Source organism: Alexandromys fortis, unplaced genomic scaffold (assembly GCF_014885135.2).
Source record: "Alexandromys fortis isolate MF-2015 unplaced genomic scaffold, M_Fortis_MF-2015_v1.1 scaffold_31, whole genome shotgun sequence".
In the NCBI taxonomy this organism is placed as follows: Eukaryota; Metazoa; Chordata; class Mammalia; order Rodentia; family Cricetidae; genus Alexandromys; species Alexandromys fortis.
This window is the reverse complement of record NW_026067974.1, coordinates 10,601,540-10,670,029: the sequence shown is the minus strand read 5'-3', so window position 1 is coordinate 10,670,029 and position 68,490 is coordinate 10,601,540. Positions and strand designations below refer to the sequence as shown.

The window sequence follows — 68,490 nt, the reverse complement described above, 5'->3', positions numbered from 1 at the left end:
CTCTCTCTCTCCATTGTCAACACTCAGACTTGTCCCAAGAGAGATCTAGTGACACCCAGGCATTCATGCATGTGCCTTTAGCTGAGGAGGTGTGTCCCAGGTTGAGATGCCAAAGGCTCCTTTTAAATTAAAAGACAAGGGTCAGAAGAGGTGAGGCAGAGAGGCCTGCTGTGGGCTCTTAGTTCTTGTTAGACCAAACACCTGCGAGCAAAAGGCGCTATATGAACAGTGAGGAGGCTGGACATGCATTGCTTCCCCACTCACTTCCATCCCCATTCCTGTAATGTCTGGGAGACCCAAATCGCTACTGCAGTTCTACCAGAAATCCCAGGGTCTCCGGGCATGAACTGGGTGCATTTGTGGGGGATGGGGTGACACAAGCTCGCTATGTGGTGTCCACGGCTGGCTTCAGACTCCTGCTCTTCCTTCGTCAGGCTTTCCAGCCAGTTCTAGGAGTCAAAACTTGTACTATTTGCTATATCTCACTATGAACTGGGCACCTTTAAAGCATCGTATAAGTGTCTGTCTGTTTGAGATAATGTCTCACATAGCAGCTCAGGCTGGCCTCTCTCGAGGTGGAAGTGAACGGCCTTGATCCTCCTGTCTCAGTCTCCCAAGCATTATTTTTTGAGGTAGGGTTTCTCTGTGTAGCCTTGGCTGTCTGGGAACTCACTCTGTAGAGTAGATAAGGCTGGCCTTGAACTCAGGGATCCACCTGTCTCTGCCTCCAAGAGCTGGGATTAAAGGCATAAACCACTATCATCCAGCTCGCATTTAATATATTTTAACAACTATAAATGTCGTAAGCTAAATGAGATAGGTATTATTATCTCTAGTTTGTAGATGAGGCAAAAAGGAAATTTAAGTCTTCTCAAGGTTACACAAATTAGCAGGAGACATTTAGGATTCAAACCCAAGCAGCTGAACTCCAAAGCAAACAACAAAATCCCGCTTTTAACCATAGTAATGCGGGACCTGGAATATGACCTGGTAGAACCATGTTCTTCCATCTGGCTATGTATCCCCTGTGACAAACCTCAATTTATCTTTTTGTTGAAGTCTATGAGTACTGTACGATGGACTCATCCAAGCAGGCCAAGGCTAGAGGGAGCACAGCCAGGCATGCTTGTCCCCGCCCCCAGGCTTGGGGTCTCTGGTGCCAGTAGTCCCTGTTCAAATTCCCTCCTTGAAAGAGTCACCCTTTCTGTCCCCACATGTGGGTTATAGCCCGCCCCCCAAACTGGCACAGTCTAAACAGCTGTACCCTCAGAACCAAGTCTGAAGCTGGGCAAGAAAGATACAGCTGTTGGGACATCTCTGAGATGGGTCTCAGCTGCCAGGGGTGTGAAGAAAGGCCATCATGAGTCCTAATGTGGACCCAACTGGGTCCTGCCAACTCCTGTCACTGCAAGGGTGGAGGGGGGCATGGTTTTCCCGCCTGGGTCAGTTAGGGGAGGAGTCTCCTCCTTGCCTCCTTAAAGAGTTGCAGCCTGAACCTACGGTGACCTCTCTGAAGTGGTGTTCCCTAGCTGGGCCTGCCAGCTTGAGGGGTCAACACAGGCAGTAGCCTACTCCCCTCCCTTTCCCCATTCCCAGCCCCAAAACTTGCTGGCCAGCCACAGCTGCAGCATTAAGGAAGCGCAGGATGTCCTGAGCAGCCAGCTGAGCACCCCCACCCCCCCAACCTCCTGCTGACCCCAGAGGCAGGCTGGGCGGGCCAGAGAGTCCGAATTTGAGTATTAACTGGAAAAATATGAAGAATGTTGCTGCCAGCTCTGAGAAAGAGGCCATGGCAAAAAGGGAGACACGCATAGGGAGAGAGAGATAGGGAGAGAGAGAGAGAGAGAGAGAGAGAGAGAGAGAGAGAGAGAGAGAGAGAGAGAGAGAGTGTTACAGACTGACAGAGTCACAAGGAGAGAGTCAGACACCCCAAGACAGCAACAGAAAGACAGACAAGACTGAGTTAGAGAGAAATTCCACGTCAAAAATACACCTCACTCAAACAGACACTGGCCAGCGTAAGGCCTCCTCCTCCAGAGGAAAGCTTCCAAGTTTGGACAGGAGGGCCAGAGGTGAGAAAAGGGGCAGATTCACAGTGGGAGGCAGGCACTCAGCTGGGGACAACTAAGGGTCCCCAGGAAAGGCCCAGCCAAATAACCCCTAGCAGGGGCAGCCAGGTCCCCACTGGTTTAAAGGCTAGGGATGAGAGGGAGCCAGAAAGCCACTCCCAACTCTTCCCCCAGACACCCCTCCCCCAGCAACCAGGACAATCCCAGCTGTTAGAAGTCACTGGACACTGCTGCAGGCCCATGACTCGGCCCTCTGGAACCCCCCTTGTACCCACTTTGCTCTTGTTTCTCTGTCCCTCTAAAAGCCTGGTTGGGGGGGGGGAAGCCCATTGCTACACAGTGGCTGAGCCTAGAAGACAGAAAGGAGTCAGAGGGAATAGTCTGAGATTGTGTGCATTTAAGTGCATTCCTGTCCCGCTACAATGTGTCTATCTGCGGGGGTTATCTGGACACTGCCAGGTGGGACCGGTAACTGCAAACCAGAGCCCTGTGCATGGCCCCTGCACCTGTGAAACTAGGTGTAAAGGAGTGCACCTGTGCCCGAAGTTCCCACCGTCAATCAATTAACACGTGTTTACAGAGCACACACTGTGCTAGGCTCTGGGTGGGATCCAGGGCTCTTCTAGAGATTCTCCCACGTCTCGAGGAGCTTGCCGTCTAGTAACTGGGTGGTATGACAACAGTAACGAGACCATATATGCATGCTTTGCACCATCAAGCAGAAAAGTCCTTTTATACTGATGAATTTGATTTTCTCGGTAGCACAGGTTTTATTGTCTACAGAACCTCAGCTCCACAGATGAATCCAGGAAAATACTTGTTGCTAAGTTGTGTACACATGTATTGATGTGTAGTTGTGTTTTTTGTTTGACTGAGTGACAGTGACTGTCATGGCAAGCAATGATGACTGCATGACTGCGCACATGTGAGCGCATGTGTGCTCGTGAGTGACAGGGTCTTTTGTAACTGCGTGGCAGTGTGCAATTGTTATGTATGCATGCACGCATGCACGCATGCATGCATGCGATAGTGACAGCGACTCCTCCTTGCCCCTGTGTGTGACAGCATCTCCCTGTGACCCTATGCGTGGGTATGTGCACAGGCTGTCTCTCTGCTCTTGGTCTCCCGTGGGTGTGTCCAACCCCTCTGAGCTCCACTGTGCAGCGGCAGCCTCCTCTTCCCTTGTCCCCATGTGGGTGTGTCCAGCAGCTCCTGTCCTTGAATCTGCCTGGGTGTCCCTGGGTGTGCATGTGGTTGTCTGTGTGGGCATATCTGTGTCTGCATGTCACCTTTGCCTCCCCCTTCATCTTGGACAATGGCCCCCTTTATCCCCTCCCCCTCCTGGGTCCAGAGCCAGCATTCAGGGGCAGGCTCCCATCTCTCTGGCTCTCCTTCTGTGCGTCGCCCCCCCCCCGCCCCCCGCCCCCCGCCCCGCGCTCCGGTCCCTGAAATGGGTGGCTCTCTCCATTGCCTTTGACATCTTCGCAGGCCTTCCTTTCACACTGGACAAGGGAGGGCCCTAGGCAGAAAAGGGGCACCAGAGACACGTTGCAAAGGGAGGGAAACACAGGGAGAGCATGCACACACACACATGCACACGCACACTCACACACAACACGGGTCCATTCCTTCCTCTCTTCCCCACCATAGGCCAGCAATTCTCCTAATCATCCAGGGACCATCGAGTACACCCCCACTACTACAGGCTCACATTCCCCCCACCCCACCCCACCCGCCGCGTTTTTGCAATTAGGAGTGTTGCAACCAGAAAGCCATGCTCAACTGGGAAGGCAGAGAGGGGAGGGGGACTTCTCTCTCCCCCCAGCCCATGCAAGCCCCCCCACCCTGCCGCACCCACATTACCCTCAGTAGCTGGAGGCAGCTTTGCAAAGGCCGTTCGGCCTCTTTGGCTTGGGGGTTGGGGGGGGGCACGACAGGCTTCTGGCACACCGTAAACAAACCGCGGCGCGGCGGGCGGGGGAGCCTCGGCAGGCAGCGGGGCCCAGCCCGGGAATGCGCAGCAGACCGGCCGGACAGAGGCCGGGCGGGCCCTCGAAGGGGAGGCCCAGACGCCATCTCCACGGGCGAACCCCGGGGCCCACCGACCACTTAACAGCACCTCCCTTCCCCAGGGCGTAAGTGGCTAGCTCTCGAGCCGTGACAGGGTCACCCGGGTGCCCGGAAAGGCAGAGGTCGGCGGCGGGAACCCCCTGGGCGCCCCCAGCCCGCCTACGAGCTGGCCGAAGACCCGCGGCTTTGCATAATCAATCGCGATGCATTTGCATATTAATGCCCCCTCGCTCCCTCCTCCTTACCTTGGCTTGGCGCGCTGAACTGAGTTGGGCAACGACGCGGGGGTCTCAGCGCCCCGTGCCGGGGGCGTCCATGGGGGGCCGGTGGGGCCCGGGCCGCCCGCCTCCAGCGCCGGGGTGTGAGTGCGAGTGAGCGCGGGGGGGGGGCGGGGGGCGAGTGTGGCGGCCCCGCGGCTCCTCCGGCAGAGGCGGCGGCCGCTCTGGCTCCTCCCTCCCCCGCCCCGCTCCGGCTGGGGCTCCGGCTCCGCGCGCCCGGCCGGCTCACGGCTGCTCCCTGCAGGCCGCCTCGCAGCCGCCGGCCCCCGCCCCTCGTCCCCCGCCGCGCCCCGGGACCCCGGCCGGCCGCCCCGCTGTCACTCTCGCTTGCCTTGACCCCTACCAAACTCAGACTCGCCCACCTTCCGCTCTGCGGCTCCGTCGAGGAGCGATGCTCGGTGACACATTTTGAGAAAGATGTCATTTTGTTAAAAAAAAAAAAAAAAGCTTTCGCTCACTGGGAGAATTGGGGGTTTTCTGGTTTGAACCCTGGGGTAGAGGGGAAGTTTCGGGGAGCTCTCTGTACCTTATAAAGCTTGGAGAAAGTCCAGGTACCAAACGCTAGGGGTAGTTTGTTTCAGAGTTCGGGTCCCTTCTCTCCAAGCAACTCTGCGTGACCTTGAACAAATTACAGCTGCCAGGGCTAGAGCTTAAAACCCAGGTGTTGGACAGGTTACTTCTGGAATCCTCCTCACTTCCACCATCCTATTTTCTAAGCCGTTTGGAGGCTCCCTCTACGTTATGCCTCCTCTCTCATTTCTGACATTAAGGCTGGATCTACCGTCTCCTCTTGCAAACGTTTCTGTTCTCCATAGAGGCTCTTTCTATTCTCTGCCCACCAGCCATTTCCCCAACAATATACAACCCGCGCTAAGCTTGGGGAGGGGGTCGGGCAAGACTCGCTACTGCCACTCACCCCCCTAGCTTCACTGAGGTGGGATTTCCCCCTCATGTTTGCACCATCAAAATCTAAATGGTTCCAGGGCCAACAACCTAAGAGCAAAGTGACTGCAAATACATGGACTCGTTTTCCCAAAGGAGAGGTCTCCATGCCAGTTCTGGACCCCTGCGCGCGCACGCGCACGCACGTGCGAGACACACACACACACACACACACCTCTGCATTCATGGACATAAGGACATAAAACCCTGTCAGTGACGCCAGAGCCCCTTTCATCTCGGGATCTACTACCGCCAGGCAGAAGTCTAATTACCCTAGCACCCCCCTCTGGCCCCGCCGGTTCCCCCGCTGTCATTAGCCCAGTTTTACCAGCGGGGGCCATAGCCTTCCCACGGCTCCCAGGGCGGAGCCCTGCCTCCACAGCCTGCTCTTGGGGAGGAGCCAGTGAGTGTGTCAGGGGAGCTGCTCTTCTAACCGGTCAGTTTATACTGGATAGAATGGCTTGCTGAGTGGGATGCTGACCAATAGTCTATCCAAGATGGGCTGCCCTTACTCATCTAAGCTTCAGCCATCTACACCCTGAGCCACGGAGCCTCTTCTCTTACAAGGGATTTTAAGGGTTTGCAATGCGTGAGGGGAAGGAAGAATGCCTCTCTTGGGGCTCCTGATACAAAAGGGAAGAAAGCTGGGATGAGGGAAGAGTAAAGTGGAAGGCAACAGTTATTGGTGATGGGACACACACACACACACACACACACACACAATGGTTGAAGGAAGCCAGCACTGTGCAGTGGCAGCTGCAGTGGGGAACTAAAGCTGCAGTGTGCAGAGTCAGCATGCAGTAAATGAACCTGTTCAGACCGGGCTCCCAGTGGGCATGCAACAGCTGCAGTTCAGAGCAGGAGGCTGGCTGCAGTGTGCGGTCAGTGCACTGAGGATGGCTCTCTGCCAAAGGAAGCCACCTCGACAATAATCAGATCTGACTGAAACCCCAGAGAGCAAAGCAATGTACAGACTCAGGGTCTGTGCTCAAGCCCATATGGAAACAGTCTCCCGAGACAGGGTTACCAGAGGAGCTGAGAGATAATCCCAGGGTATGAGAAATACAATTATATTCTGCCTGAGGGGTTCAGCAGAGGTCTGGACCAGGACGAGGACTGAGAGAATCCAGATGGGAAGGTGAACTCTTGTCTTTCTCCAGATTCTGGAGGGGGTTTTTGTTTGCTTTATTTTACTTCTTGGTCTCGTTCCTTGCTTGTCTGTTTTAAAGACAGGGTCTTGGTACTAATGTACTATGTAGCCCTAATTGCCAGAATGCTTGGAACTTGTAATCCTCCTGCCTCTGTCCCTCACGTGCTGAGTCCTGGGATTAAAGTCATGCTCCACCATACTTAGCAGTTGGGTCATTCTCCTCTACTGCTGTCTTGATAAAGGCTTTAAAGATGGAGGATAGCTACTTAAATTCTCAATATCCCACTCCAGGTGAGATCTAGCAAATGAAACACCTACAAGCCCACCTTCAACCAGCCCTGCCACAGACAGAGTGGGGCACACTGAACAACCAAGCTTTGCCATTCCCGCCTTCCCGAGTCCCCAGTGTGGGCTGATAACAGACCTGGACAAGGGCAAAGTGAAGGACAGTCTGCCTCCAGAGCTGGCTTCTCACCAGATGCCAGGATCCAGTCCAGGTCTCGGCTTATAGCCCCTGACCTGGTGTTGCATCATCCCTCTGCCACCTGCTCATCCTGCCCACCTGTTTCCTGGAGCTTCGGTTTATCCCCAGCTCCCGGCCTCTCTTTGCCATGAACCACACCCCCATCACGCTGTTTCCTCCTATCCCCTTATCTCTGCTTCGAGGCACTCCTTCACCTATGGGGAAAGCCAGAAGGTGGGGCTTGAGTGAGACAGTTAAGGACCCTCCAAGGGGCTCTCTCTGCCAGCCCCCTCCTCTGCAGCATGGATTTTGGTTGCCAAGGAAGCAGGAGGAACAGCCTGTTCTCTGGGCTCCAGTGGGAGCAGACATGCCCAAGCCCCGCCCTCTCTCCTTTTCTCCTCTCCCTCCCTTAATCCAAACGGTTGCTAGGAAGCACCCCAAGATTTCTTGAGGGCTCCACCCCCTATGAACCAGGAGCTATCTTTCTGCAGAGCTTCCTCCAAAAGCTCGGCAGCCCAAACCCACTCAGCATCCTTCACCCCTGCTAGGAAGCTTGTAGATCCCCGGTGATCTGAGGAAGAAGAGATGGGCCCTTCTGCCCGCCAACCATGCAGCTAGCTAGCCCGGACCTCAGAACTCACCCTCCGTATTTCCTCCTTACTTCTTGTTTGGAGGTCAAGCTCAGAGCCTACAAAGCACAGGCACACACTTTACCACCAGGCCGCCCTCCAGCTGTGGCAGCTTCTCTGGAGTTTACAGAATGATGGAGCTCACTGAGTGACATCAGGGAGTGGCAAGGTCTTCATCAGATCTTGGGTCTGCAGACGAAGCCCCATTTATTGGGGGGGTGGTGAAAAGACAGGTGAGAGAATTTAAATGCCCCCGGCTAAGAGAACCTAAACCCCAAAGCTTCTCCCCCTCCATGCTCTCGGGATTGGGATTTAGAAGTGTTGGAAGTGACTTTTGCAGAGGACCTGGGTTTGGTTCCCAGCAACCCACACGGTGGCTTAGAACCAGTCTTCTGAATCTCAGAGGGCACCAGACACACGAGGTGCACATGCATGTACACATGTAGGCAAAATGCTCACGACAAATAAAAAGTTGAACAAACAAAGCAATAGAAAGGGTCAGTGAGCTGGATTAAAGGGTCTTGCTGCCAAGCCTGAGGACCTGCGTTCAATCCCTGAGAATCCCTGAGACTCCCACGGCGGAAGAAAAGCATTGATTCCTGCCAGTTGTCCTCCGACCTCCCTAGGTATGAGTGTGAACACGGATAGACATAAACATGGCTTTTTGTTTGTTTGGTTGGTTTTGGTTTTTCGAGACAGGGTTTCTCTGTAGCTTTGGAGCCTGTCCTGGAACTCACTCTATAGACCAGGTTGGCCTCAAACTCACAGCAATGATATTTCATTTATATTTTAATAAATAAAGCTTGCCTGAAGATCAGAGAGTAAAACAGTCCCACTGGCCAGTCTTACAGACCAGGCAGTGGTGATACACACCTTTAACCCTACTAGTCACACTAGTTTGCCAAAGAAACCGGGCAGTAATAGTGCACGCCTTTAATCCCAGCCCTAGAGAGGAATATAAGACGGGAGGAGACAGCTTTAAAACACAGTCTTGCCGGATGGTGGTGGCGCACGCCTTTAATTCCAGCACTCGGGAGGCAGAGGCAGGTAGATCTCTGGGAGTTCGAGGCCAGCCTAGTCTACAAGAGCTAGTTCCAGGACAGGCACCAAAGCTACAGAGAAACCCTGTCTTGAAAACCCAAAAAGAAAAAAGAAAAAAAAACACAGTCTTATTCTGAAGATTCCTGGAGGCAGGATCACCATTTTGGACTGAGGTAGATGTAAGAACCAGTGACTGGCTGTTTTGCTTTTCTGACCTTCAAGTTGAACCCCAATGTCTGTCTCTGGGTTTTTATTAATCATGCTACAGTGGGCCTTGGTGTTGGCACTCAGGGAAGATATGAAAAAATAAACCAAGCCAGGACGTGGTGGTTCGGACTTAATCTCAGCACTTGATCTCAGATGCTGACAGATTTCTGAGTTCAAGGTCAACCTGGTCTACAGAGTGACTTCCAGAACAGCCAAGGCTACATAGAGAAACCCTGTCTCTAAAAACCAGACGTAAAGTTAAAATAACAAATAAATCAATGCTTTCTCTGGGTTATTCTTCAAGGTTTCTCCTACCTTTATTCACTCATTTGACTTTCTTTTTTTTTTTAACTTAATTTGACTTAATTTTATTTTTGAGGCAGGGTCTTGCTTGTAATCCCTCTGGCTGTCCTGAGACTCACCAAGTAGATCAGACTGACCTCAAACTCAGAGATCTGCTTGCCTCTGTCTCCTGAGTGTTGACTTCATTTAAAAAAAAAAAAGCCTATTATAGCTGGCGGTGGTAGCACATGCCTTTAATTCCAGCACTCAGGAGTCAGAGGCAGGAGGATCTCTAATTCTAAGTGAGTTTGAGGCCAGCCTGGTCTATGGAACTAGCTCGAGGACAGTTAGGACTTGTTACACAGAGAAACCCTGTCTTGAACAAAAAAAAAAAAAAAAAAAAAAAAAGAAAAAGAAAGAAAGAAAAACAAACAAACAAACCTATTATATTTATATGGGTGTTTTACTTGCACTAATGTCTGTGTACCCCATTCATGCCTGGTGCATGAAGAGGCCAGAAAAGAGCCCCAAACCCCCTGGGCAGGAGTTGGCTGTAGTTGTTAGCCACCATGTGGGTGCTGGGAATCAAGCTCAAATCCTCTGGATGAACAGTGTTGTAGCTGACTATCCTGTGAACCAAACAACTGCCATCTTGGGGTGTTCAGTATCTTCCACTGCAAAAAGATCATCCCAGTTGGGCTTGTTATTTCACACCCCCTCATGGAGAGCTGTGGAGGGTCACAGAACCCTTCCCGGAGCATCCAGCTCTTCCCTACCATCTGCTGCATGGAGTGCCGCCTTGATTGCAGGTAGTCTCCAGCAAGGACTAGAGTGTGTTTAGCTCCATCTATTCAGCTATGCGGAAGCCCTTAGCCCTCCTAGAAGTCCTCAGTCTTACAGGTGTGGCCTGTGGCGAAGGATTACCATGCTCCATAAGTAAACCCTCAGCTATGCTTCCTAAGGAAATCCAGGAAGTTCACTGATTCCCCAGAGCGAACCTTGGTAGAGCTGTGCCCCTCTGTCTGTCATTGAGACCTTAGGTGAAGGGATAGACACTGCTTACATCTCCTCCTGGGAAGGAGTTTTAACAAGAAGCAGCCAGTGCTTTTAACCACGGAGGCATCTCTCCAGCCCCTCATTTGACTTAAAAAAATTTTTGTTTTAATGTGTGCCAAGCGTTGGATCCTCCAAATGTTCCCACCTTCTGGTTTCATTTTCCCAGAATCCCCTCATCCTGCTTTTGCCAACAGGAGAGAAAAGAACGGGTGGAGACCAGTTTTTACCATCAGAATGGAGGGTTTGCCGCCCTGTAACCACCCCCCCTCCAGTTAGAGGAGCGGATGGCACAGTGTACGTGGAGGTCAAGAATATAAGACACAGCAAGGGCCGAGGAAAGAGCTAAGTCAGCAAACCTCTAGCTTTGTAATCATGAGGTGCTCAGTCCCATCCCTCGAGCCCACATAAAAAGCTGGGTATCAGCTGGGTGTCACGGCGCACATCTTGAATCCCAGGACTCAGGAGCAGAGGCCAGCAGATTTTTAAAAGTTTGAGGCCAGCGAGGTCTATATAGAGAGACCCTGTTTCCAACAAATAAACAACAAACAAATAAACAAGCAAAATAAAACAACACCAAAGCTGGGCATGGTGAGGAGACCTTGTAATCCTACTGCTAGGGAGACAGAGGTGTATGGATAGATCCCTGGGGTTTCTTTTTTTTTTTTTTAATTTTTCGAGACAGGGTTTCTCTGTGGCTTTGGAGCCTGTCCTGGAACTAGCTCTGTAGACCAGGCTGGTCTCGAACTCACAGAGATCCGCCTGCCTCTGCCTCCCGAGTGCTGGGATTAAAGGCGTGCGCCACCACCGCCCGGCTCCCTGGGGTTTCTTAGCTTAACCTATATGGTGAATTCCAAGCTAGTGAGAGACCCCAGCTCAAATAAATAAATACATAAATAAAGGAGCAGAACCTGAGGAAGGACACACCTAGACTTGTCCTCTAGACACACACATACCAGTATAGAGTAGAGTGGCTTAGTGGCTTTAGGGGCTTAAAGAGAAGGGGCACTGCAAAGGAAATGGCAGGCTGCCCTCTGTGCCCTAGTGCTGGTGCTCAGGGTCACAGCACCTCCCTTCCTTTCGTCAGCTGTCAGGAGTGCAGAGTGGGGAGGCATCCTTCACGGTGTTGGGAAACGTACAGCGTCTCCATCCTTCTATCTAGGTATGTGGGAAAGTACACTGGTAGTCACAATTGAGGAAGAAAAGGCCGGAGGACAAGGAGCTGGAGACCAGTCCGGGTCAGATGTCTTAATAAATTCCAACCCAGCCTGGGACATACAGCAAGTTTCTGTCTCAAAAACAACAAAATCCAGGGGTAGAGATATGGTTTTGTAGTTAAGAGCGCTAGCTGTTCTTTCAGAGGACCCAGGTTCAGGTCCCAGCACCCACATGGTAGCTTAAAACTGTCTATAACTCCAGTTCCAAGGGCTCTGGCTCCCTCTTTTGGCCTCCGTGGGCTCTGCACACATGTAGAGAACAGACACATACAAGCATGACACAATACACATAAAGTTAAAAATAAATAAATAAATCCTTAAAAAAAAACCCAAAGAACCCCAAACAAATTCTGCTTTTCACTTCAGGGTTAGCAGGAAGATAGAGACAGAGTACTGGGGACCCAGGGACTGTCTGGGAAGTATAATCACCTATAGCCTTCTTTGCATTATCTCCTCCCATACATAAATAGAAAGCAGGTGGTTTCTTTTTGTTGTTGTTGTTGTTTGACAGAGTTTCTCCATGTAGCCCTGGCTATCCTGGAACTCACTGTGTAGAGCAGGTTGGCTTTGAACTCAGAGATCCACCTGCTTCTACTCCCCAGTGCTAAGATTAAAGGTATGTGCCACCATGCCTTGCTTAAATAAATTTTTTTTGTTTGCTTGTTTGTTTTGTTTTTGAGACAGGATTTCTCTGTAGCTTTGGGGCCTGTCCCGGAACTAGCTTTTGTAGACCAGGCTGGCCTCGAACTCACAGAGATCTACCTGCCTCTACCTCCCCAGTGCTGGGATCAAAGGTGTGCACCACTATCTCCTGGCACTTAAATAATTTTTAAATTATTTTATTGGTATGGGTGTTTTGCCGGCATGTGTGTTTGTGCATCATTTTGCATGCGGTGCCCTAGGAAGCCAGAAAAGAATGTAGGGTCTCCTGAACTGGGGTTACAGACAGTTGTGAGCTGCCATATAGGTGCTGGGAATCGAACCTGGGTCCTCTGGAAGAACAGCCAGTGCCTCTAACTGCTGGGTCATCTCTCCAACCTTTGAAAGCAGAGGCTTCAGCTTGGGAACTAGCTTGGAATTATGCATGTGAGTCTGTCGGAAAGACTTTCTTCCCTCCTGTGGCTGGTATTTATGAAGTGTGAATCAGGCCAGCCTCCATTCAGGAGAGTGGCAAGACTCAGTTTCCCTCTGAGAAAAAGTGAATCTGAAATTCTCTGGAGCTTGTATGCTTTTACACGATTTTACTGTTTCTGGGTTTTTGGGTCTGGGCTCTTGGTACATTTTTATATCCAATTTTTAGTAGTTTAGAGAAAGAATGCCCATTCCCTTTGGGTAAAAAAACCCTATTCCTTTTTTAAGGTCTCTTTCTTTCTCTTTTTTAATAATGCATGTTTTACCCAATATATGTGTGTGTTTTACCCAATATATGGAGGTCAGAGAGGGATCATAGCCCCTGGAGCAGGCTGTGAGCCACTGTATGGATGCTGGGAACTGAATTTAGATTCTCGAGGAGAGCAACACTTCAAACTCTGTTTCTTGCCACCTCTTACCCCAAGGCCGTGAAGCTTTTTCATGGGCTCCCGATGTTTCTGCATCATTTACCTGTTGGCTCCACCTGCCCCCATTCCCCAGCTAGACCTCTCCCTCAGCCAGACGGGCCAATGTGGTGGAAATGTTGCTAAGTGTCTCAGTTCAACCTTATACTTCTAGCCCTCAGGAAGTTGAAACAAGAGCATGAGTTGAAGCTAACCTGGCTACATTGGGAGTTTCAGGCTAGCCCGAGATACAGTGTTTCAAAAAACAAACAAGCCGGGCTGTGGTGGCGCACGCCTTTAATCCCAGCACTCGGGAGGCAGAGGCAGGCGGATCTCTGTGAGTTCGAGACCAGCCTGGTCTACAAGAGCTAGTTCCAGGACAGGCTCCAAAACCACAGAGAAACCCTGTCTCGAAAAACCAACCAACCAACCAAACAAACAAACAAACAAAAAAATTTAAAAAGGGATGGTTCAGTCTTCCCATGCTTGTGCTGTAAACATAAGGACCTAAATTTGGAACCATGTCTATAATGAGCGCTGGGGGAGCAGTGGTAGTCGAGACAGGTGGATCCCTGGAGCTCACCGGTCAGCTCGCTAGCTGAAGGAATGGAGCGAGCTCCAGGTTCAATGGCAGACTCTGTCTCAAACAAATCGGATGAAGAAAATGATTCGGGATGACACTAAAGTCAACCTCTCGCTTCCACATGTGCATATGCATCACACACACACACACACACACACACACACACACACACACGTGCACGCACACACATACACACGTGCATGCACACACGCATACACACACACACCGCACACAAAGAAGATAAATCACTAGATGGTAAAGATACTGGGGCTCAGAGCTAGGAAGTGGGAGTCCAGTGAAGCGAGTAAAGGGGGGTGGGAGGGTTTGAGAGGAGCTGGGGATATACTCCATACTCCCCAAAGAGAAGGCATTATCTTTTGTCTCATTCTTGGGAGCATTATCATGGAGTCGTCCCTGTGTAGCAGGTAATGCTGAGCGCTTAAGAGAGCTCCCAGGAGGAAGGAGGTGGGATTGGGAAAACAAGAAGTCGATGATGATGGCCCTTGCCCAGAGCTGAGGAAGCCCTCGTACACACTGTTGAGTCCTTGGGGAACCTCTGCCAAGCCTAAAGAATGGGCTGCTGGTGAGGAGCAGGGGGCCAGGGAAGGCAGATGGCTCAATACCAAAAGCTGCCTCTCATCATTATGAAGTGTGGAGGAGGAACAACCTCCCTCTCAGAAATCTGCCAGGCTTTGCGCCAGAGGGAAGGATTTGAGCTCAGAATCTAACCATCATCAGGCCTGAGTATCCCCACCCCCTCCCATATGGGCTGAACCCAACACCCACTAATTCAATAAAGCGCACTCCCAGAGTTGACAGCCTCTCTCCAAGAGGGGCAGTTTGGGCTATGAGGGGTAGGAAAAGAGCAGTGGTATCTGGAAACAATTTATGGCGGTGGTGGCAGGGCATCGGGCTGTGTAACAGAAAAGAGTAGGGGTCACAATGGACAAAAGTGGAGTGAGGGACGGCAGGTAGATGAGAGACTGAAGGCCTGTGGCAGCCCAGAGTGCAGGTCTCTTTGGAAGGAGAGCCTGAGGGTTATGAATCAGGAGCCTGAGTTCTCCCTCCTTCCTGCTTTGGAAGCTTTGGCTACACACACTTGGCAGCTATTTTGTATAAATACTAGTCTCCAGTAGTATCCCTTGGGAAGGCACAAGAAACAGAATAAGAATGGGGGTGGGGTGCAGAAAGGGAGGAAAGCCATAGGCAGTACCTGTCTTAGAAGGATGTGATCTGGCCCTACTCCTCCAACCATCCTCTCCCTGTTTATAGCATGGTCCTATCAGTCTCCTTCTAAAGGTGCACAAGGCCATTTCTAGAGCCTTCATGGGCGCTTTCTCAAGATTCCTCCTGATTTTCATTCAAAAGGTAGCTTGGGCTAGGGAATACAGTTCAGTGGTAGAGAGCTTGCATAGTTGGACAAAAAGGAGGGTGGGACTAAAGAGAGTTGTTGGGGACTATAAATTGAATTTGAAGAAACAAGTTGAGATATCAGTCTCCCTGGGATCTAAAATTAGGAACCAAGAAAAAGAGGGTGATAGAACACTGGCTGTGGGCCTCCAAGTGTGCTTTACAGACGGGGTCACCCACAAGTGTGCTTTACAGATGGGGTCACCCACAGTACCATATCACATTTTGTTTTCCTAGGCCTTTTTTTTTTTTTTTTCTTCGAGACAGGGTTTCTCTGTAGCTTTGGAGCCTGTCCTGGCACTAGCTCTTGTAGACCAGGCTGGCCTCGAACTCACAGAGATCCGCCTGCCTCTGCCTCCCGAGTGCTGGGATTAAAGGCGTGCGCCACCACCGCCCGGCTTTCCTACGCCTTTTAAACAGTTTTTGAGTCATACAATAATGTTAACCTCTTTTCCGTTCGTCCGTCCTTCCCCCCCCCCCCCCCCTCTGAGACAGGGTTTCTCTTTGTAGCCCTGGCTGTCCTGGAGCTCACTCTGTAGACCAAGCTGGACTCAGACTCAAGAGATCTGCCTGCCTCTGCCTCCCAAGTGCTAGAATTAAAGGTGTGGGGCACCACTGCCTGGCTTCAGCTTTTTCCTTACTTTTCTTCATATATAAACAATATTCAGGATCAGGGGATTCTGGGAGCACTGTCAGATTTAGAGGTGAAATGGTGGTATGTGTGCTCCTAGTCACACCTCAGTGTCCCTTTTGGAACAGAAATGTGAAATGAGAACTATGGTGGCAACAGGGGCTTTGGAGAACAAAAACCGGGCTGGAGAGATGGCTCAGAGGTTAAGAGCATTGCCTGCTCTTCCAAAGGTCCTGAGTTCAATTCCCAGCAACCACATGGTGGCTCACAGTCATCTGTAAGGTAGTCTGGTGCCTTCTGGCCTTCAGGCATACACACAGACAGAATATTGTATACATAATAAATAAATAGCCGGGCGGTGGTGGTACACACCTTTAATCCCAGCACTTGGGAGGCAGAGGCAGGTGGGATCTCTGTGAGTTCGAGGCCAGCCTGGTCTACAAGAGCTAGTTCCAGGACAGGAACCAAAAAGCTACGGAGAAACCCTGTCTCGAAAAATAAAAATAAAAATAAATAAATAAATAGAACAAAAACCCAACAGAAGCCAGGTTAGAATACATAACACCCATGGGCCTACTTACTGGGGAATAACCAGAGTATCGGAATAATTGAAGGTATAGATAGATGGCTACAACATTGAGAGACAGAGGGTTTCTGCCCTGGGCACTGAGTCTCCTGGTACTAACTCCTCAGTTTTTTGGATAATCTCAGGGAAAAACCAACAGAACCAATTGATCCTTTTGCGTGTTTGGCCGGGGGTGGAGGTGGGGGGAGGGGAGGGTGGGGAGGGAGGGAGACGAGGGGAGGTGGTGTAGCTAAATCTAAAGGAACTACAATTCCCAGAAGGACTTGCCTCTTACTACGTTTCTATTGGTCGGTGCCTGTTACCACGGGCCAATAGTAAACGAGTTCTTTAAAAGTTGCCAAAATGGCGCTGCCTACGACGTAGAACTCGCTTTTCCGGTAGGCTTGAATTTGGGGAAATGGTGAATGAAAGAAGAGGGAGAATTACAGCGTCAGGGCTGAGGAAGGTAGAGGAATTGGGGAATGGGTACATATGGGAGTTGGGGTGGTAGTGGTGGGGGACACAGCGAAGGGCATAGTTAGGCAACCGGAGCGGGCTTAACCCCTTCCTATGCTCTTCAGGGCTTTGAGCCCCTTTGACACACCTTCTGTCCCAATTCAAGGAAAGATTGTTCAGAAGGGGAGAGGGTGACAGAATGCCACCTCCATTTCTACTCTTAGTTTTTCTGTCTTGCTTAAGTCTTCCCGAATTTCCCTTCTGTTTATCTCTCCCTTATTTTTTTCCTCAGAGCTCCATCTCCCTTCTGGCTCCCTTTTTAAACTCCCGCCTCGCCACCGGTCTCGCCTCCTTGGAGTGAAATCATGAAGGTGGTGAACCTGAAGCAAGCCATTTTGCAAGCCTGGAAAGAGCGATGGAGCGACTACCAGTGGGCAATCAACATGAAGAAATTCTTTCCAAGAGGAGCCACCTGGGACATCCTCAACCTAGCAGGTCTCCAGTGCAACGGGGAAGGACGGGTGGGAGGGGAGGCCCAGGAAAGATGTTACCACTCAGTCTTTCTTTAATTTCCCGTGCAGACGCGCTCCTGGAGCAGGCCATGATTGGACCGTCCCCAAATCCTCTCATCCTGTCCTACCTGAAGTACGCCATCAGTTCCCAGGTAAACCTTTCCATCCCCTGGCTTTTGGAGGTAAAACACCGGGAAAACAGTTTTCAATTTAGGCTTGCTTTCTTACAAAGTTAACCCTTCATTTTGTGATGAACATTGCATTTTTTTTTTGCTCTTATCGTATACATTTACAATTAAAGCTTTTCAGATTTATATAATTATGGGGACGGGCATGTGGAAGTAAGAAGACAATTCTGTGGCGTCGAATCTGTTCTTCCCACCTTCATGTAGATTCTCTGGGGATTTGAACTCATGTCAGCAGGGTTGCATGCCACGAACCTGTACCTGCCGAACCTTCTTAGCAGCCCCTTTGTTTCTATTTTTGAAACAGTGTCTTATGTAGCCCAGGTTGGACTTAAATTCCTGATTTTTCTGCTACTACTTCCCATAGTTTGGGAGTGGGTGGTTGCTGATAAACCAACCTGGGATCCAGACGTACTAGGCAAGCATTCCATATTTGAGTTGTAGCCCTACCCCAGTATTTCAGACAATAGCAGGCCCTGGGGATTTGGTCCTAGCACACAGGGAATGTAGAAAGTGATGCAGGCTTGCTAATCATTGATAGGATGGATTTGTGGTATGGTTAGGACAGAATATGGAAATGATGGAAGGAGGGCTTGGACACGATCCCTGCTCCTGTCTGAGCAGCCAGAGAAGGTGTCCTAGAGGAAGTGTTTTTTTTTTTTAAAGATTATTCATTTTATTACTTAATGCGTGTGGGTGTTTTTCCTACAAGTGTGTCATGTTCAGGCAGTGCCTGTGGAAGGCAGAGAAGGGTGTTGGGGTCCCTGGGACTGGAGTTACAGACAGTTGTGAGCTGCCATGTAGGTGCTGAGAATCAAACCCAGGTTCCTCTGGGAGAGCAAGTGCTCTTAACCTCTGAGCCACCTCTTCAGCCCCTAGGAAGTGATGTTTAAACAGAGGTCTTGGTAGTGAGTTGGAGTTAGCCACACAGATTAGTGAGGCAGAGGGGAGAAGTAGACACAGTCTGGGAGAGAGAAATCACAAGACATTCATTACTGAAAGTAAGGCTGGAAATAGAGTTCATGGGTAAAGCATTTGCCTAGCATGTACAAGGCCCTGGGTTTTCTTCCCGGTGCCACAGAACTGAAGGTCATGTGGCATATCTGCACCAGAGCTGGGCTTGGCACAGATGTTCTGTTTAGGTGTATCGTACACATACTTGATGTCATAGGGATTAAAACAGAAATGTAAGGCATATTGTCCAGAGGTGTGGATGTACCTGAGTTAGGAGAGTGCTTGCCCAGCATGAACAAGGTCCTGGGTTTTTTGTTTTTTTGAGACAGGGTCTCTCCACATAGCCCTGGCTGGCCTTGAATGCATAGAAATTGCCTCTGCCTCAAATTCTGAGATTGAAGGTGGGAACCAAGGTCCTGGCACTGTGTGTGTGAGCGTTATCCCAGCAGGAAGCAGGTCAGAAATTCAAGGTTATCTGTGGATACCTAATGAATTTAAGGTCAACCTCACAGAGAGAGGTATATGTTTTTTATTTGTTTTGCTTGTTTTTTGAGACTTGGTTTCTCTGTGGCTTTGGAGCCTGTCCTTTGTAGACCAGGTTGGCCTCTAACTCAGAGAGATCCGCCTGCCTCTGCCTCCCCAGTGCTGGGACTAAAGGCATGCGCCACCACTGCCTGGTTTGAGAGGTGTAAATTTTAAAATAACAGTAAAAGGCCAGACATACCTTCAATCCCAGCACCCAGGAAACAGAAAAGGTGAACTCTGTGTGAGTCTGAGGCCAGCCTGCTCTACATAGTAAATTCTAGAACAGCCAGGGCTACATGGAGAAATTGTCTCAAACAACAATAACAAACAAACAAACAAAAAAACCTCGAAGCAAAACAAAATGAAAAAATAGTAACAATGAAAATAACTGTATTTTCCAAACTAGTGAGGAAATTGACATCATTTTAGTTTGCCAATCTATAATGTCTTATAGTCTTGGTAGTGAGTTGGAGTTAGCCACACAGATTAGTGAGGCAGAGGGGAGAAGTAGACACAGTCTAGGATAGAGAAATCACATTTAATATTACTAAATTCTCTCACGAGCTTCTTCATTCAGTGCCTGCAATGAGGCTGCCTGTCTTGACATATAGTAAAAGTCTGATTTCACATATCAAACATTTGATTTGAAAAGGAATAATTTTTTTAGTGGTTTTTCAAGATAGGGTTTCTCTGTTTTGCTCTGGCTGTGCAGGAACTCATTCTGTAGACCAGGCTGGCCTTGAACTCAGAAATCTTCCAGGCCAGCCTCTACCTCTGCCTCTTCAGTGCTGGGTTTAAGGGCGTGTGCCACCAATGCCCTGCAAGGAAGAATTATTTTAAAAATAGATTTAACTTTTCTTTATTAGCATTGTTTGTGTGTAGCTGTGTACATGTGGGCATACATGCCGTCGTGCCCGTGTTGCAGTCAGAAGTCATGGGTTGACTTTTTTTTCCTTTCCACCATGAATTCTGGGGCTGGAGTTCAGGTTGTGTTATCGGGCATGCGCCACAAACACAATCTCCAAACCGTTCTGCCAGCATGCAGAAGAGGTATTTTTTAGTAAGCTTTCAGAGATGGATGTTCTTTGTTACTTTTTTTTTTCTTGATACAAGGTCTCTCCATCAAGCTCTGGCTGTCCTGAAACTCACTCTGTAGCCAGGCTGGCCTCAAATCAGAGACCTACCTATCTCTGCTTTCCAAGTGCTGGGACTAAAGGCGAACACCACCATGCCTAATTTGTTCTTTGTTTCTATACTAAACAGGTACTATGAGCACCATTATTGATGACTTTGTACAGTTACATCAATCCTTTGGTCTCTTGCACTTTTATTCCTAGTGCTGGGGATCCAGTCTAGGAACTCAGATGTACTAGGTGAGTGCTCTACCACCTGGATACACCTCAATGGCCCTTTTGTACTTTGAATGGATTTGTACTTTGAATGGATTTTTTTACCAAGGCATAATTGTTTGTTTTGAGACACTCTCCCCGTGTAGTCCAGGTTGGCCTCAGCCCTCCGGATGCTGGATTAAAGTTGTGCTGCAGCTTTGGAGCATTGCACACAATGTTCGCAGCATCATGAAATGGTCCTTTTGGAACTGTAGCTGAGGTACACAGATAATCTAGTTCTTGCCACATTTAACTATACTATATCTTTACGCATCATCAACTCTCTGGGACACTCTACTGCACAGCTATGAGAAAATGTGAGCAAGGATGTAAATTATACCTTAGTAATATTTTTAAATTCTTTGACAGCTGGGTCCTGGTGGTGATGCAAATCTTTAATCTCAGCTCTCAGGAGGCAGAGGCAGGCCAATCTCTAAGATCTAAGAGTTCAAGGCCAGCCTGGTCTACCGAGTGAGTTCCAACACAGATACACAGAAAAACATTGTCTCAAAAAACCAAAAAAAAAAAAAAATTCTTCTACTTTTATTTTGTGTGTGTGTGTGTGTGTGCGCGCGTGTGTGTGTGCCTGCACCATCACATACACATGGAAGTCAGAGGACAGCTTTTGGGAGTTGATTATCTCCTTCAACCAGTGGTCTTAGGTATCAAACTCGAGTGTCAGGCTTGGCAGCAGCAGCTGCCCTTATCTGCTGAATCATCTGCTCTGCCTTGTTTAACCACAGCTAGGGCTTCCAGTCCCTCTAAAATGGTGTTGGGAACTCTAAGGGTTCCTTGAATCATACCTTGAGTTCTGCTGGCTAGGACTTCAAGGAAAGTGGTGTATTTCAATTTGTTTGTTTTGAGACAGGATCTCACTCTTTTTAGTTCAGCCTGGCATTATACTCATGGCAATCCTTCTGCCTTAGCCTCCCAAACGTGGGGATCACATTTGTGAATCACCGTGACTCCGGTAGAAAAGTGTATTCGAGAAGTAGAGGTCAGGTAATACGGACCCCATGGCCATGTGAGGAGTGTGGACTTTATCCCACAGTGGTGAGTCGTCACCGAGGGAGTTTTAGAACGAGAATAGGGTTTTAAGGTTTTTATTGGCAGAGAGTGCCCAGTGGATAAAGAAGTATGAGAACTGGAGTTCAGATCCCCAGAACCCAAGGAAATGCTGGGTGAGCATGGCAGCCTGCCTGTAATTCCAGCGCTTGGAGGGCAGAACGGCCATGTCCTGAGCTAATAATAGGCCCGCTAGTTGAACCTTATCAGTGAGTATGGGTTCAGTTGGACGACCTGCATCAAGGAGTCAGGTGATGAGCTGTCGCTGGACCTCAGCCTCAGGCCTCCACATGCATGTGCACATACATGCCTGGATAGCAGCACACATAGGAACACACATGCATATGCACACACACCATGCACACACGAGGAAAACAATTTTGTATGTGTGTTATATAATGTTCCCTGCTTACTATAATTTAAGTTGCTTATAATTTGTTTGTACCATGGTAATCATTGGACCATGAAACACCCTTTTACACATTTACCTGCATATCTGGGAAAATATCTCTAGGATAAATACTTAAAAGTGTAACTTCTGGCTTGGTAATGTTGGCATGTACTTTTAATCCCGGCATTCTTTAGATGCCGGGATTAAATAGAGACGGGTATCTTTGAGTTTGAGGCCAGCCTAGTTTACATGATGAGTTCTAGGACCGCTAATGTTATTATACAGAGAAACCCCGTCTCAAAAAAACCACAAACAAAAAAAAAATTCTATCACTTTTTTGTTTTGATTTTTGAGACAGGGTTTCTCTTTGTAGCAGCTCTGGCTGTCCTGGAACTCGCTTTTCAGACCAGGTGACCTCAAACTCAATTGAGATGGTCCTGCCTCTACCTCCCAAGTGCTGAGATTAAAGGTGTATACCACCGCTACCCAGAAAATTGAAAAATTTTCTAGCACTTGCTTTGTTTTTATGGGGGGGCGGGTGCAGAGTCTCAGAACGTGGTGACCTAAGCTGCCTGGAACTTGCAGTGGTTTTCTTGCTTCATCCTCCAACTGCTGGGATTATAGGTGTGAGCTACTACACCTAACTTCTGCATTGTTTACTTATTTATTTTTGTGGTGGTTTATTTGGTTTTGTTTTTGGGGACACTCTCACGGAGCTGGGCCTGCTTTAGCCTCCCAAGTCCTGGGATTAAAGCATGCACCACCGCACCCAGCTCATTTCTGCCAACACTTGACTTTATTTTCTGTATTTCTTTTTATAAATCATTTAGGTTTATTTATTTTCTCAAGTAGAAGAGCAGGTGTTCATTCACCTTTATTGAATAGACCAGCCTTTGTCATGGCTTCGCTTATAGACAAGGCCTGATATATTTGTCCTTTCTTTTTTTTTTTTAATTTATTAAAGATTTCTGTCTCTTCCCCAACTCCGCCTCCCCTTTCCCTCCCCCTCCCCCAATCAAGTCCCCCCCCTCATCAGCCCAAAGAGCAATCAGGGTTGTCTGCCCTGTGGGAAGTCCAAGGACCACCCTCCTCCATCCAGGTCTCGTAAGGTGAGCATCCAGACTGCCTAGGCTCCCACAAAGCCAATACGTGCAATAGGATCAAAAACCCATTGCCATTGTTCTTGATGTCTCAGTAGTCCTCATTGTCCACTATGTTCAGTGAGACCTGTTTTAACCCAGGCTTTTTCAGACCCAGGTCAGCTGGCCTTGGTGAGTTCCCGATAGATCTTCTCCATTGTCTCAGTGTGTGGGTGCTCCCCTCGCGGTCCTGAGTTCCTTGCTTTTGTTCGCTCTCCTTCTGCTCCTGATTTGGACCTTGAGATTTGAGTCCAGTGCTCCAATGTGGGTCTCTGTCTTCTTTCATCGCCTGATGGAGGTTAATATTCAGGAGGATGCCTATATGTTTTTCTTTGGGTTCTCCTTCTTATTTAGCTTCTCTAAGAACCCGAATTATAGGCTCAATGTCCTTTATTTATGGCTAGAAACAAATATGAGTGAGTACATCCCATGTTCCTCTTTTTGGGTCTGGCTTACCTCACTCAGGATAGTGTTTTCTATTTCCATCCATTTGCCTGCAAACTTCAAGAAGTCCTTGTTTTTTACTGCTGAGTAGTACTCTAATATGTATATATTCCATACTTTCTTCATCCATTCTTCAATTGAAGGGCATCTAGGTTGTTTCCAGGTTCTGGCTATTACAAACAATGCTGCTATGAACATAGTAGAGCATATATTTTTGTTGTATGATAAGGCCTCTCTTGGGTATATTCCCAAGAGTGGTATTGCTGGGTCCAGGGGTAGGTTGATCCCGAATTTTCTGAGAAACCTCCACACTGCTTTCCAGAGTGGTTGCACAAGTTTGCATTCCCACCAGCAATGGATGAGTGTACCCCTTTCTCCACAACCTCTCCAGCAAAGGTTATCATTGGTGTTTTTGATTTTAGCCATTCTGACAGGTGTAAGATGGTATCTTAAAGTTGTCTTGATTTGCATTTCCCTGATCGCTAAGGAAGTTGAGCATGACCTTAGGTATCTTTTGGCCATTTGAACTTCATCTGTTGAGAGATCTCTGTTCACCTCAGTGCCCCATTTTATAATTGGGTTGATTAGCCTTTTACGGTCTAGTTTCTTGAGTTCTTTATATATTTTGGAGATCAGACCTTTGTCAGTTGCGGGGTTGGTGAAGATTTTCTCCCAGTCAGTGGGTTGCCTTTCTGTCTTAGCGACAGTGTCCTTTGCTTTACAGAAGCTTCTCAGTCTCAGGAGGTCCCATTTATTCAATGCGGCCCTTACTGTCTGTGCTGCTGAGGTTATACGTAGGAAGTGATCTGTGCCTACTTGTTGTAGAGTACTTCCCACTTTCTCTTCTATCAGGTTCAGTGTGTTCAGACTGATATTGAGGTCTTTAATCCACTTGGACTTGAGTTTTGTGCATGGTGACAGACATGGATCTATTTTCATTCTTCTACAGATTGATATCCAGTTTTGCCAGCACAATTTGTTGAAGATGTTCTCTTTTTTTTCCCACTGTATACTTTTAGCTCCTTTATCGAAAATCAGGTGCTCATAGGTTTGTGGATTAAAGTCAGGGTCTTCTATATGGTTCCATTGGTCGACTTCTCTGTTTTTATGCCAATACCAAGCTGTTTTCAATACTGTAGCTCTGTAATAGAGTTTGAAGTCAGGGATGGTAATGCCTCCAGACGTTCCTTTATTGTATAAGATTGTTTTGGCTATCCTGGGTTTTTTGTTTTTCCATATAAAGTTGATTATTGTCTTCTCCAGATCTGTGAAGAATTTTGATGGCATTTTGATGGGGATTGCATTGAATCTATATATTGCTCTTGGCAGAATTGCCATTTTTACTATGTTGATCCTCCCAATCCAAGAGCAAGGGAGATCCTTCCATTTTCTGGTGTCCTCTTCTATTTCTCTCTTCAAAGTCTTAAAGTTCTTGTCAAATAGATCTTTCACTTCCTTGGTCAGGGTTACCCCAAGATATTTTATGCTCTTTGTGGCTATCATGAAAGGTGATGCTTCTCTGATTTCCCTCTCTGTTTCTTTATCCTTAGTGTATAGGAAGGCAACTGATTTTTTGGAGTTGACTTTTTTTTTTTTAAAGATGTATTTATTTATTAGGAATACAGTGTTCTGTCAACATGAATGTGTAAGGCCAGAAGAGGGCACCAGATCTCATTACAGATGGTTGTGAGCCACCATGTGGTTGCTGGGAATTGAACTCAGGTCCTCTGGAAGAACAGCCAAGTGCTCTTAACCACTGAGCCATCTCTCCAGCCCTATTTGTCCTTTCTTGCACTGTTTGTTGTTTATCTTGTTTGTTATGCTGGGGATCAAACAGAGCATGTTAGCAAAGTGCTCTGTTCCTGACCCTGCTGTTGTGATTACTGTGGTTTGTTCTGCTCTTTCTTTTGTTTGTTTGTTTGGTTTGTTTTTTTGTTTGTTTGTTTGGTTTTTTATTTTTTATTTTTTTTATTTATTTTTTTTTTGACAGGGTTTCTCTGTGTAGTTGTGGCTATCCTGGAACTCATTCTGTAGACCAGCCTGGCCTCAGACTCACAGAGACCTCTTTGCCTGTGCCTCCTGAGTGCTGAGATTAAAGGTGTGTGCCACCACTGTCCAGCTTTTTCTGTTTTTGTTTTGTTCTTTTTTTTTTTAGACTGGTTGAATGTGGCCCAGGCCTTGAACTTACCGTGTCATCCTCAACCTAAGTGCCAGGATTTCAGGCATGAGCCTCTTTGCTCAGTTTCTGCTGCCAGACCTGGTGACTTGAGGGGAGTGAGGGACATTTGATAGCTTATAGTGTCATGAAGAGAAAGAACCAGAGTGGTGTGGTTGTGAGGGTAGCGGATGATTCCAGCCTTGTTACGTTCACGGAGCCCATTCGGACTGTCTGAGGAGACCGTCAGAAGGAGGCAGATTTATGCCTAGAAATTAGGAGTCTAGATGTGAGCTGTTGGTTTAGAAACGTGTGGTCACTTTCTGTTGTGACGGATTCTGGAGATAAGCCACCAAAGGAAAGAAGGGTTTGTTTGGGCTACGACTGGCCAGCTTTGTCATTTCTACACAGTGATGAGGCCGAATAGCAGCTAGAAGGGTGCCCAGGGATTGCTCACATCTTGGTAGCTAGGAAGAGGCTGGGGACAAGGACAGCCTCTCAGAAATGTGCCTCTCTTCCTCCAGCTAGGCCCCGCCTCAGAAGTGTCCACTCCCTTCCAGTCGTGCCGTGCCGTCAGTTTACGAGTCCACGTATGGATTAATCTGCTAGCGGGGAGCCAGCCTGTCAGCATAGTCATCTGTGGGGACAGATCCTAGCCAGTGGTCAGACTTGGATAGTAATGGAGGATGCAGTCATGATGGCATTGCTCAGGGAATGTGGGCAAGAGAAGTGGTCCATAACAAATTCCTGAGCACCTAATCATCTGTCAAGAGCACATGTAAGAAATAATCCGAAGAGAGTAGAGAAAAACCATAAAGATACATTTAGTGTGCTAAGAAAAGAAAGGTTGAAAGTCAGGTGTCACCTGCTGCCAGGAAGCTGGGCTCCATCAAAAGTGAGCCCGTGGGTTTAATAGCAAGAGTTTGTTGATGGCTGTATGTAAAGATTCATACAGGGGTCAGGACAGAAGTGATTACAGTGTGAAGAGCAAGCGGAGGGTGCGGAGGTAGAGACAGTAGCGAACTCCGTGTCTGGAGAGAACAGAGAAGGTAGTTAAATGGGAATGTGGAGTCTGTGGGAAGCTCTCTCTGAAATAGAAGACTCTTAGGATGTATAATGACGTATAACTGACGAGAATGGCAAGCTGGAGAAAGACTGCAGAGAATGTACGTGGCCTGTCAAGTGCTGTGCAAAATTAGTAATGTATTCTTCCTTCGGAGTTAAGAGGCTCTTTGGTCCGTGCTGAGCCGGGAGAGGGCACTTAGGAGTGGTTGGGGATGTTGAATTTGAAGAAGAGCTAGAGGATTAGACAGCTGCAAGGTCACCCTGGGCTAGCCACACGTGCAGACACCAGCCTCTAGCCTCGAGGACTTGTGTCAGCTTCGAGCATGTAGTTGGTAGAATTGTTAAGTCTGGAACGGACTTATGTGCTCCTAGGAGAAGCAGGTCACCGTGTGGTAAGTGCTTTCAGGTGTGTCCAGAGCAGCCCTAAACTGATAAACTTGGAAGAAATATACAGAATTCACCATCAGAATTAATGAAGGCCATTAATTCGTTTTGACTAACGCCCTTGCTAAGAGCACACATACACAGTTGGGAGTTTCTCTCCTTGGTGTGGGGTCGATTTTTAAGTTGCACCATCCAGCTCCCCCTACAGGTCGGCATCTAGCAAGACTCAGTTCTTCTCCAAGCTTTCACTATGGGGACCTGGTTATAAATAAACAAACACCAGCCTGGAAGGGCACGGTCATTCTGCCCAGGCAGGCTCCCAACCATCTGATCACTGTCAGACGCGGGCTTCAGCGTCACAGTGTATCCTGCTGTCCTATGGCTCGGAATGTTAATTGTCTGTATTTTGTTCCTGTTCATCCATGAGTTCTGACTTAAAATGTCTGACCCAGTCTGCCCAGGTGACTTGCCTGCACTCTGCAAGCGCATGGTTGTTGTTCCTTGCACTGCTAAGGACTGAACCCAGGGCCTCTTCTGGGCTAGCTCTCAACCACGGAGCTACTTACAGTCCATCCTGCTGAGCTAAGAGTTTAAATTCACTCAGAACAAATTATTTCTTTCAAACTGATTGTCTATGGTGACGAATATATTTTACTAACAAATATGTTGCAAGGTAAAAAATTTTCAGACTGCATCTCCTTGATATCATTCAGTTACCTGAAGCAATGAAAACTTTCTGAGGCCAAGGCCCTAGGCCTGCTGCTAGGGAAACAGAGGAATTTAATTTATTATATCTGTCCGCAGCGAATTTACTGTCTAGGCAGAATTTGTAAAAATGAATCTTGGAAGTACCAGTTAAATGAGATCTCATGATGAAATAACTTTGAAGGCTGTTGCTTGTGCACCTCAGGGAAGGGGCATATGTATGCCAGGGCGCATGTGTGGAGGGCAGAGGACAAACCGGTAGGAGTCAGTTCTTCCAGCTTTTGGGTCCTGGGGGTTGAACTCAAATCATTAAGTTTGGCAGCAAGAGTCTTTACCCACTGAGTCGTCTCTCATTGTTTATAAATACATTATGGTTTTGAGAAGTCTCACAATGGGGATGTATGTATTTATGCATTTTGTTTGTTTCTTGAGACAGGGTTTCTCTGTGTAACCCTGCCTGTCCTGGAACTCACTGTTGTAGACCAGGCTGGCCTCGAACTCACAGAGTTCTGCCTCCCAAGTGCTGGGACTAAAGGCGTGCACTACCACACCCAGCCATATGTTTTTAATTCAGGTTTCTAAAATTTTATCACACGTAACGTGTGTGTGTGCATGTGAAAAAAATCATTCTCTGCCTTTTTCTTTATTTTTGTGCTTTTCAGTGCTGGGCGTGGCAGCTAGGACCTTCAGCTTCAGTCTGAGTCCATGCTCTCACCACTGAGCATATCACCAAACTCTGTGATGCTTCTTCATGTCTAGAAGAAGCTTTGGAGCAAACTGGCCCAATATGATTTCCCCAGTAAAGAAAGTGCTCTTTTTGTGCTGAATGACGCTGTAGCCACCAGCGCTTGAATTGAGAATAGTATGCCTAAGGAATTGAAATTCATTTGTGGGCCAGAAAGACGGCTCAGAAGTTAAAAACACTGGCCACAGGCCAGGCATGGTGGCGCATGCTTTCAATCCCAGTACTTGGGAGGCAGAGGCAGATCTCTGTGAGTTTGAGACTAGCCTGGTCTGGTCTACATCGTGAATTTTAGGACAGCCAAGGCTACACAGAAAACCCTGTCTTAAAAAAAAAAAAAGAAAGAAAGAAAGAAAGAAAGAAAAGAAAAGGAAGAAAGCTGGCCACTTCTTCCAGTTCTAGGGGATCCCATCCTCCTTCTGATTTACAGGGCAGTGCATGGGTGTGACACAAATGTACATGCAGGATAAACACCCTTACACATCAAATACAAGTTTAAAAATAAGTTTAAAAAAATAAATGTTTGTTTGTTTTGCAGTATTGTGATGAAACCAAGCCCTTGAACATGTTAGGCAAGTACTCCCTCATTGACCTACATCCCCAGCACCAGGAACCAACATTTTAAATTATTTTGGTTTTGGTTTTTAAGCCTGGCTCTTACTATGTAGTCCAGACTGACTTAGTATTTACTATGTAGCCCAGGCTGGCTCTGGCCTATACAGCAGTCCCGAGTGCTGGCTTTGCGGGTGTCTGCCATCTTAATTACCTTTTGTTAGTATAGCTTTGGCAGCAGCTTCAGGAAGTGACTAATTTAGGGGTGTGTTTTGATTTATTCATTCTGTAAACATCAGGATTATGGTAGTCGTTGAATAGAGTGATCCCCTGATCGAGTGAAGGTTGTGTAGGACATGTTTGCCACTCCTCCTTGCCCCAATAAGATCACACATGCCCTTTATTGTTGGCTCAGGGTTTTGCTATGATGTTCAGACTGACCTCAAGTTTAGGTCTTAGCTTCCCACATAACTGGAACTATGGGGCTATCACTGTGTCCTTCAAGGTCACTGGTGCAGGAGCTTGAACTCTGGGTCTTGCTCACCTAGGCAAGTACTCCAGGCACTTTCTTGTTCAGCTGCAACCTCTGTCTTCTCTACAGAAGTAGTAGTTAGTGCAGAAGCTCAGGACTAGTACACGTACGTGCGCACCACCTCTGCTTCTGACTGAATTTAGGGCACACGCTAGGCCGGCACTGACCACCAAGTGAATCTTCAGTTCAGCAGATTCTCACTTGTCAGCCCTGCCTAGCTGGCATGAAGCTGAGTTTGGGCCCCTCCCCCTACACAAAAAGGTTATAGAAATAAAGCAACATTGCCTTCACTCTCGGTGGCTCTTCTGCCTACTAGTGGCCAACTAAACCTTGCTTCTTTTTGGCAAGGAACAGCATCAGAAGGCAAAACAGAGTACCTTTGAGTCCTTGAAAGTCCTGTTATGTGGATGCCATTTTCAGTGAGTTTGATAGAAACAGGAACAAAGACAACAGATAGCATAATTGTGTGTCTCTTCGTGAGCTGAGGAAGCCTCTAGAAGGGACTGGCGATTCAGAGCTGTGGCATTTCATTTATGCATGAGTTTGCCCCTCCAGTGGACGCCTGTCTGACTGCCTTGTCTCCCTCCAGATGGTCTCCTACTCCTCTGTACTCACAGCTATCAGTAAGGTAATGACCACGCCACCGAGGGGGTCCTGGGAATTGGGAACTCACTTCCACATGGAGAGGATGCTAGTCTGCAGCCCTTGGCTGGAGGGAGGGGAAGTAGGCCTGTGCACACACTTGCTGCTTGTGAGACTTGGGGTTGACTAGGCAATGTTGTAGCTTTTCCCTTGTTCTTTCCCCAGTTTGATGACTTTTCCCGGGACCTGTGTGTCCAGGCTTTGCTGGATATCATGGACATGTTTTGTGACCGACTCAGGTAAGAGATGGGGAAGCTTAGAACATTTCATTGTTCTTTCAGTACTGAGGAAAAGCCCATAGTCTAGGAGACAGGTTGAGAACAGCTGTGAGTTCCCATGTTTCTTCTCCGCACCTGCCCACCCCAGCTTCTCTACCCATTCCTCACTTCTCTGTTAGGAAGAGCAGGTTTAAAATCTTGTCTAGTGGAAGCTGGCTGGACTAGGTGGCTTACGCTGGATCCTGCCAACTTTCCAACTCTGTCCCCTTGTAGGGGAGTGCCAGAGACTCTGGGGAACATTGGTGTGGGTTGGATTTCAGCTTTTGGAATAGATACAAATTTTCATCCTTTTCTGGGTAGTTGCCACGGCAAAGCAGAGGAATGCATCGGGTTGTGCCGAGCGCTTCTTAGCGCCCTCCACTGGCTGCTGCGTTGTACAGCCGCTTCTGCAGAGCGGCTCCAGGAGGGACTGGAGGCTACCACTCCAGCCACTGGGGAAAAGCAGCTAGCCTTGTGCCTGCAGTGCCTGGAAAAGACCCTCAGCAGCACCAAGAACCGAGCTCTGCTACACATCGCCAAACTAGAGGAGGCCTGTATGTCCCCTGACCCCCCTGCACCCTGCCTGCTGCTACTTCTATGGCTGGTCCTTTGAGAGGGGAGAGGCAGGATGCCATCCCACTTCTTTCTAGAAGGATCCGAAATCATCCCACTTCCTTTTTTCTCTCCCCATAAGCATTGCATACATCCCAGGGACTTGGGCAGGGTGGCACCCGAGCCAATCAACCAACAGGTATTTACTGAGCATTCTTGTGTGCCCAGCACTGTGCCAGATGCTGGAGGTGGGGGAGGGAGGGCTGCCAAAGGAGCATGTGGCAGGGTCCCTGCCCTCAGCAAGCTTACACACTGGTGGGGAGTAAGGCTCGAATGCCATGCACCTGGAGGACATTCAAGGACAAGACAGGCGTGTCGTCTGCTCTTGTCTATCTCCATGTTTCTCATCTAGAAGCAGATGACGCAGGTGTGACCTGGAACTCAGGTTAAGCTCAGTGCCTGTCTGTCAGGACTGTTACCTCTTAACTCTTAGTTCCAGAGCCTGAGAACAGGCAGATCGAGGGAAGGATTTCAGCAACTGAGGCCTGAGGCCACAGTCTTGCTTGAGCCCCAGTGGCTAAGGCCACCTAAGGGCCTCCTGTTTTCCACTGACATGGATGCTACAGTGGGTGACACCATGTCTTCAGGGCTCAGTTGGAGAGCTTGTCAGGGGATTAGTCTCTATTTACCTCTCAATCGCTTCCCCTGGGAAAAGTCCACAGAAGAGTGATCACTGTGTCAGAATGGGCTGCACTGACAGTTTTTCTTCGTCTGTTTCTTGTTAGTGTTGGCAGTGCCTTGCCTTCTTGAGCACTTGATAAATGTTTATTGGTAGAAAAGTAGATGAATACTTAATGGACCTCAGGTCTTGGTTGTCCTTTTCTTACCTCTGTGCTACATGGAGGTTAATTGGCTAGCTGGTGCCATCATTCATCATCTGACCTTTGGAGCTGTAACCAGGATAAGTGACTAGCAATTAGACGCCGAGTGTGGGCACTTAGGAGCGAGGCCAGTGGGCTAGACCAGTTGGGCACACTGTTAAGAGAGCAGATACCCATGTTGGCAAGGTGTTTAGAGCTAGCTTCCCTAGAACAGACCTGATTGCTGCTATGAGACTGGCCTTCCAGGGTGGCCTCTGTCCTTGCCTGGCCGCTGGACTCTACCCCACCCCATTGCCGTGTGTCTCCGTGTGGATAGTCTCTGGAAGTCAGGCCCTTGCTATGGTTTCTAGAGTGCTCTGTCCCATGTTGCCTGTCCCCTTGTAGAAACAGTGCATGTTGCCCTCAGGACCCTGCCTCCACATCCTCCTCAGAGAAAGCCTGCTGTGTGGTTTCATGGGCCCAGGGTGGAGGAGTCTGGGGCCATTCCCGACTTCTCCTTCCCATCATGTTCTACCTTGCTCCTTCCCTGCCAGCCTCCTGGACTGCCGTTGAGCATTGCCTTTTGAAGCTCGGGGAGATCCTGGCCAATCTCAGCAACCCCCAGCTCCGGAGCCAGGCCGAGCAGTGTGGCACTCTTATCAGGAGGTTAGGCTTCTGAGGGCAATGGGAAGGTGGGGTACGTGGTCTCTTCAGTCCCTAAGCTGCCCCTGTGTCTCTGTCTCCTCAGTATCCCCACCATGTTGTCCGTGCACTCAGAGCAGCTGCACAAGACTGGCTTCCCCACCATCCACGCGCTGATCTTGCTTGAGGGCACGATGAACCTGACTGGGGAGATGCAGCCCCTGGTGGAGCAGCTGATGATGGTGAAGCGCATGCAGGTGGGTGTGGCCTTTTAGGGCAGGAGGGAAGAGCCTGGTACTAGAGAGGAATTCATTTCCTCTTGATTCCTTAGTGGAACAGATGCTAGTCATGCATTGTTGTCATCTGACCTCAGATCGGTTCTGAGCACTGGCGCTGGAACCCTGCTGTGTAGTCAGAGACCCAGTCAGCCCCTAGAGCCTGTGGAAGGGAGCCGGGATCTGGGCAACCGCTCACACCTCCTTTGTGGTCTCTCTCCACAGCATATCCCCACCCCTCTTTTTGTCTTGGAAATCTGGAAAGCCTGCTTTGTGGGACTCATTGAGTCCCCTGAGGGTACGCAGGAGCTGAAGTGGACAGCGTTCACCTATCTCAAGGTACTTGGTGACATGGGAACAGCAAAGAGAAACAGCAGCATGCTGGACCTTTGCCCTGGTGTCCCCTTCTGGCATTTAGTCCAACTTGCTGAGTCTCCAGCGCAGACCCCAACTGACCGTTTTCTCTGTGTCTCGGCTGGTTTAGCTCCCAGGGGCTCTGCTGTTTGCCCAGCTCATCCTAAATCAGATTGGTTCAGGGCAGCTAGGAGAGCCAGGACAGCGGCCCTGACCCCCACAGTTCTTCCCTTGTTGAGGTGGCAGAAATGGGAGACCCCATGTCCTGTAGGCCAGGTGGCGGCAAGTGCTTGAGTACCCATGGGCGCTGTCAGCTGTAGCGCTGCTACTCCAGTGCCCACAGAGGGGAGTGGGGCGTGTCCTGTGGTGCGAGGCAGAGAAAGGACATTGATCTTCCTTCTTTCCTCCTTCATGTCCTAGATTCCACAGGTTTTGGTGAAAGTGAAGAAATATCTTCATGGGGAAAAGGTGAGTTAGAGAATAAGGTGAGGGTACGGGAGCAGCTAAGGATGGACATTTGTGGGTGGGTCTCTCAGGCTGCAGCTGAGTGATAGTGTGTTATGCCCAGAGGAAAGCTGTGTGTGGCCTGTGAGCATCAGTGTTCTTCCTTGCACATGCCCTAGACCCTGTGGTGGCTGAGGTTGCCTGCCTTCCACCCCATTGGCCAGGGTAACCACGTGGAGAGTGGTGCCTCCACCATCTCCCCACCAGGTTCCTAGGGGCTGGTGGGGGTCTCAGCCTGCTTCCTCGCTTGCTGAGCAAGGTGTTGATGTGAGTCTGCACTCGGGCTAGGCTGGGCGGGGGCTGGAGGACACAGAACCCAGGAGGGAGTTTCTGAATCTTTGTAGGACTTCACTGAGGATGTCAACTCTGCTTTCGAGTTCCTGCTGAAACTCACACCCTTGTTGGACAAAGCTGACCAGCGCTGCAAGTATGAGCCCCTGTTCACCTGCTTTGCTGGAAGGTGTTCCAGGTCCTTCCCTGCTCTGTGTAGATGAGCTGCAGGAAGCTCTGTCTTCCTGCTGGACCCTTTTGGCAGGGGTGGGAGGCAGCAGGCTCATAGGTACTAAGCACCGAGAGCCTTTCTACCTTTGGGTGTTTGAGTTTTCCTCACCATGAAGGGGTGGGGAGACTGTGTAGACCTTGTACCCCTTGGCTCATTTCTTCCTTTGGCTTTCCCCACAGTTGTGACTGCACAAACTTCCTGCTCCAAGAGTGTAACAAACAGGGGCTTCTGTCCGAAGTCAACTTTGCCATCCTTGTGGGCAAGCGGTATGTTGTGAGCCCCTTGGGCTGCCTGGGGCCCCTTGATCTCCCTCTCTCTTGCCAGACTGGTTTCTGGTGCCTTTCCCTTCCTCTTTGAAGTCTGAGTAGCAGTGACTGAGACGGTCCTGGGGCCAGGGAGCAGGACCATGGAGCAGAGTTTCATACTTGGAGCTGCTGCTCTCTGACTCACTCTCGTTTATGAGCAAAAGACAAAGAGAAAGCCTTAGTCTCCCTTTCATCTTAAAGGATGGTGGAATGATAACGACAGATTGAAATGATCGTGATATTGGGTACGCTTTCAGTCATAAACTTTATCCCAACTCAAAAGAGTCTTTGTTTTTTGCTAAGGGTTAAGCCCAGAGCATTGTGCATGTGAGGCCGATGCTGGGGGACCGAGTTACACCTCCAGCCCCAGGTTTCCTCTGCTTCCATCTCTCAGCTCTCGTTTCTGGAGTTGGATGAGAGATTTCTTTCTTAAAAGGCAGAGTCTCATTATATAGCTCTGGCTGGCTTCAAATGCAGAGGTCTACCTGCTTCAACCACTTGAGTGGCTTGAGATTAAAGGTGCAAGACCTAGTGAATTAGAGACTGTCAAGATATTTTTCTTAGCCACGTATGGTAGTTCACACCTATGATTTTATTCTTGAGAGGCTGAAGCAGGAGGATTACCTTGACTTCAAGGTCACCTTGAGCTACAGTGTGAGATCTGTCTCCAGAAGAATAAGAATCCTCTTTGTTTCTGTTTTCTTCTCTGGTTGTGGCCATAGCACTGCAGATCGGGACCCCCAGCTAAAATCATCAGAAAATGCCAACATCCAGCCCAACCCTGGGCTGATCCTCCGGGCAGAGCCCACTGTCACGAACATCCTCAAGGTTTGTGCATCTGCCTGTGGACTCCCTCTCTTCTTTTAGCTTTCGTCTACTTCCAGGTAAATAAAGTGGGCCCACAGACTGGTCACTATGCTGTCTGGCTTCTATGCTGGGCTCTTGTGGGAGTGGGAAAGGAGAAGGCCACTGAAAGCTGGCCTTAGTTGCCCTTCCACTGTGTCTTAAGCGCTAGGGTTGGTGACTACAGACACCACCCCATGAAGACACAGAAGGGAAGCTCCCAGCAGATCCTCCCCCACCCCAGTGTAGCTGAGCACAGTGCTCGCAGTGAGCAGATTTCTGCAGCGATTGTCCTGTTGGAGCCAGGAAGTGACAGGTTACGTTTAAAGGGGCAGTGTGCCTGTCAGGGGGCACACACAGAAAGTGTGGCTAGGCTGAGTCTGGGGGTCTTCAGTGTCCTTCACTGACTTACTGTCCTGTCCTCAGACAATGGATGCGGACCACTCCAAGTCCCCAGAGGGGCTCCTGGGAGTGCTGGGACACATGCTGTCCGGGAAGAGCCTGGACTTGCTGCTGGCTGCTGCTGCCGCCACTGGGAAGCTTAAATCCTTTGCCCGAAAATTCATCAAGTGAGGAGAGCTGTGCCCTGATGTGGAATGGGAGGGCATGTGAAGGGAGGGGTGCCTGGGGTCCGGCTCCCTTGGGGTGTTCAGGCCAGGGCAGAGCATCCTCACTAGAAACCATGACAGAAGGTTCATTTGACTGAGAGCTCTTCAGCCGGAGGTGAAATAAAGATGGTTGATAAGATAATGAGGTCGGATTGAAGAGATGGCTCAGTGGTTCACAACTGCCTGTTGATTCTAGTCTCTTCAGCACCCTCTTTTAGCCTCAACAGGATCCTTTTTTGTTTTGTTTCGTTTCCAAGACAGGGTTTCTCTGTGTAGCCCTGGCTGCTTGAAACTTACTCTGTAGACCAGTTTGGCCTCAAACTCAGAGATCCACCTACCTCTGACTCCCAAGTGCTGGGATTAAAGGCGTGTGCTACCACTACCCAGCTAATACAGGGTTCTTAAATTCTGTTGCTTTGAAGGGGGTTACCTAGAGTTTGACATGTGGAACATGGTTCCATTCTGGGAAGCTTACAAATCTTTTGCAGCGGGGTCTCACTGTGTAGCCCAGACTGCCCTCAAACACACCATGTTTTTTAGCCCCTTCTGTGCTGGGAGCGTAGATGTGAGTCACCATATTCTTCTGTAATTATAACACTTTTTGTATCTAGCCTATAGTTCAGACTCTGGTGACCACCCTTCTGAAAGTGTAGCGTCCCTCACTCCCACTCCTGTCTCTCAGCTCTTGTCCTGGGTGACGCCACCTGTTTCTGTTTCTCCCGCAGTCTGAATGAGTTCACTACCCATGGCAGTGGAGAGAGCAGTAAGTTTGCGTGCATCTGCAGATCCCGTCTGCACTGAGGGGGAGGAAGGGAGGGGCCACCTTTCTGTACCTGTACCATCTCAGATGGGTTTGGGTTCTGGAACTCCAAGGAAGGGATGATGTTCTAAGTAAGACCCAAGAAAAGGATTCTGAGCCTCAGAGCTTTGAAGGACCCACTTGGTCTCTGACCTTCCTCCGGGAAATCCTGAGCTGGGGTGTAGCCTCCATGCCTGCCTACTATGCACGAGGCCTTCTGTCCCCAGCACCTCCTCATCTGGACAGGGCTTGGGCACCTGCCCTGGGCTGAGAGGTTGTTGTTCCTGCCTTTCCCACAGCAAAAACAGCTTCTGTTCGTGCCTTGCTCTTTGACATCTCCTTCCTCATGCTGTGCCACGTGGCCCAGACCTATGGCTCAGAGGTGAGTGAGATGAGATCTGGGGCCATTAAGAGTCACCACCTGAGTGGGACAAAGAGGAGGGAAATGGTCAGTAACTCCCTTACCTTACCCTTGCCTCCATTGCTCTTCCAAGCCAGCAGGTCCTATTGGCCTGAAATCAGGTGCCTCCTACGTCAGTGGGTACCCAGCTTCCCAAGCCCTCTAGTGACACATTCATACTGACCACTAGGTGGCAGCACAACTCCCTGTCTGGCTCTCCTGGACAGATTTGTCCTTGGAAAGGGAAAGGCAATGGGGGAGGGTTCTGAGGCCCAGTCCCTGGGCTCAACTCTGGCAAGAGCCATACCCTCCTCTCTCTTAACCTGAAGCCTCTCTGTCTTATCTAGGTGATTCTCTCCGAGGCAAGCTCAGGAGAAGAAGTACCCTTCTTTGAGACCTGGATGCAGACTTGCATGCCTGAGGAGGGCAAGATTTTGAACCCTGATCACCCTTGCTTCCGACCAGACTCCACCAAAGTAGAGTCCTTGGTGGCCTTGCTCAACAACTCCTCAGAGATGAAACTAGTGTTAGTGGCCTAGGGCTGACCTTGGGGTAGTAGGGGGGCATTCCAAGACCCTTTCCCCACGACCTGTCTCCAGCTCCCTTGTAGTGATGTTCGTCGTACCCCACCCTCTCTGTAGACAGATGAAGTGGCATGAAGCCTGCCTGAGCATTTCCGCAGCCATTTTAGAGATCCTCAATGCCTGGGAGAATGGGGTTCTGGCCTTCGAGTCCATCCAGGTAGCTTCACCCTTACTTGAGCCTCTCTTGTCTGAGACACAGGGCCAGTCATTGAGAACTGTTATTTTGCATGCAAATCAATCCTCAACAATCAACAACAGAGATTGTGTTTTGGTATTAGTCTTAGAATGCTTTTCTTAGCCACTTCCTTCTTCCCAGTTATCTTTTAGAAAATCAAATTTGTGTTGTAGAGGTATGGTATGGAATGTACCTTGAAATTTTACACGTGATCCCCAGCCACTCCTAGAGGCCATGGGAATGGCAGCCAGCGGGAGGCAGAGCGTCCCTCAGTCATTCTCCTGCTCCCCACAGAAAATCACCGATAATATCAAGGGAAAGGTATGCAGTCTTGCGGTGTGTGCTGTGGCTTGGCTTGTAGCCCATGTCCGGATGCTGGGGCTGGATGAGCGTGAGAAGTCGCTCCAGATGATCCGCCAGTTGGCAGGGCCACTGTACAGTGAGAACACCCTGCAGTTCTACAATGAGAGGTCAGTACCTGCCCCACCCTTCCCGGCCCCTGCAGGTGTGTGGTGAGGAGTCAGCGCCTCCAGGGTCGGGGTCGGGCATCCCACTCCAGTGCTGTCAGCTTTTACCTTCCGTCTGCGTCTGCCCAGCCCACCTTGTTAGCACTGAGCTGGTGCACTTTCAGGGCAGTTGGACTGCCACTCACTTTTCCCTTTCCCCACCACTTCCTCCCACTCTTACCCATGTAGTCATTCGCCTGGTTCAGCAGATTTTTGGTGTGTGTCTTTGTATCGGGAGTGTTTTAATCCTGGACCGCCCCTGTGTGGGAAATACAGACCCCAGGCAGCTTGACGTCTGTCCTCAGAGGGTTTAGGTGGCTGTGTCACTGTCGAGGAACTCTGAGCCATCTGCAGTTTTTATAGCTGCCCTCCCCCACCCCCAGCTGTCCTGGTGACCATGTCAAGTACTGGCTCTTGAGGGACTTCCGCCTCTCTGAGTTCAGTCGGATCATTCACTCCACTGTTAAGTTGTTTGGCTGTTGGTTTTTAAATGTGGCAAGAAGCACGTAATAGAAAATTGACCATTTCAGCTGTGTTTATGTGTGTCGTTCAGTGTATGGGATCTGTTGGAATTGTGAAATAGACCTCCAGACGTTTTTCATTTTGTATATCTGGGCCTTTTACCCAGTAAGCGTTGTCCAACCCCCTTCTCTCAGTCTCTCTGAGTTTGGCTATGCTAGATACTTCATCATACTAGAATTACATAATACCTGCTTTCTCATGATTTTACTCAGCGCACTTTCCTCAAAATCATTCATATTCTACAATGGAGCAGGATTTCCTGCCTCCCCTTTTTTGGCGGGGGTGGGGTGAGGTGGGGGGGGTGGGGACGAATTTTTTGAGACAGGGTTTCTCTATGTAGACCTGGCTGTCCTGGAGCTTGCTCTGTAGACCAGGCTGACCCTAAACTCAGAGATCTGAGGCTGAGTGACATCGGATGTGTGTGTCCCTTCTGGCCACCCTCCTCACTCAAGGGGCACTCAGGGAGCACCGCCCGGAGTGTGGGTGCTGAGACAGCTCACAGGTAGCCACTTGGATGGTTTCTGAGCAACACGTGGAAGGAAACACAGCTGGAACCAGGTTTGGGGAGGGCCTGTAAGGTCACATCTCTCCTTGCTTGTGGTACATTGGCTTTGACATCATCCATCTCAAGCGTGTATGTGCGTATGCACGTGTACACACATACACGCACACACGCATATGTGCAGTGGAATCCGGGCTCCCTTGTGCAGGTGGCAGAGGGCTCTAGTAGCCTCAGTGTCCCTGTGCTCCAGACAGTCCAGACCCCCGCCGCCGTCATAGCCCCAGATGTTCCTCAGCATTTTCCTGGCTATGAACACTTTGCCCCGCTACCCAGGACCGGGAAGAGTTCTGGGGAAGGCCCAAGGGCTCCTCCTGGAAGTTACAGTTTACTTTGGGAGAAGGCCAAGGCTGGGCGGGACCCCTGCCCCCAAAGTACTCAGCTCAGGGGGAAGTGATTGTATTTATTTATGACTCTGATTTGGCAGAGCTCAGGCCTGGGGGTTGGGAGAAGTTGGAAGGGGAGAGGGAGGAACAAAATCTGAATAGATGGATGGAACCTGTAAGAGAAGACAATCCCTGCCCTTTGCCTCGTCTGGGCTTCATGCCCAGCAGGTAAGCTCCCCGTCAGCAGTAGGTTATATTGTCGTGTCTTCCCCTAGTGTTAGTGGGTCTAATTCCTCAGCCGTGTTTCCGTAACCTAATTCTGGGGGTAATGCCTGCATGAATCCTCCTGGCCCCCCAGGGTGGTGATTATGAACTCAATCCTGGAACACATGTGTGCGGACGTGCTTCAGCAGACAGCCACACAGATCAAGTTTCCATCCACGGGTGTGGACACGATGCCCTACTGGAACCTGCTTCCTCCCAAGCGCCCTATCAAGGAGGTACTGACAGACATCTTTGCCAAGGTATTGGAGAGGGGCTGGGTGGACAGCCGCTCCATCCACATCCTCGACACCCTGCTGCACATGGGCGGCGTCTACTGGTTCTGCAACAACCTCATCAAGGTACTTGGATGTGGACATCTGTGTAGACTGGGGCCGTGGGTGTCTACGGCTGGGAGAGTCCAGGCTTCTTGGAGAGGTTGCTGGAAGCTGGGTGGTCCCTTAGGGAGACAGAGGTAGGGGCTCATCTCAGAGAAGCACCTTCAAGTTGGGGTTGATAGCACCTTTGGCTGTAGAGATGGCAGAGTGTGAGAACCTCAGCCGCTGCTTGCCCACTCTGCCCAGGAGCTGCTGAAGGAGACTCGCAAGGAGCACACACTGAGGGCAGTACAGCTTCTCTACTCCATCTTCTGCCTGGACATGCAGCAAGTGACCCTGGTCCTGCTGGGCCACATCCTGCCCGGCCTGCTTACTGACTCCTCCAAGTGGCACAGCCTTATGGACCCTCCTGGCACTGCACTAGCCAAGTAGGAGTCTCCAGAGCCTTCCTGGTGTGCCCCCTTGAAACCCAGGCATCTAGGCACCCCAGCCCTGCCGCCACCTCAGGAAGCTAGGCTGTGGTTGGGGGGCTGCCAAGCGGTGGTGGTGGGAAGAGCTTGTTCAGCATGAGCACACACAGCTTCTTTCGGGACCCTCTTAACGATGCCTTTTTTCTGGACCCCTTTACCAGACTAGCTGTGTGGTGTGCCCTGAGTTCTTACTCCACCCACAAGGGACAGGCGTCCTCCCGCCAGAAGAAGAGGCACAGGGAAGACATTGAGGTAGGCCTGCTGCCTCGGTCATGTGTTTATTCAGCAGACATTTTCTGATTATTTCTAGCTGAGAGCTGCCTTCCCAGGCAGAGGGTGGGGCTGAGGTCAGCATGTTTGGTCATGTGATTGGTCAGGATCTGGGAGAGTGGCTCGAGTGGGCCCCTGAGTATCCTTGATGAGGGTCCTTTCTGCACACTAGGGCAGAGATTGGGGTGTGGGAAGGGTCACCGTTGGGGTTGCTAGTCAAGGACTAGGAAGCTCACTCCTCTCCACTCAGATCTGATTTCCTCTCCAGTCCTTGGAGACTTGGGAGGTTGGGTGTGTGATAGTGACTCCCCACCTCCAGGACTACATCAGCCTCTTCCCCGTGGAAGACATGCAACCTTCGAAGCTTATGCGACTCCTGAGCTCCAACGAGGATGACGCCAACATTCTATCGAGTCCCAGTGAGTACTTGAGAGGTCACGGGCTTGCTAGGACCCACTCATCCCTCGGGACCTGCCTTGGTTCCCAGATGGCGGCAGTGTTTGGCTGTCAGACAGTGTGGTGTGGCAGGAACTAGCACCTCTGTCACCTAGTGGATGCTCTGGTGTCTTCTGGTGGGGACAGGGTTGCCACTCTCCATAGTACCTGAAGCTCTCCTCCAAGGCCCCTCTCAGTCCCACAGTTATCCCTCTCGTCACCAGCTAAAGGATGACAAGACACAGTGAGTTCACTACCTTGGCACACCACATACCGCTGACTCACTTACTCTGCCTTCCTTCTAACCCAGAGACATGCCCTGTGGCTGAGAACAGGCCCCGCCAGGCTGTGACCTGGGGCTGCCCTCCCGCCTTCCTCCCCAGAGGACAGCCCGTGTCGTCCTTTCCTTGCTGGCAGATTTCCTTCTGCCAAGTCTTTGTATGGCGTCCGAGTTTACCTGTTTTCAGAGTTTCTCCTGAACCTACAAGTTTCTCTGTAGCCTTTTAGGGACCAGGGAGCCAGCCACGTGCTTGCGCAAAGGAAAGATGCTGATTGGTCGCCTCCAACCTTAGCCAAGCCCTTAGCAAACATCGTGTATCTGTAACATGAACTTTGAGTGGGATGGGCAGCTTCAGCCACACAGAGTACCAGGATTGGCCCCTGACGGTGCTCAGCAGGGCTAGTCCTCCCACCTATTCTCCAGATTCAGGCTCTTCTGTGCCCCGCATGTGCCAGACTCCCTGAGGGTAGGGACAGGAAAGGCTCCCCTAGAGCTAGACTTTACACAGCACCCTCTCTGCCACTCCACAGCTGACCGCTCCATGAACAGCTCCCTCTCGGCTTCCCAACTCCACACAGTCAACATGAGGGACCCTCTAAACCGAGTCCTGGGTAAGTCCTGGCAGCTGCACCCATCTGCAGACTGAGCTAGAAGGAACCCTCTTGTCAGAGGCAGGGAGGCATCTACCAGAGTGTTCCTCTGGGCCCCTGACATCCTGCTCCATTTCCACATGCCTCCTGCTCCCTCACTGCTGACTGCCCCCTTTCCTCCGCCTTCCCCTGTGCCTGCTGCCCTTGGCCTTCCTGTGTGAGCTCTTACTGCTCCTTCCCCCCGCCTTGGTCCCCTTCTTCCTCATCTGACTTGTTCTAGAACTCAGCTATCTTGTTTCCCTCTGCACAGCCAACCTCTTCCTGCTCATTTCCTCCATCCTGGGCTCGCGCACAGCTGGCCCCCACACCCAGTTTGTGCAGTGGTTCATGGAGGAGTGTGTGGACTGCCTGGAACAGGACAGCAGGGGCAGCATTCTGCAGTTCATGCCCTTCACTACTGTGAGTGTCCCCTGTGGGAGCCAGGAGCAGGGGTAACCTCAGGAGAGAAGGGAGGGAGGGAGGACTTCCCCCTGGGAGGCCACACCCAGGAGCTACCTGTGTTCATCTTTTGCGGCAGGTATCAGAACTGGTAAAGGTGTCTGCCATGTCCAGCCCCAAGGTAGTACTGGCCATCACAGACCTCAGCCTGCCCCTGGGTCGACAAGTGGCTGCCAAAGCCATCGCTGCACTCTGAGGAGCTTGGAGTGGCCTGGAGGGGTCCCAGCCCCAGCAACCCAGCAGGGAGAGTAAGGATGAGCCCAGGCTGCCCCATCCAGCAATGCAAGAATGCTTTCTCGGCCTGGGGCCCTTCCCCATTCCTGCCCTCTACTCACGGTGTCCTACCACATCTCCCAGTTCCTTCCGTAATTTTCTGTCCTTTCCACCAGTGCTCAAAGACTGTGAACAGTCCTAATGGTCGCCCCAATTCTTTGTTTGCTTTTTTTTTTTTTTTTTTGAGCCAGACAGGGGTTGTCTGTGTAGCAACTCTGAACTCTGACTGTCCTGGAACTCCCTCTGTAGACCAGGCTGGTCTCGAACTCACAGAGATCCGCCTGCCTCTGCCTCCTGAGTGCTGGGATTAAAGGCGTGCGCCACCACCACTCAGCCGGTTGCACCAATTCTAGCAGTAGCTGAACTCCAAGGAGGGACTTTGTAGGGCCACAGTGTGTATATAAATTTATTTTTATAACTCATGAGGGGGAGTCCCTCTTGGTTCATTTGTAAATAAAGATCCTTGTGGCTCCTGTGACAATTGAGTGTTATTGGCAGATTTACTGCCTGGGTGGGGACAGTTCTTTTCTCTGAAGTCTCTTGTGTTGTGGCTAGGGAGGGGCATGGTCCTGTGGTGGGAGGGAGAAGGCATGGAAGGCCAGGCATTGTCTACAGGCCCCACTGGAATGATGAGGGGTCCGCAGCCTTCCCCACTGAAAGCGGGAAGTTGTGCTGAAGGGCCCTGTGCTGGGCAGGATGTCTCCTCCGCAGTCACACTCCACCCTCTGGCCCAGAGTTCACCACGTGTTCCTTCCAGAAGATTGGTGGAGGGATGCGCGTCCAGGGACATGGACCTGTGAGGCTGTGGGAGGGGATGGTGCTGGGGCTTTGAGGAGCCAGTGGTGTGGAGGGTTCTGGAGGGCTGCAGAGGAAGGTGCCTGGGTCGGCCTGGTTGGGGAGCCCCACGCACAGGGGAGCCTGCAGCTGACCTTCAACTGCAAGTGTGCCTCCAGTTTGCTCTTCCAGACACCCCACCCTTCCAGACCTCTTCAGCTCAGGAGCTGAGCCAAGTAGGGAAGTGCTCCAAGGGATGATAGCAAGGGGACGGAGCTCACGGAGAGAAAGCCAGCGCAGAACTGGAGTTCTGACCCAGCTTTCTGCCTGTAAAAGGCATGGTATCATTCTCAAGGGCGGACGCTTTGTGGAGAGCTCTTCAGAGCGGTGAAGAGACATCGTGTGCACATGTTCAGTGTGCCCAGGCTGCAGCTCATCTGCCCCCATCATTGTGCCCCCCTGTCCCGCTGACTCATGATCCATCTTCCTCAAGAAACTCTGACTTTCAAGGCAAGTGTGCATTTCCACTATTGTGTCCCTGTCACTTAGGACGTACAGAGCGGCGCCCAGACCAGTCAGTCCCAGCCCCATCCTCTCCTGCCATCCACCAGCCCCTGGACAGGCATCAGCCAAACCCAAGAAGGAAGAAGGACTTTAACTGGATACAGACACTTTATTCTTCAAGCTTGGTTACAGTGAGCAAGTGGGGCCTAGAGGGAGTTTAGACAGGTAGGCTTCCCTCCATGCCGTGCCCTCCTGGGGGGGGGGGTCCTCCTGCCTTTTCTCTCTCACCCCCCCGCCCAGCCCAGGAAGGCCCTAACAATCCAGTAAATTCCAGGGCCAAACCTGGCTGCCTCTGCCGCTTTGGGGACAGGGAAACATGCAGCGTGTGGTGAGCAGAGCAAGGGATACAAAAACCCAGTTTGGGAACACTTCTGTTTAAATATTAAACAGGGTTGTCTTGTCTCCCCAAAGGGAGACCTCCTGATGCTGCCAGGACCCTGAGATAGGTGTCTCAGGGTGATGGGACTCACTGTGGCTTTTGCACCGCCACAGAATTGGGTGCCTGGAGCAGCCTCAGGAATCAATACTTGGTATTTACCTATCTCCCTCCAGCCCTGGGGGCAGGAGGACTCAAGAGCTTCCCCTCTCTATTACAAGCAGGAGAACAAAACTCAGGAGTGGAGTGAAGGGCCTAGAAGCTTGGCGCTCCATTTTCTCTTCTCCATCTTTAAATAGTAGGTTTAAATAAGCATAAATATTAAATAGAGATAAATAAAATAGCTGGAAAGGGCTTTGCTCAGGGCTGGACCAGGTGGTTCAGAACACAGTGAGCCGTCTCCAGGAATCTCTGCAGGTGGGAAATGGCGAGGACACCTCCCGCCCGGCGCTGGAAGGCCGAGGTGAAGGTGGGCATGGTGCCCTGAGTGGGCTGCGCCGTAGGGGCCACCCCCAGGTTTTCCATCTGCAGGGAGGAGAAAATGAAGTTGGGGATCAGTCCTTCCTGCAGGCAACGGAGTGCTGGGAGTTAGTGAGCTGTCCGTGGGGCTCACTCTTCACGTGGACAGCAAGAGCCAAGGCTCCAGTCCCCATCTGTTTCCTCTAAATCAGCCAGAAGGAACGGAGTGGGGACTCCCCGTACACAGGCCTCTGAGAATACAGGAGCCTCCAGGGTGCCCAGGTAAGCTGGTGTGACCCCATCCTCACTCTTACTCCTCGCCCCTCCAGATGGAGCTCACCTGCTGCCAGATGGTGGTGGCAAAGTTGGCAACATCCAGCTGCAGCGTGTCCAAGGTGGGAGCCAACTCAGGAGAAATGCCTGCCAGGGCCTGAAGGAGGCCTTGGTAGAGGAAGAGTCCTCCGTGGAGCTGGCTCAGGCACTTTGTCTGGGGACAGTAGGAGGGTTAGGCGGTATGCAGTGGGACACCCCTTCTTTTCAGGAGCCCAAATACCACGGTGTAGTCCCTTCCCATTATTCTGGTCCCCTTCTCCTCCAAATACTCACCAGCTGCTGAACCTGGCTGGAACAGCGGCTCAGAGAAGCCTGTGGGATACCCAGCGAGTGGCCGAGCAGCACCAGCTCCTCCGGGTGGCACAGCTTGTAGGTAGCACACTGTAGATGGATGGGTCGTGAGGGGCACTGGGCCAGGCTGTGCCTCCCTCCCAAGTCCTCTCTGTCCACTTGGCTTCTCAGCTCCCTATCTTCCCAGAACGCTAAGTACTGCCCCACTGCTGCCTCTTCTCATTTTCTCCCATGTCCCCTTCATGTCCCATGTTCCCTTCCTCAGTGTTTTGTCAGTATTCTGGGTGTGGAATCCAGGCCCTGTGCACACTAGGCAAACGTGGCCGCTGCGTCCCCCTAGCCTGCTCCCTTCCCATTTGCCCTCCTGTGCCCCTCCTGCCTGCACCCCCCCCCCCCACACACACCACTTACCAGCTTCTCCAGCAGCACCGAGTTCCCGGCCTGAATCTTCCTCACTTGCTCCAAGGACTTAAGCAGGAAGCTCCGGGGCAAAGGCAGGGGTGGTGGCAGAGAGGTGACGGAGACTAGCGGAGCGGCCTCTTGTCCTGCCCAGAGGATACTGTGCCACAGCAGCAACTGTAGGGCTGGCAGCAGACAGACAGGTTAGAGACACTCGGCCCCTCCAGCCTCCCTCCTTTCCTCGTCCAGGGCAGGTAATCAGGGCCACTCACCCATCAGTCTCCTGCGGCTCTGGGCAGAAGGCTGAGCCATGGGTTCTGGGTGCTGTGGGCTCAGCTCTGGGTTCTGCCAGGGCCTAGCTCCAGGGGGCCTTTATACATAACCCCATCCAGGCCTGGGAGGAAATTACCTGGGGCTGGGGCAGTCAGGCTTAGTAATAACTTCCCAGGATTTATGCAAATTTTCTTCTGTCGCCCAGGACAATGCAGGGGGTTGGGAAAAGCTTTTGCGAAAGTTTTGTGAAATCGGGGAATCTCTGCTCCTTCCTTGACGTCTTGTCCCCCTCAAACTCTTCCTCCAGCCACACCCAGGCCTGAATTGCTCCAGGGTGTTTGGGCTGAAGTGCTGGCGAAGCCCTGGGGGCTACAGAGGGAACTCAGCCAGACCTTGGGGAAGAATCAGGCCCCCAGGTCAAGACTGCTCCTGTCTTTCTATCCTCTGCCAGATATGCCAGGGTTGCCCCCTCTGCCCTTTCTGTGATTCTCAAGATACCTATACCTGGGGCAAACACTCTGAGAGAGAAGGAAGAACCCATTGTTCTCTTTCTGTACCCAAAAGCTCCCAGGCGGCTGCCTCCTGCAGTAGTGCCAGGAGCCCTGGACAGCACCCGGGGGTATTGTTTTCTGTGCCCGTTCCACATATGGATAAAAAACAAAGCAATTCAGCATTCGGGCTGCTCTGACCCAGGCTGATTAGCTGGGAACTCCCCAATACCCACCACTGTGACTCATCCCTTTAAGCCCCTGGATCCCGGCAGAGAGGCCAGAGGAAACCGGATGTCTGTCCTGAATGAATCAAGACCCTCTGGGGCACTTTGCTCACCTGACCTTGCCGTTCTGTTTCCCTGCCTGGCTCTCCTGGCATGTTACCCTACCGTGGCTGAGTCCGGGGGTTCTGGAGTCGGAGTAGGACACTCGGGGTCCCGATGATCTCTACCCGACACAATCAAGTGGATGCAGGCTGGGGTGAGAAAAGAGAAACTGCGTCTCCAGTCCTAGAACTCTGTCCAGTGATGGCTCTGGAGAGACTGAGCCAGAGAGGGAAAAAGCCTTGCCCAGTCAATGGTAGGAGAGTTGGAGGGACATCCCAACCTCTGTTTCAATTCCCGCAGGGTTTTACTGGCTAAAGAGGAGGAGGAGCACGCTTATCTGACTGACCTCATCTCAAGCTGTCTCTTTCTGAGCCATTCCACTCCCACCTTTTGGGTCAAGGAACATTACACATCTTCTGATGCTGAAGCCTAGCTGACTGGGCAGGAACATTCCTGCAGCGAGGGTGCCCTCTGGTGGCCACATGTTTCCTAGGCATCAGCTACCTATCTTTGCTTGGGAGGGCACAGCAGGAGATTCCCTTTCAAGACAGGGTTTCTCTATGTATCCCTTGCCATCCTGGAACTAGCTCTGTAGACCAGGCTGGTCTCAGACTCACAGAGATCCGCCTGCCTCTGCCTCCCGAGTGCTGGGATTAAAGGTGTGTGCCACTGCTGCCGGACCTGAGATTCCCATTCTTTTAACATGCTGACTGGCAACAACTGGCTACCTCATTTGTCAGAAACTCTTCATTGTGTATAGGTCAGTGGTTCTCAGCCTGGGGGTCGCATATCAGATATCCTGCATTTCAGATACTTACATTACGATTCATAACAACAGCAAAATTACAATTAAGTAGCAATGGCATTTTATGGATGGGGGTCACCACAGCAGGAGGAAATTGTTATTGCTGCTAGTTGCTAGCCAGACCTCAGTGGTAAGACTGTCCCTGACCTGCGGACTTCCTCCCTCTGCATGCAGGAGCTGGGCAGGCTGCTGAGAGAACTGTCATCCCCGGTCTTTCTCAGCTGGGACCTGTGTGTATTACACTATTGACTGGCTGGGTAAAATAGAACCCAGGGCCTCTGGCATACAGTAGTGTCAAGTAGAAGAGCAAGCGGTGACTTCCTGATTGGGTTTGAGGCTGGCTCCGCGGGAGGGAATCTACCCTGTGCTGTAGTCGGGGTCAGTGTCTTTGGCTGGGAAGTCATCGGACCCAGCAGGGTAGGTACTGCTTTTGTTCTGGAAAATAGACATGATGTGTTTGTCTAGTTGACATCCAAATAGTGATTTTTTGTTTGTTTGTTCTTTTGTTTTCCAAGACAGGGTTTCTCTGTGTTGCTTTGGAGCCTGTCCTGGAACTCACTCTGTAGACTAGGTGGCCTCCAACTCACAGAGATCTGCCTGCCTCTGCCTCCTGAGTGCTGAGATTAAAGGCCTGCCCCACCACCTCCTGGCTCCAAATAGTGATTTTTATGCCCATAGATAGTCAACTTTGGTCAGAGAAGCTTCTTTTTGTAGGGGGTTTTGATAATTTGTCGTAACTGTCAAAGTGCTGGATCCTCGGCTTTAGTGAGACAACCACCTACCCAAGGCCCGGGGATCACTGTGGAAAAGGGCGGAAAAAAATGCAGAACTGGGGGCCGGAGAGATGGTTCAGTGGTTAGGAACACTGACTGCTGTCCCAGAGGACCCAGGTTTAACTCCCAGCACCCACATGGCAGCTCATCACTCAAGCTCCAAGAGTTCTGGCACCTTCACACAGACACACATGCAAGCAAAACACCTATGTACATAAAAAAATAAAAACAAATGATTAAAAAGAAAAAAGAATGCAGAATTAGAGGAAGGGGCTGTGTTGTAGAAATGTAGAAAACGACACAGCCACGACACTCCAGTTTACAGCTTTTTTTCTATTATTTATTTTATGTGCATTAGCATTTTGTGTGTATGTGTGAGGGTGTCAGATCCTCCGGAACAGGAGTTATAGACAGTTGTGTGCTGCTGTGTGGGTGCTGGGAATTGAACCCTGGTCCTCTGGAAACCAGTGCTCCTAACCACTGAGTCATCTCTCTAGACCTTGTTTTGTTTTTCAAGACAGGGTTCCTCCGTGTTGCCTCTGCCTCCTGAGTGCTGGCACCATCACCGCCTGGCTGCTAACAGCTGTTGTAATGGTTACCTGCGTGAGACTGGGCCTGGCATCCTATTAGGGAAGGAAAGGGGCTCACTGCTCACCCCCAGGGGATTAATTAGCAGTTTGTGGTTACTGGGGGAGGAAGAGATTTTTCTTCAGGGTTATGGCAAGGTGCTCATGCCCCTAATAACTTCTCTGAGTTATTGTTAGAACGCTAAGAGCCTGGTGGTGGCGCATGCCTTTAGGCAGCTGGATCTCTGAGTTCGAGGCCAGCCTGATCAAAGTTCCAGGACAGCCAGGGCCACACAGAGAAACCCTGTCTCAAAAACAAAAGAACCCGGGCTGGAGAGATGGCTCAGTGGTTAAGAGCACTGGCTGCTCTTCCAGAGGTCCTGAGTTCAATTCCCAGCAACCACATGGTGGCTCACAACCATCTGTAATGAGATCTGGCGCCCTCTTCCGGCGTGCGGGCATACACGGAGGCAGAATGTTGTATACATAATTAATAAATAAATCTTTAAAAAAAAAAAAAAAAACAAAAAACAAAAGAACCCTAAAGATCACTAAAAACTAACAAGAGAGTAGAAGGGGAATTGGTTGTGAGGAGGGAGGAGGAAGGGGATGAGCAGGAAGGAAATGCAGGGTGAGGAGCTAATATGGTCATCAAAATACATTATATATACTCTGTAATAGTGTATATATATATCACATATACTCTGTAATAGTGTATACTTTAATAGTATATATACATTATATATACTCTGTAATAGTGCATATATATACATCATATATACTCTAATAGAGTATACTTTAATAGTGTATATATATACATCATATATACTCTGTAATAGTGAAGCCTATTGTTGTGTATAGTTATATATGCTAATAAAAACAAAGAAGTTCAAAGTCATCCTCAGCTATGTAGCAAGTTTGAGGCTAGCCTGGGCTATATGAAGGGGGTGATGAAAGAGTAATGGCCTCTCTCCCCTGGACAAGTCACACAGGCTGAGCAGAGCTAAACTGAGGGAGGCTCAGAGACCTGAGTGGTTCATGCAGGGTTGGCTGCAGAAGCTCTTGCTGCCAGCTCCCCTAAAGGCTCAGGCAGATCTTCATTTTTTTTTTTTCAGGGCTGGATTGAATCCAGAACCTGGGGCATGCTAAGCAAGCACTCTACCCTGAACTGTATCCTTAATTTAGAAATGTATGTTCAATGTGTATGGGTGTCCTACCTTCATGTACGTGTGTACGCCCATGCATTCATTGTCAGTGGGGCCCTGGATCCCGTGACTGGAGTTGTGGATGGCTATGAGCCAGGTCCTTTGCAAGAGCAACAAGTTCTCTTACCCAGTGAACCATCTCTCCAACCCCCTTGTCTATGATCTTTAAATGTGCTCTTTTGTGTTTTTTGATATTATCATATAATCTGAGCTGCAGCACCCGGCAGCTCTCATCTGCCTAGCATCTGGCTGTAGTTATGTTCTTGCTGGTAATGCCCAGTACCACAGGGTCATAGTCACCTGATCCAAAGAAAACCCTCTCCTGGTTTGGCGAGTTTAGGACTTTGAGTTTGTCATTGTTACAGTTGGTCCATTTGCCAAGAGTTTCTGACTCTCATTCTTGAATCTGAGCCTTTTTTTTTTTCTTTTCTTTTCTTTTTTGTCAACCTCCTTGCTAAAGACCAGCCTGTTCTGTGTAGCCAAGAGAAGCTACCTTGCCCCAGGAAACAAAAATAATAGACTATTCAAAGCACGAACTATTTGGGCACAAGGATAAGATCATTTGGAAAGACAAGAGTGGGGAGCTAGAGGGAGTCCTATCTCGTATAAGCAGGTTCAGACATTTTATGACGCCGAGGTGGCATTACCTAGAAGCATGTAGCAAAGCTGGGTCACTGTGACCAGGGTTGGGCTGGGATCAGGAACCGAAGCAAAGACCAAAACATGCTGAGTGAATTGCGTTGCTGGTGAGGTGTGTCAGTGTGCAGTCCGCAACAAATAATACTTTAACCAGCCAAATGGTGTGCCAGGCAGGTATATGGGTGGCCTCCGAGGCTAGAAGCCCAGCCCTCAAGGAGATTACAGACAGGCTGGCAAGACAAAGTTGTCCTACCAACCAACCTGAAAGAAAACGTGACTAAGTGAGCAGGCAAGGCAGAAAGTGGTGCTGGACCAGAGGCTGAACGCCACGCCACAGGAGGACTCAGGGACAAAGGGGTGTGTGCGGTGACCCAGGGACACATGCCTAACCACACTGACCCAGTGGGGACATTGCCATTAGTCCTAGGACACTTGACAACAACAGGTGTATGTCCCCAGCCATGTGCAGCTAGGGTTGGCTGGGGAGCTGAGGCGCCCCTTTTTGCCGTTGGGCAGAACTGTTTGCACCCTGCCCGGCGTCGCTCTCCTGGGCACACAAGGCCAGCTGCTCATCTCACTCTTTCTCGACTTTTTTTTGAGACAGATTCTCATATAGCCAAGAGTTTCCTCTGGAACCTGACCCAGGGCTGGGTTACAGGTGTGCACCATCATGCCTGGTTTGTGCAGAACTAAGAATCAAACCTGGAGATTCCCTGCAAGTTGACAAGCCCTCTGACTTCCATCTCTCGTTCACCCCTTGAGCACTTAGAAGTGTAGGCCCTGATTTGAAGAGCCAGGAGGCCAGTCTAGTCCTTTATTTTATTTATCTGATGCCTCAGTTCACCTCACCCTGGCGTGGATCCTGATCACACTGGTGCCAAGAAAAGAAAGTCACCTGAGCCTGTCAACACTGCAACTAACGAGTACAAGGAGCTTTGGAGAAGTTTTTATTGTTTAAAAATCATAATTGAAGCTTCAAAAACATACAACCCAACATGTCCCAACTCCAGACCCTAGTCCACACCCTAATCCGTGGTTCTGTCGTTCCCTCCTGCTGCCTACACCACCATTAGGCAGGACTCTGCTCCAGGAGACTGCCACCCGCTCTCCTGCCCAGTTTATTGCCACCAGCTACAGAGAGGCACGGTAGCAAGAGGGGATAGTTGGCTCCCAGCATCTCTGACCCCTGCACATAGGCAGTCTGTGAGCTGTGTGTGGGAAAAGGAGGCCAGGTTCCCGGCAGGGGACCCCTGAGTGAAAAGACCAGTCTCCACTCAGCCCACCCCTCCCCAAGCCCTGGCTCAAGGGAAGCTGTCGTCGTCATCCTCCGCCATCTCCTTTGCAAACTCCAAGTCCTGCTGCTCTCGCTCACGCCGTTCCTGTGGAGAGAGGGGCTGCCGGCTTTACCCAAGGGAGGGCTGCCCTGCCCTGCCCTCCAAATCCTTCCCTGCTTTCCTTTGCGAAGGTCCACCCTTCATTTTGGCTCACCTCTGCCGACTCCAGGTCCTTGTTGTAGGATTTGGGAGGAAACCGCATGGCCTGAAAACAGCAGGTGGAGAGAGAAGCAGGAATCACTGGCATGCCCACTGCCTGCTTCAGACACCAACATCTGAACACGGTGGGCCATGGCCACCCTCCTGTCCAGGTGGAAGTTATCTATGCATGCATGCAAGGTATGTATGTATGCATGTATGTATATGTATGTATCTCTCTCTCTCTAAAGGCCGGCTGGCCTCAACCTCAGAGATCCACCTGCCTCTACCTCTCTTTAGTGCCGAGACTAAAGGTGTGCACCACCACACCAGTTTAGAACTGAATTCTACCAGATGTCAAAGGTGAGGCATAAAGGGCTAGGTCACAAAGGGCTTCCCACATCTGCACAGCATACTTAGTCAGATTTGAAGGGTGACAGTAACACCCTGGTTCCTGGGTGAGGAGGAAGACCAACAAAGTCAGTGTTTAGGTACAGAGGGGTTAGAACCTTCCACGGAACTAAACGCTGCCCCATGGGTTATACAGGTGAGCCTGGCCAAGTGATCCACAGTGTGCAGTGATAGTCTCAGTATTCAATCCCTGAAGAAGGCTGGCCAGGCAGCAAATGACCATGTTTCACAGGCAGAGGCAGGGGCTATGGAGCCTTGGCTGAGCCCTCTGTCCTACAGCCCTGCTGCACATCAGTGATTTTCAGACATGGGCTAGGAACTGGGTACTAGTCAAGTACTAGGCTTCCCTGAGGAGTCTGGGGGGAGGAGGGTCATAAAGGGCAGCTAGCCCAGTCAGTAGCCAAGGGCGGCTCACCTTGACAGACATGTTGTGGATGTCCAGGCAGAAGGAGATGCGCTGGTGGAAGGCTAGCTGGGGTTCCCGGGTAGAGTAGATATCAGTCATCTCTTTGGATTGAACGTAGCCCTTCTCGTGATTGATGCTGGCCTCAATCACACCGTCCCGGATGGCCTGCGGGCTCCCAGAGGGAGGAAAGGTCACCTCCTGCTAGGTCACCTCTTGCGATGTTCTAGTCTTCTATCCTAACACTCAAGCCCAGACTCATTTTCTTCCTGGCAACCTCCCGGCTTTGCTGCAGTTACTGGCATTTGAGACTGGTTATTGCCATACCCTCTGGCGAATTCCCTTCCACTCCTGCCCCTGTGTAAGAGGCAGGAAGGGCACATCCCACCTTGGCGACAATGAACTCTGCATCCTCTGGACTATCCAGCTGCAGCTTCTGGGCAATGTCCGCTAGGGAGATGCGGGAATAGGAGAGGCTGATCATGCGCACACCTGCGGGGGGAGCAATGGGTGGGCAGGTGGCACGATGGGTCACCATCCACCTACCCGCGAGGCTGCCCGTGCCAGGAAGAAAGTCCACCTGCACCTGTGCAGACCCCAACCACACCTGTCTTAATCACATTGTGTCGCAGTCGGATAATTAGGGTGTAGGTCCCGTCTGTTTGAAACTTCTCTCCAAACTGATCCAGGACTTGGTTGAACTTGGCAAGATTTCCTGTCCTAACAGCTGTAAGGAAACAGGAGCGCCTTAGTTGATGTAAATGGGCACACACACCAGGCCCCAGGGCAGGGCTCTGGGAGGGCAGCCCTTACCTTGGGTGAGAAGGAAGTAGGGCATGAGAGAGCGCTTGAGGGAGGGCTGGCGGAACTGCAGGCGGTCTGGGATCTCCCCCAGCAGGAGCTCCACCACAATCAGAAGCTTGTGCACCTGTGAGGGGTGTGACAGGGAGCTCAGTGGGCAGGAAGCATGTAGATGGGGAAATGAATGGGGCTCTGATCAAATCAGAAACACTGAGGCAGAGAAGGCAGAACTGTGATGCACACAGTCAGGAAAATGTCCTAAAATGTATTCTGATCATATTCATCCTCCATTCCCTTCCCCTAATTCCTCTCTACTTCCAAAGTTTGTCTTTTAAGTTTTGGTGTTTTTTTTTTTTTTTGTTTGTTTGTTTTTTTGAGACATGGTTTCACTGTTTAGCTCTGGCTGTCCTGGAACTAGCTCTGTAGACCAGGCTGGCCTCAATCTTACAGAGATCCACCTGCTTCTGCTTCCCAATGCTAGGATTAAAGGTGTGCACCAACAGCACCCGGTTATCTTTTTTTTTTTATTATTTTTTATTTATTTATTATGTATACAATATTCCGTCCGTGTGTATGTCTGCAGGCCAGAAGAGGGCACCAGACCCCATTACAGATGGTTGTGAGCCACCACGTGGTTGCTGGGAATTGAACTTAGGACCTTTGGAAGAGCAGGCAATGCTCTTAACCTCTGAGCCATCTCTCCAGCCCCCGGTTATCTTTTAAGGTTTACGGTAGAGAAGCAGCGGCATTAACGGGTGCTAACTAGCCTTTATCTACTCCTGAAGAGAACAATTGTCCACGTTTACCAGCAGTACCAGCACCCAACAGTTCCAGTGCACACTCTGGGGCACTGTGACACCCATCGTTAATCCCAGCATTTGGGGAGCAGAAGCTAGCTTCATCCACACAGAGTTCCAGGCCAACCAGGGCTAAATAGTGAGACTCTGTTGAGAGAGTGTGTGTGTGAGAAAGAAACTTCTTTGTAAACACGGTCTTGCTACACAGTCCCAGTTAGCTCAAGCCTGCAGCGCTCTTGCTGCTCTTCCCAAGTGCCTGAGCATACAGCTGCACCTTCCAGCCCAGCTGCAACCTATATTTTAGTTTTGAAAGGGGCAGAGCGGGGGACAGACCCTCTCCTTAAACACACACATCCCAGGCTTCCTCATCAACCTAACACTGGTCAAAGACCCCAGGCCAACTCTTAGCACCATCCTGCCCCAGATGCTACCGTGAGGAGCCATGAACCCTTACATCTTGTTTGAGATACTAGACTTTCCGACGGGGTTCCACCAGCATGTGACACACTATTGCACTACCTGCAGCTGTCGTGATTTTTATTATCTGAGGCACGCTCTTACATTATGTAGTACAGGTTGGCCTCAAACCTGCTACCTTCCTGTGTCAGTCTCCTAATTACCTGGATTACTGTGTGCCTTAGCGATTTTTTTTTAAAATATTTATTTATTTATTATGTATACAACATTCCTTTCATGTATGCTTGCATGCCAGAAGAGGGCACCAGATCTCATTATAGATGGCCGTGAGCCACCATGTGGTTGCTGGGAATTGAACTCAGGACCTCTGGAAGAGTAGTCAGTTGCCTTAGCGATTTTTAAAAGAAACTTTAGCATGTGACTTATAGTGTGAGCAACATTCCAGGCCGCTCATGTGTCTGGAAATTTCTTTGTGTGAAAATTCTAATATTCCAAAAACCAGTTCAAATTTAAGATTTCTTATTCTTTAAAACCAAGTGAGCCTAGTCCGAATGGAATGCCATGCTCTCTGCCACTGCCCCTGCTCTCTGCCACTGCCCCTGCTCACTCACTGACAAGGGGACAGTGGAGGCTGGTGCCATGCTACGGCAGGAACACAGGCCTATAGCTGGAAGAACTGGGTCCCAAAATTGGGCTCTGATACTTTATATAGGCCCATGGTCCTTGGAGGCAACATTCTCTCTCCCTGAAGCATCGCTACCGAGACGCCCTCTTCATCCTTGTCACTCAATGCTGAACACCAAGGCCGATCCAGAGGCCTTTCGTGTCTGAAGGCATGAAGTGGCCAAGGTTTCTGTGCACAGGAGCCCTCAGTTTTGTGAATTATGAGACTGTCTGGATTTCCCGGCCACAGACAACACTCATCAAGTCAGGCACTTAAGGGTTCAGGTAAAAGCCTGGCATTCTCAACACTAGCCAGGTCATGCCTAGAGTAACTGCTCAGAGTGCTGGGGAATCAGGAACATTCCAAACCCATCTCAGCATGGGCAGCCGCAGAGGAGCTGAAGTGCCGCTGGCTGCTCCGGCACTCACAGCTGGGGCAGCTGCAGGGATAAGGGTCAGGAAGCACAAGCTCTAGCATAGGAAGCAGACCTACGGGTACCAGATAAGCAAGGGAGGGAGGGCAAGGAGGTTGGCTGACCGTCTGTTTGAAGCCAACAGCTGTGTGCTGTGGGGCCTTGCGCAGGGCATTGGTCATTGTCCTCCGGGCTTCAGAGTACTCCAGCTGGATAGCTTTGATTCGGCCTGGACAGGAGAGGAGAGTGGGTCAGAAGAGTGTGTGGGGGTGGGTGGGGGGTGGCACACGCCTTTAATCCCAGCATTTAGGGAGGCAGAGACATGCGGATCTCTGAGTTTGAGGCCAACGTGGTCTACAAAGCAAGTTCTAGGACAGCCAGGAAAACCCTATCTTAAAAAACCAAACAAACAAAAAGTCAACGTCATTCACCATGAACACTTGGCTTTAGAACAATCTAAGCTCTTGCTTGCCTAATGATTTGTAGAGTAGCCCATGTGGAGGCCTTGACTATGCTAATCAACCAAGCTTTACCCGATCCCTCCCATGAGGGATGAGTGCTGTCTGTGCCAAATGCCCAACCCTGAAAAGTCTGCATTAAGGAGCCTGAGCCACCTCCTGCTTTGTGGGTGGGGACCCCTGCTTACCTGTGTAGTAGAGGTACCTGGCCCACTCGTTGTTGTTAGCCTGTTCGGGGAAGACAGACTTGGACACTAGTTTCTCAGCCTGGTCATACAGGCTATAATGTAGGTAATTCCGAAGCAAGAGGTTCAATAGGGTAGCCTGTCCGTCCGCATCATGCCGGAGGGTGGCTGTCCGGAGCCGGGCATGCAAGAAACTTTGAGAAGGAAAGCAAAGGGGTGTCAAACCCTCAAACCATGTCAGATGTGGTGCGTCACATCTTTGATCTCAGTCCTTGGGAGGTAGAAGCAGGTGGGTTTTCTGTGAGTTGAGGTCAGCCTGATCTACTTGTCTAGTTCCAGGACAGCCAGGGCTACAGAGTCCCTGTCTCAAAGTCAAACAACAGAGTCTGAAAACACTGCTCTGCACTGCCTGATTCACCACCCGTCCACTCTGGTCGGCACTTGTCTAGAAGCACCATCCCAGAAAGGACAGCACCTGTGCTTTACAGCGGGACAGATGGGGAAGACGCTAAGGAGAAACTGGGGGAAGAGCAGCAGGCAGGCAGGAGGCAAGAGGGGACCGGCTTCTTTCCTTTCGTCCCTTGGTTGTGAGCCCGAGCCTTTGGCAGCCGACCTGTCTCTCTAGCCCCAGTTTTCCATTTTCTTTTTTTTTTTTTAAATATTTACTTATTTATTATGTATACAATATTCTGTCTGTGTGTATGCCTGCAGGCCAGAAGAGGGCACCAGACCCCATTACAGATGGTTGTGAGCCACCATGTGGTTGCTGGGAATTGAACTCAGAACCTTTGGAAGAGCAGGCAATGCTCTTAACCGCTGAGCCATCTCTCCAGCCCTCCATTTTCTATCACACTTATATGTGTGCACTCGAGTGCCAGCGTGTACACAGGGCACAGGACAACTTCCAGGGGTTGCTTCTCTCATTCCACAACCTGGGTCCTGGGGATCAAATTCAGATTCTCAAGCTTGGCAGCAGGTATTTTTACCTACTGAACCATCAATATGGTTGAATTTCTTTTTAATTATTACATTAAAAATTGTGTATGGATGAGTGTGCACTGGCGCAGCTATGGAGGTCAGAGGCCAACTTTAGGGAACCAGCTTTATCCTTCTATTCTGTGGATCTCAGGGACAGAGCTCGGTTGCTGGACTTTAACACACTGAACGGTTTCACCAGCCGCGATGGATTCTAAACAGCCAGGTCCTCACAGGACTGAGAGGTTGTCTAGTCTGTCCAAGGAAGGACATGCTGGCAGAGAGGAGAGATGAGTCAAGGAAGAAAGAGGAGAGTCAGTTCAGTTCTCAGAAATGCCATGAGGGCTCTGGCTTTTCTAAAGGGCTGGAGCTGGGGTGGCAAAGCAGGTTTTGAACAGAAAAACAAAATATTTCTAGCATGTACTTTCACCCCTTACTCCTTAGCCGTGAGCTGACAAAAAAGCCAGGGGACAGTTTGTTAAAGCCCAGAGGTTATCTCCACTGCTTACCCAGAATCTCAACTCCCCCTCTTAGGGCGTGTTTGCTATTACCTGCTGGGTATCTGTGGTGGTCTGAACAAGAATGTCCCCACAGGCCCATATATTTGAATGTTTAGTCACCAAAGAATGGCACTATTTAGAAAACTTAGAAGGGTTAGGAGGTGTGGCCTTGTTGGAGCAGGTGGAAGTGTGCAACCAAGGTTCCAAAGACCCAAGCATCCAAGCACTCAGGAGGCAGAGACAGGAAGATCCCTGCATTTGAGGCCAGCCTGGTCTGCAGAACGAGTGCCAGGACAGCCAGGGCTACACAGAGAAACCTCTCAAATAAGAATGCAGCTCTCAGGTACTGTTCCAGAGCCATGCATGGGGTCATAACAACAACGAACTAACCCTTATGAGTTGCCTTGGTCACGGTGTTTCTTCACTGCAACAGAGCAGTGACTGAGACAGGACCTCACACCCACTAGTCCCTCAACTGTGTAGTAGTGATGACCTTGGCTCTCGTACCTGCGTACCACATCCAGCTTGTCCAGGAACTCATAGACCCGGGCATGGTAATAGTAACACTTGGCAGCTACGAGGTCCAGGGCTCGGCGGTTCTGAGTGCTGATCTTCTGCATCAGGTCATCAGAGATTTTCTGGGCCTGGTGGGTGGGGGGCACAAAAGAGAACCAAGTGGTAATCCCTCCAAAGGTCAAAGAGGAAATGTCATGAGCCAGCAATTCTGCTCCTAGGTGTATATCCAAGTATATCCAAGAGAACTGTAAACAGTTACACACAAAAGCCTATAAACAAATACTATTACCTGCATCATTTAAAATAACACAAGGATTTCTTGGTAGCTGAAGAACACTTAAAAAACCAAGTGTGGGGCTGGAGAGATGGCTCAGTGGTTAAGGGCACTGACTGCTCTTCCAGAGGTCCTGAGTTCAATTCCCAGCAACCACATGGTGGCTGACAGCCATCTATAATGAGATCTGGTGCCCCCTTCTGGTGTGCAGGCCTTCATGGAAGGAATGTTGTATACATAATAAATAAATAAAATCTTTTAAAAACAAAAACAAAAAACAAGTGTGGTGCTGCATGCATATAATTCTAGTGCTCGGGAGGGAGGAAGATCCAGTGTGAGGCTAGGCTGGGCTAGAGACATGAAACTAAACAAAAACTCATAACAATAAGCGCAGAAAGGCATATCCACTGGAATATGTCACAAAAATGTGATCCTTCAGGAGGGCTGCATTAAGTCTCAGGCCAGCCCAGAGTAGAGAGCAAGACACTGAAACAAAAACAAAACAAAAACGACAGGCTAGGGTACGGCGTGGTGGGACAATGCTTGCCTAGCAGTAGCACAAATGACATCCTAACTTCCACCTTCAGTTAAAAGTGTAGAATGATGGCCGGGCGATGGTGGCGCACGTCTTTAATCCCAGCACTCGGGAGGCAGAGGCAGGCAGATCTCTGTGAGTTCGAGACCAGCCTGGTCTACAGAGCTAGTTCCAGGACAGGCTCCAAAGCCACAGAGAAACCCTGTCTCGAAAAACCAAAAAGAAAAAAAAAAGTGTAGAATGATGAGCTCACTGATCCACGCTATGCCATTACCCACTGCCCCACTGCAAAATCTTTAAACTTTGTGTCAAGAAGCAAATCTTCCAGAGACAGAAAGCCCATTGGTGGTTTGTGGTAAAGAGGGTGGCATTTGTGCTGGAGCAAGGAACATGCCCATGGTGTTAGTGCTGATGGCTGTAGAGCCTTCTGTGTATACAGAAAAACCACCCAACTGTCTACAGAAACAAACAAAAAAAACAAACAAGCAAAAACAAACAAGCAGGAGTTATAGAGTCTTGTGCGCTGGCATCCACATGGGTGCTGGGTGTCAACCCTAGGTCCTCTTCAACAGTATCAGCTGAACCATCTATCCAGCCTTACAGAGTTGGCTTTTTTTAAAATGTAATTTTAAAAAATTACTTTTATTTGAGTGTGCATATGCCTTCTATCAATCCTTCTGTCTTGGCCTCCTGAGTACTTAGGTAATAGACATGCCCCATGCATGGTTAGTTGTCATTTCTTTTTCTTTTCTTGGTTTTTCGAGACAGGGTTTCTCTGTGTAGCCCTGGCTGTCCTTGAACTCAGATATTTGCTTGCCTCTGCCTCCTGAGTGCTGGGTTTAAGGTGTGTGCCACCATCAACCGGTTACTATTTCTTAAAGATGTACCGAAGTTTACTCTGCAAATGTGAGACAGGGTCTCACTACGCAGCCCACACTGGCCCTGAACTCCTATTCTGTCTCAACCTCTGAGCAATGGGGTTGGAGGTGTGCACTACCATGCCTGGCTTGGGGAGGCGGGATGAGAGGCAGTTCCCAGTTGATCCCCTCTACTTCTGCACTGGAGATAACCTCCCCGGAGCATCCCGGGTACCTCTTTGTAGCGTTTGCTGTTCATTAGGAAGATGACCATGAGCAGCTGGAGATAGGCCTCCACTTCGGGGAGGAGAGGGGCTGATGCAGCTTTTCCTGTACGCGGACGGAACTGTAGATCGGCTTCTGTGTCCATGGGCTAGGAGAGGACAGAATTACCATGGAGAAGTGCAGCGAAACCAAGCAACAAGAATTCCCTGGACACTCACTGTGTGTTTCGACACACACTTACTGAGTGCCCACTGTGCACAAAGAAATTTGCCAGGTGCTGAGGATATGAGATTAAAGATAGTCCCTTTTTTTGGAGCGGCAAGGAGGCTGACGACAGAATAGAATAAAGATTTCTGTAATCTCACAAAAAGCTTAACTTAAGAACAAAGCGACCACACCCGAGACCACTGCGAATCCTACCCAACACCCTTAAAGCTAGCCCACTCACTTCTTCTAGGAAGGGTAGCAAGAAGTCTCGAGTGGCATTATTGGAGGTGAAGAAACCATGCACGGCCTTATACAGAACATAGTGGTTGAGGCGGCGTGACGTGGACGGCAGCATCCGCAGCGCCCTCAGCACAAACCGAGGCTCCTTGCCCGAGACAGCCTTCTCGAGCTGCTTCACATGTTCTTTGATGTCTGCAGAGGACCAGAGAGAGAAGTTACTGCAATTCCTCCTGTTCCTTACCACTCTGGGGGAGCAGTTACCTGGAGGTCTTACAAAGGGGGCGGTACGCATATTTACGCCTTTGGGCCTAAAAGAATTATGCAGTATTTATGGCACAGTCCACCGATTTTCAGACATAACCGGAAACAAGGAAAAATACAATTGGGGCACGGGATAGGGCAGGCATAGCAGAAAGGCACAGAAAAGAAAACAGTTGAGAAACAAAGCAGAAGAAATACACGGAGATTTATCAGAGCTCAAAATAGGGAAAGACTTTGTAGAGAGCGGAAAAATCTCAGACAGACACACAGGACTGATGAGTGTGTCTGTCTACACTACAAAAAACCCTTCTGAATAACCACGTCAACAAGAGAAAAATACGTGCAACAAACAGCCAGGTTCACATTTCACTTCACAAAGAACTTACAGAACTGATTAAGAGAAACTATGGGGGTTAGAGAGATGGTTCAGCGGTTAAGAGCACCGGCTGCTCTTCCAGGGTCCCAGGTTCAGTTCCCAGCACCCACATGGTATCTCACAACTGTCTGTAACTCCAGTGCAGGCAAAACACCAATGTACATAAAGTAAATAAATAGATCTTTAAAAAAGAGAGAGGGAGGTCAGGTGGTGGTGGCACACGCTTTTAATCCCAGCAGAGGCAGGCAGATCTCTGAATTCAAGGCCAGCCTGGTCTAAAGAGCAAGTTCCAAGATAGGCGCCCCCCCCCCCCCCCCCCCCCCAAAAAAAAAAAGATAGAGGGAGAAAGATACTACTGGTCATAACTTCAAAACAAAAGTGGACTTGGACAAAAAGCAGAGGACGACAAAGACACGAAGGCTGTATTTGGCAGTATGCAAATACCTGAACAGACTTTTTTTTTTTTCAAGACAGGGTTTCTCTGGAGCTTTTGGATCCTGTCCTGGAACTAGCTCTTGTAGACCAGGCTGGTCTCGAACTCACAGAGATCCACCTGCCTCTGCCTCCTGAGTGCTGGGATTAAAGGGTGCACCACTACCCAACAGAGACTTTTATACTACTAAATTAGCAGTATTTTTAAATGGAATGAAACATAAACAGTAAAGAGAAAAGAACATTTATAATGTAAATCAGATTTTCAGGACAACATAAAAAGCTTTAGAAATGGGGCTGAAGCGATGGTTCAGTGGTTAAGTGCACTGGCTACTCTTCCTCTGGAGGAGTAGCACCCACGGGGTGGCTCCCGTCCATCCACAACTAGAGTTCTGGGAGTCAGATGTCCTCTTCTGACCTTTGTGGACAGTGCACACAGGTGGTACACTGACAACCACCCAGGTGAAACACACACACACAAACACAAATTTAAATTTAGACATGTTTACCCTTTTTGACTTAGACATATAAATTCTGGGAAGCTACATTTAAGTAGTTATAAAAGTCAATTAAAAGTTTAGGTATGAAGATGATGATTGCAAAACTACTTAAAAGAGCAAGAACCATGAAAAACTTTAACTGTGCAGTCAAGGGGCAGTTTCTTAGTGACATCCCCTCACTGGGTGCTTGTGATACCAATGACCACAAACGGTAGCAGCTCCTGCTTACGGAGGGTTTGCCATGTATTTACTATGTGCTAGGTGCAGTTCATGCATTCTACGAAAAGACATAAAATCTTTACATACTAATATCTTGAGTCTAACTGTGTACCGCAGCGATTTCAATGATAGAACAGCTTGAAAACATGTTAACCATGCTCGGATTTTTCCCCGTTACTTTAGAATTCTCAAGCTTCAAATTCTCTGCAGTGAACACAAACCACAATGAAATGTACACACACTCTCGGGGGATGCTGAGTGACAGCTCTGCCACTGGCCACTTTCATTTCAGGTAAAAATCTTTACTGGACACAGATACTGTTGCCAAGTTTTTAAGTGGGAGTTGATGCAGTCCACACACACACACACACACACACACACACACACACACACACACACCACTCAAGGCATAATGTGGCTTATCTCCGCATTTTAAAGTGGTTTCTCATGCAGTTAAGCAAAACGAGAGAGAAAAAAAATTCTAGTAAGGAGCCTGTCCCACTTGAGCCAGAACTTGGGGAACTACTCCGGATCTAGGTGAGAAGTCTCACCTCACCCACTTCAAACATGGACAGGATGGACTAAGTGGGAAAAGTAAAATAGCAACTTAATAGAGACAAGAGGATAGGAACCCGAGAACTGGCATCTGGAAGAAAAAAGTTTGGTGGCTTTATAGGAGTTGAGGCCACAGGTAAGCAAGCACTATAAACAAACAAGAAGACAAACTCAGGAGTGGAAGTGTGGATGTGCTTGAATTCTTTAGGCGTGGAGGGGGAGTAAGGACCTCAAAAGAGAGGAAAAGAGCAACGGGACAGTTTAGATACTTCAATTACAGAAGGAAGGAAGCAAAACAAGGTAGAAATGGCTTTCCTAAGGAGTTCGCTAAAGGAAACCCTCTATAAACGCTCAGCTAAGGGGCCAGTGTACTACCCTGGCCTCTTTAGACACAAATACAAACGCTGATTTCTAGGGATCAGCAACGTTTCGGAGGTGCTAGAATCGGTTGGATGGGGTGTACATGGAGTAGATCAGTGGGAAGGACTGAAGAAAAGCCTCGGTGAGACCAAGATGCAAGAGGAAGTATGAGGAAGGCAGTCCGCAGCCTGGAGAACAGGTTCAGTCGCCGGCTGGGGTCGAGAGCCGCAGGGTGGTGGAACGGGCACTTCCGACCCCAGCCCCATAGACCGAGGTAGGTGGAGGCTGCGCTGAGGTCCCAGGGAGAAGTCGCATCACCGTGGCCGCTGTCACCCGTGATCGCGGCACGTCCCGGACGCGGGCTCCCGTACCTTCCAAGGTGACAGTGTCCAGCTCTCGCTGGGAGTGCTCGGTCGTGGCTGCCTTGCCGTCTCCCTCCCCCGTTGAGCCGCTCCCTGCTGCTGCCTCCTCTTTCATCTCCACATCCTGGGGGGCCGGCGGCGGCGGTTCTTGTTCCCCTCCCGGCGGCGGCTTTGCCTTGTCGGCGCCTCGGCGCCGCGCCGAGCCCTCCTGCTTCATGGCGCCCGGGGTCGCGGCCTGGTCCGGGGACCGAGGCAGGGGCCTCGCCTAAACCCTCACACCAGAGACCAGGCACAGAGCCGGGCCTGCACACCAGCGCGCGCTCGCGTCGGGCCGCACGATGACCGAGCAGCTGCAAACTCCTTCCCGGCGCTGGGGCTTCTGGGAAATGCCAGGCCCAGCGAGCGGATGGCCGAGTCCAGGGAGGGGAGAGAAATCAACAGCCGAGGTGCACGATGAAGGCGGATCTTCCAGGAAGGGGGAGGAGTCCGCAAGAATTTGTGGGGCTTAAGAGTGGTGATTTTATTTTCCTCTCGAGTGCGTATCTCCGGACGTCCGCGAGAGGTCCCCTTAGGCTCCAACCTGGGCTACCACAGACTCTAATACGTAAGTGGATAGGACCTATCCGAGTGCAGATCCTGATGACATCACAAGTTGCCGGGCTTTTTTTTTTTTTTCTTCTTTCTCTTCCCCGCCCGGCAAACTCTCCCAGTTTGCGCAGGTCAGGTCCCCTGTGAAATCCGTCAGGCTCGTGCTCTCAACGCACGCCGGGTGCTTCCAGCGCCGGGAAGAAAAGAGCCTGTGTGCTTGTAGCTAGGCTGTTAGATTGAACTGAGCTCAACCCCTTGGCATCCGAACTTCCTTGGCAAATTTTTGTATAGTGCTGAATATAAGGTAGACCATCTCTGCAGCCTGAGGGTGTGTTGGGGTAGGGTGTATTTGTGTAGAATTAGTCAAATTTAATAATAGGAGGCCACGTAGTATACAGCTCAGGGCCAATATGTAGAGGATTGTTGCGAAACCTAGATCAAGTACGGCTCATTCATTTAACCCCAGCTCTCGGGAGGCAGAGGCAGGCTGATCTCTGTAAGTTCGAGGCCAGCCTGGTCTACAGAGCGAGTTCCAGGACAGGCTCCAAAGCTACAAAGAAACCCTGTCTTGAAAAATAGAACAAAACAAAAGTAGGGCCAGAGGTAGTGCCGTCGTTAATCTCAGCACTAGGGAAGAGGATCTACATAGCAAATTCCAAAAAAGAAGAAGGAGGGGGAGGAGGAGGAGGAGGAGAAGGTGGAGGAGAAGGAGGAGGCGGCGGAAAAAGAAAGGGAAAAAAAAGTAATATGGGCCCACAAGGATAAAGGACCTTGTTGCCAAGTGTGGAGACATGAAGACATGAGCTTGATCCCTAGGTTCCATGGTAGAACGAGAGAAGAGTCCCACAGGTTGTACTCTGACCTCCACAAGCATGCCGTGACAGCATGCCCCCAAAAATAAATGAGAGAGAGAGAATGTACTGTACCCAGACAAGCACCATGTTCCACTCCAGTAATCCCAGTAAGGAAAAACAATTGTCATTACTTGGAGGTTAGCCTGGGCTACATAGTTTTAGGAAAGCCTGAGCTACAGTGTGATAGCCTGCTGCCTCCTCAAACACAAAACAACCAGACGAGCAAGGTGAGTTAGCAGATAAAGGTATTGCCACAAGAGAGGGTGAGGAAAAAGTTGACACTCTACATGTTCTGCTTTGGGACCCAGTGTGCTGTGGGGAGGGAAGGAAGAGGTTCTAAGGGAGCAGTTTGCAGAGGCCTGTGAATGGGGAGCAGAATGATGTCCTTCGTGGGGTGCACAGATGGAAGAAGACTGGACCAGAAAGCCTTCCCATCGGCACAAAACAAAACTCCAGCATGGAGACTTGATCTCCTCTATAAACAGAGCTGGGACTGGCTCAGCACAGGCTCCAATAGGGATTCAGAAGACACAGAATGTGTCTCTTTTATATTCCAAATCCTTGGGGACGTCTGTGTTTGTTTGTTTGTTTTGGTTTTTTGAGATAGGGTTTCTCGGTAGCTTTAGAGCCTGTCCTGGACCTAGCTTTGTGGACCAGGCTGGCCTCGAACTCATAGAGATCCGCCTGCCTCTGCCTCCCAAGTGCTGAAATTAAAGGCATGTGCCACCACCGCCCAGTGTTGTTTGGTTTTTGAGACTCACTCTGTAGCCCTGGCTGGCTTGTAACTCATAGAGATTCACCCGCTGTCTCCAGAGCGCCAGGATAAAAGGCATCTAGATCCTTCTCTGCCCCGTCACACCTGGCAGCTGCATATATTTTAAAAACTTCATTCATGTGATTAGTTGGGGGCCACTCTTCTCATGTATGTGAGGGGGTCAGAGGACACCCCCTTCCCACCATGTGGGGCCTAGCAGTTGAAGTCAGGTCGAGAGACTTGGCAGCAAGTGCTGCTGAGCCACCTTGCTGGTGTCCCTCCTTATCGCTTGTATGATTTTTATTCTCAGTACTAGGAAGCCACTCGGCAAACAGAAATGTGTGCTCCAGTTCTAGGGTGCACACCTGGACCTGTTCTCCCAAGCTGTCCTTCCACCGTCCCCCCTCAGTGCTGGGGGACAGAGAACAGAGCTTTCTAATGAGCACAGGGATAAACTTACTAAAGACCCTCGTGACACCCTGGACTTCAGGTGGCGGGAATGGCGAAGGGAGAAAGCAGACCAGCTTTGTCGTTCATCCTTCCAATCACGGAAGTTACCTTGCTGGCTGCTAGTTAAGATGTCAGCTCGCCTCTGTGAAGTTTACATCACGGGGAACAGATGACTAAGTCAGCAGAGAAGACTGCAGTAGAACCCGAGGGCTTCCAAAGATGCCAGGAGCGGGGGAGGAGGGCTAACCGTGAAGCTTTTGGCAGCTGGTCGTGATGAGTCTTGCTGTGGAGAAACTGGCCTGGGCAAGGAGGTCGGTAAGAAGTGGGAGATTCTGACTCCAGGGGCCTTGGAGATATAGTCTACTCATAAAAATGCTTGAAAAGAGATTGATGTGTATAATACGCGTGGGTGTGGGCGTAGGTGTGGCTCGGGATGCTGGGGAAATGACTCAGAGGTTAAGAGCGCTGACTGCTCTTCCAGAGGACCTGGGTTTGAGCCCAGCACCCACACGGTGGTTCACAGCTGTCCATACTCCGGTTCCCTCCAAGGATCCAGCCTTCTCTTCTGGCATCTGAGAGCACCAGGCATGCAAGAGGTACACATACATACATGCAGGCAAAATACCCATACATGTAAGAGGGAAGGGGAGATGGAGGTATTGGTGGGTTGGTGAGATGGTTTTGCTCAATGCCAAGCCTGACGACTGATCCAATTCTTGGATCCTACATGATGGGAAGAGAGAACCAACTCCCAGAAGTTGTCCTCTGACCCATACAAGCATGGCATGGCACAATGCAGCCCCCATAAATAAGTGCAAATACATAAGACTGGTGACAGATGTTCAAAGCCCACTTTAGGCGGAAGGTGATAGGAACCCAGAAATTTGATGAGATTAAAGTATATTGGCCAAGCCTATCTATATTATTTCCTCCCACACCCATCCTGAATTGAGGCTGAAAACAAAACAAAAAGCAGAAAGAAAGCAAGTATCATTTAACGCGGTGGTTCTCAACGCCCGAATGCTTCGATGCTTCTATACCGTTCCTCGTGTTGTGGTGACCCCCCAACCACAAAATTATTTTCGTTGCTTCTTCCTAACTGTAATTTTGCTACCGTTATGAATCGTAATGTGAATATCTGTGTTTTCCGATGGTCTTTGGTGACTCTTGTGGAAGGAATGATTGACTCTCAAAGGCCCCTTCCCCT

At 50.0% G+C, this 68,490-nt stretch overlaps 4 protein-coding genes and 1 non-coding gene across 8 annotated transcripts in view; 2 read left to right on the top strand and 3 right to left on the bottom strand.

Moving 5' to 3' along the window:
- Thra (thyroid hormone receptor alpha) overlaps window positions 1-4,586 on the bottom strand; it is a 25,868-nt gene extending 21,282 nt beyond the window's left edge. Inside the window, exon 1 of the mRNA XM_050156727.1 lies at window positions 4,385-4,586. The gene's annotated coding sequence lies outside the window, so the exon portion shown is untranslated. The remainder of the gene's footprint in view (window positions 1-4,384) is intronic.
- An 11,897-nt stretch (window positions 4,587-16,483) lies between these two features.
- Window positions 16,484-43,424, top strand: Med24 (mediator complex subunit 24). 4 transcript variants are annotated; one of them, XM_050156902.1, is made up of 26 exons: window positions 16,484-16,523; window positions 16,874-17,076; window positions 17,163-17,275; window positions 29,909-29,947; window positions 30,127-30,200; window positions 30,540-30,772; window positions 32,185-32,296; window positions 32,379-32,529; window positions 32,773-32,886; window positions 33,322-33,369; window positions 33,750-33,832; window positions 34,087-34,173; window positions 34,935-35,040; window positions 35,482-35,624; window positions 36,389-36,426; window positions 36,762-36,844; window positions 37,210-37,388; window positions 37,504-37,603; window positions 37,916-38,091; window positions 39,893-40,157; window positions 40,380-40,561; window positions 40,765-40,855; window positions 41,193-41,292; window positions 42,119-42,199; window positions 42,489-42,637; window positions 42,756-43,424. In XM_050156902.1, the coding sequence occupies exons 2-26, from the start codon at window positions 16,947-16,949 to the stop codon at window positions 42,870-42,872; spliced, it is 2,994 nt and encodes a 997-aa protein (XP_050012859.1). In that variant the 5' UTR covers window positions 16,484-16,523; window positions 16,874-16,946; the 3' UTR covers window positions 42,873-43,424. The 4 variants fall into 4 exon arrangements, with proteins under 4 accessions (XP_050012859.1, XP_050012860.1, XP_050012858.1 ...); XM_050156903.1 differs by having other exon boundaries at window positions 16,485-16,591; window positions 17,163-17,245; XM_050156901.1 differs by having other exon boundaries at window positions 16,485-16,591.
- Window positions 36,527-36,630, top strand: LOC126510586 (small nucleolar RNA SNORD124). Its single transcript, XR_007594441.1, has one exon. It is a non-coding gene; the product is annotated as a small nucleolar RNA SNORD124 (small nucleolar RNA).
- Window positions 43,425-43,637: 213 nt separating the features above from the next.
- Window positions 43,638-47,541, bottom strand: Csf3 (colony stimulating factor 3). The gene is made up of 5 exons (XM_050156905.1): window positions 46,418-47,541; window positions 46,158-46,330; window positions 45,729-45,836; window positions 45,463-45,609; window positions 43,638-45,188 (listed from the first exon to the last, which is right to left on the bottom strand). The coding sequence occupies exons 1-5, from the start codon at window positions 46,455-46,457 to the stop codon at window positions 45,024-45,026; spliced, it is 633 nt and encodes a 210-aa protein (XP_050012862.1). The 5' UTR covers window positions 46,458-47,541; the 3' UTR covers window positions 43,638-45,023.
- A 4,612-nt stretch (window positions 47,542-52,153) lies between these two features.
- On the bottom strand, window positions 52,154-65,023 carry Psmd3 (proteasome 26S subunit, non-ATPase 3). The gene is made up of 12 exons (XM_050156920.1): window positions 64,647-65,023; window positions 61,574-61,764; window positions 61,136-61,273; window positions 59,226-59,362; window positions 57,247-57,437; window positions 56,726-56,829; window positions 54,323-54,437; window positions 54,117-54,236; window positions 53,898-54,001; window positions 53,522-53,677; window positions 52,712-52,762; window positions 52,154-52,602 (listed from the first exon to the last, which is right to left on the bottom strand). Exons 1-12 carry the CDS (start codon window positions 64,852-64,854, stop codon window positions 52,525-52,527), a joined length of 1,593 nt encoding a protein of 530 aa, XP_050012877.1. The 5' UTR covers window positions 64,855-65,023; the 3' UTR covers window positions 52,154-52,524.
- Between the last annotated feature and the right edge of the window lie 3,467 nt (window positions 65,024-68,490).

Excerpts from the sequence above, each read along its gene's own strand:
- Med24 (XM_050156902.1), top strand. The coding sequence starts at position 16,947 with ATGAAGGTGGTGAACCTGAAGCAAGCCATTTTGCAAGCCTGGAAAGAG. Across the intron at positions 38,092-39,892 it reads CTGCAGTTCTACAATGAGAG|GGTGGTGATTATGAACTCAA; the intron begins GTCAGTACCTGC and ends CTGGCCCCCCAG. Across the intron at positions 40,158-40,379 it reads TCTGCAACAACCTCATCAAG|GAGCTGCTGAAGGAGACTCG; the intron begins GTACTTGGATGT and ends CACTCTGCCCAG.
- Csf3 (XM_050156905.1), bottom strand. The coding sequence starts at position 46,457 with ATGGCTCAGCCTTCTGCCCAGAGCCGCAGGAGACTGATGG. Across the intron at positions 46,331-46,417 it reads GAGCCGCAGGAGACTGATGG|CCCTACAGTTGCTGCTGTGG; the intron begins GTGAGTGGCCCT and ends GTCTGCTGCCAG. Across the intron at positions 45,837-46,157 it reads CGGTGCTGCTGGAGAAGCTG|TGTGCTACCTACAAGCTGTG; the intron begins GTAAGTGGTGTG and ends ATCCATCTACAG.
- Psmd3 (XM_050156920.1), bottom strand. The coding sequence starts at position 64,854 with ATGAAGCAGGAGGGCTCGGCGCGGCGCCGAGGCGCCGACAAGGCAAAG. Across the intron at positions 54,438-56,725 it reads CTGTTGGCTTCAAACAGACG|GTGCACAAGCTTCTGATTGT; the intron begins GTCAGCCAACCT and ends CACCCCTCACAG. Across the intron at positions 54,002-54,116 it reads ACACAATGTGATTAAGACAG|GTGTGCGCATGATCAGCCTC; the intron begins GTGTGGTTGGGG and ends CTCCCCCCGCAG.